This window comes from Taudactylus pleione, unplaced genomic scaffold (genome assembly GCF_031769625.1).
Source record: "Taudactylus pleione unplaced genomic scaffold, aTauple2 ptg000387l, whole genome shotgun sequence".
NCBI classification, from domain to species: domain Eukaryota; kingdom Metazoa; phylum Chordata; class Amphibia; order Anura; family Myobatrachidae; genus Taudactylus; species Taudactylus pleione.
This window is the reverse complement of record NW_028284788.1, coordinates 1122499-1194587: the sequence shown is the minus strand read 5'-3', so window position 1 is coordinate 1194587 and position 72089 is coordinate 1122499. Positions and strand designations below refer to the sequence as shown.

General features: G+C 43.9%; 1 long non-coding RNA gene across 1 annotated transcript; it reads left to right on the top strand.

The window, feature by feature from the left end:
- The first annotated feature begins 39599 nt into the window (after window positions 1-39599).
- On the top strand, window positions 39600-59291 carry LOC148507674 (uncharacterized). Its single transcript, XR_015869676.1, has 4 exons — window positions 39600-39633; window positions 45895-46009; window positions 57786-57858; window positions 59161-59291. It is a non-coding gene; the product is annotated as an uncharacterized LOC148507674 (long non-coding RNA).
- The last annotated feature ends 12798 nt before the right edge of the window (window positions 59292-72089 follow it).

Sequence of the window (72089 nt, the reverse complement as noted above, 5' to 3'; positions counted from 1 at the left end):
GTCGCACAATTGCATAAGCGTGTTTCCTGTACTGCTGCCACGTGTTTAAACAATAGTTTTTATAGACAGTCTTGTTATATGCATAGCGTGATTACTTGGTAAAAACCTCTAAATTGCACAGCTAGAGTTGGGTAAAAGTTTTTCTGCACAGAAAATGAAAGGTGGATATGAAAGTGAACATATGTTTGTGATGTGAAAAGGTTACTGTTGAAAAGAGACAGGGGAAACTCTGTAGGTGTCTGACTAGGCAAACTGCTATCGGGCCAGTATACAAAGCAGGTATATTGTGGTATGAAAAACCAGCGCTAGTTTTTCGGTCCAACACCCAAAAGTAATCGCAAAGCCCATTTATCAGTTAGGTTCTCTGGGGTAATGCGATCGGACCGCATAGTTGCGTAAACTGTGATTGTGACTTGGGTAGTTGTGGGGAGGAAATCACTGGCAAGGGTAAGTGTTATTGGAACACTTAAATTCTACCAGGTGAAAGTAATTCAAAGTAGGAAGCGAGCGGACGAAGCTTGGGTTAAATTCACCGCAAGCAGGATCGATCGCAATAGGCAGGTATTCTGCTCCTCTTTGTGTAAGCTGACTGAGATGCTTAGCAGGCCGGCTGTGCACAACGGGAAGGAGTGTGTGAACATAGCTAGTGAAAGTTCACCAGTTGAAATTCTCTAGTGATAAGCATTTTCCAGAATGGGGGCTAAGCAAACACTAGAAATGGTCAATGATGTGCTACTCATGGAAGGGCCAACAGGTTCAGCAAGATATATAATGTATGCAAAGTATGGTGCGTATGCTACTGTGTACTGTGACATATGGGTCAAGATGACCAAAGGATATGTAAAAACCATTCCCTAAAATTGGCAGTTTTGATTTGGAGGTACTAAATAATGTAAGAAATAGCATATGTTTAGTCAAAGAAATGAGTAGAATACAATGACTGTTTTAAGTTGTGGCAGCACGATGGGAACACGTGGCTGAGTGGCATGCACGCAATGCAAAATAGCGTCGCACATGCGACGCAAGGGACCATGCATGCGACGCAAAACAGCGTTGTGTACACACCGCATGGGTGCATGCATGCACCGCAAGCTAGCACTACCAAAGGTACAGGGGATAGTGCATGCGCACCACCACCGCCCTATGCGGTTGAAGGTGAAAGTATAGCCGATACCAAAAATTATAAAATTGTAACAAGTAATTTATACCCTGTACTAAGTAACTATAAAGAAAATGTGTATGTAGAACATGATGAACCCACAGTAATATCAGCCATTACACATGTTGTTAATCTGTTAGAGGCACCACAGAAACAAGTATAGGAAGTGACCCCCCAGTTGAAGCAGAAGTGGAAATTGGCTAGGGTAGTGGAGTGCATAGCAGTAAGAGACTGAACCTCCAGAGTACCGAGACCATAATCCCCGTAGTTAACCCTGAACTTAGCAATGTGGCAGGTATACATCCGGTCCGTACAATAACTATTCCCCATGGGAAACCAGATAGAGAGGGTTTAGTTCCCATGAGGGATGTAGCAATGCATTGTCCATGGATGAGAGCAGAGTTACATTCCATAATGTCAGACTTTCCCGATCCTAGGAAAGAGTAAGCCAAGTGCCAGAAATTTGTTAGGGATTTAGGTAATGCTCATGAGCCAACTAATAAAAATTGGCAAGTGGTGTTAAGGGCATGTCTCCCTCCCAATACCGACCTGAAAAAGTTTATCACGGCTTGTGTATTGGATGAAGATGTATCCTTAACTGACGAGGAAACCTCTCAGCCTAACTGGAGAGGAATTACTGTAGGTGCTCTTAGAGAGTCAGCAATAGATCATGATAAGAACAAACTCAGGAAGAAAGAGACACTAAGTGAAAGGTTAATGGCTGTGAGCATTCAGGCTTTAGAGGGTTCATAATCACAGCCGCAAAACACATATTTACCTGCACAATTACAAGATCTCAACACATATCAACCTGCACAGCCACAAAACACATACCAACTTCAAAGGTGATATAATTGCGATAAAATAGGACACATAAGTAGGTACTGTAAAGTGAAAAAGTGGGGGCCACCGAGGAAAGGAACACCAAATTACACACAGAGAGGACACCCACATAATTCAGAAAATATCCAACAGTCACCTGCTCACATAGTGGCAGTGAATGCTCTGCTAGAGAGTGATAGTCAACACTAGGGGTCAGGTCATACCTGTAGTCTACAGCCAGTCAGGTTAACTGAGAATACTAGGGAAGAACTTACAATGACAGTTGAGATATCTGGTACTAAACATACTTTTCTTGTAGACACAGGGGCGACTAGATCTGTGTTAAATTCTCCATCTAATTTACAAGTTGCTAACAAGACAGTACCAGCAATGGGAGTAACAGGAGAGTGCAGCATTATCCTCTAACCAAATTGGCATAGATTACTATCGGGCCGCTGCAAACCAAGCATTCCTTTCTCCTGGCAGCGGTGGCTCCTAATAACCTGCTGGGAAGGGATTTATGGTATAAAATGGGATGTGTCATTTACTGTACCCCTGATGGTATATTCATAGATATCCCAGAGAAGGTTGCACATGAGGTAAGGGATATATTGGACACTCCAAAAAGGTTAATGCTTCACTCTACCGTTTTAGAACAAAACTAATCCCAAGTAAAAGAGATGTTATCTCAAAGACCTGGTTCACTATGGACCAAGGATGGACAGGACCCTGGCTTGATGGCAAATGTATCTCCTGTAATGGTAAATATAAAAAGTGGTAGGCAAGCTCCAAAAATCCCTTAGTACCCGTTAAAACCAGAGGTAGAGTTAGGGGTTTATCCCATAATTGAGAGGTTGTTACAACAGGGGATTTTAATTTGTACAGCTAGCCCAGCCAATAGTCCCATTTTTCCAGTGAAGAAGGCTGCGGGGAGGGGCTATAGATTAGTACAGGAACTTAGGGGTGTAAACAAAGTAGTTGAGAGCCAATTCCCCGTAGGGCCCAATCCTATGTTCTGCCTTCTTCTCTGTCCCTCTTCACCCTGACTGTCAATATCTCTTTGCATTCACCTACAGACGGGTACAATATACATGGACACGATTGCCCCAGGGTTTCATAGATAGCCCCAGTATTATCTCTCAGGCCTTACATGACTGTTTGCAATCTTTTCAACCAGGCAATGGATCTGTTCTAATTCAATTTGTAGATAATTTGTTGTTGTGCTCTGAGTCATTTATGTCATGTTTAAATGATACTAAACTCTTGTTACTGCATCTCACAAACAGAGCACAAGGTTGCAAAGGACAAATTATAGCCATGCCAGACTAAGGTTAAATACTTGGGACACTATCTAATCCAGGGGCTACGACATTTGACGAATGACAGAATACAGGCCATACAGACCGTGACACTGCCACAAAACCAGCAGCAAATCCATACCTTCTTGGTCATATATGGATACTGCAGAATGTGGTTTTTCTATTTTGGCATTTACCATTGCAGGACTTAGGGCCTAATTCAGACCCGCTCGCGAGCACAGAGCGCTCGCAAGCGGGTCAATGATGCCCTAGTGCGCATGCGCACGATGGAGGAAGCTCCGTCGTGCGCATGCGCGAGACTCGCATAGCGATGGCCAAGCTGTCGCTATGGGTCTCTCACCAAAGGGGGCGTGCTGTCGATGGTGAGTGACAGCACGACCCCTTTGGTGGGCGTGCTGGGGGCGTTGCTGCCCAGATGGAGGTGTTCCCATGGGAACGCCTACCGTCTTGGGCCGGCCCCACTGACATCACTAGTGATGTCAGTGGGAGTGCTTTTGGCTCTGATAGAGCCAAAAGCAATCCTGGGCTTGCGGCAGCGAGACCCTACCGCAGGGTCTCGTCGCAAGACCAATGGTCGCGATGGTCTTGACCATCGCGACCATCTTTTTGGCCGCTCACATAAGCTGTGGGTGGTCACCCACAGCTATGCAAGCGGCCAGGAGGCCGCTCTAATTTTAGGTAGGAGGGCCCTGATCAGAGCAAGCGCTTCAGGCCCTTAGTCTCATACTCAAAACTCGACCATGTCACACACACTGAGGAAACAGAACAGGCTTTCCTTAACCTTAAGGACAGTCTGACGAAAGCACCTGCATTGGGAATACCAGATTATGAAAAACCTTTTGAGTTATATTGTATGGAGGCTGATGGCTGCAGCCTCCATACAGCAGCAGGTGTCCTCACACAAAAACATGGTGATGCTAGCAGACCTGTAGCATACTACAGTGCACAATTGGACACTGTGGCAAGATCACTCCCAACGTGTTTAAGAAGTGTAGCAGCATCCGCTCTTCTGTTCAATAAGAGGGAGGATGTAATATTAGGTCATGATATGATTGTTTATACACCACATGCTGTATCTGCTTTGCTGAATTCTGCCCAAACATGATATGTTTCTTCAGCTAGGTTTGCGAAATGGGAACTAGCTCTAATGGCACCTGCAAATATCACCATTAAACAGTGCAATACGTTAAATCCAGCAACATACTTAACCATATGTGCCTCAAGATGCACAAAGGGTGGAGAGAGGTGATTCACTGGTTGAAGGTGAGTTTTGCAGGTATACTGATACACATGATTGTATGAAGTATTTTAATCAGACCTTACTGCAGGACCTGACATACGTGATGCACCATTAGAAAATGTAGATTTGATGTTTTACATGGATGGGAGTTGTCATAGACAAACTGACACAGGAGAATTATGAACAGGTTATGCTGTTGTACATGAAGAGGATTTTGTAGAAGCCGAACCACTTGGTCCACCTCACTCAGCACAGGTGGCTGAATTAGTGGCATTAAGGAGAGCAAGTGAGCTGGCAGAAGGTAAGTTAGCTAATATCTACACTGACTCCAAGTACACCTTTGGTGTAGTACATGATTTTGGGGCTCTTTGGCATCTGAGAAATTTTATGACAGCAGCAGGCACACCAGTCACACACTCACACCACATAAAAGGACTCTTGACAACGATCCAGTTACCAAAGGCAGTAGCTATCATCAAATGCAAAGCCCACACATGTAGAGAAGACCTGGTGTCATTGGGAAATAACAGAGCAGATGAAGCTGCCAAGTAGGTAGCAGGGTGCACATAAATTTAACAACTGATAAAATGATGGTCTTCCAGACAATAGACATGCAGAAATCAATTGAGATGCAAAATTTGTGTCCCCTACAGGGAAAGGTGGAGGTCGAAGGGATGTGGTCAGGAGTCCTCTGGACTCTGGAGAGATGAACAAGGTAAGCCTGTTGCTTCCAGGGCATATTACCCAAGCCTGGCTGAGGAAGCACATGGTCTGACTCATCTGGGAAAACAAGGTAAGTGCAAGTTGGTCAGAGCATATTGGTGTGCACCAGGCTTTTCTTCTCAAGCTGAAAAAAGGGCAATGTTCTGCCTAACCTGCTTGAGGAAGAAATCCAACAGATGGTCCTTTTCAGGTAATACAAATTGATTTAATCCAATTACCACCCTGCAGGAATCTCAAGTATGTATTAGTTTGTACCGATGTGTTTTCTAATTGGGGAGAGGCATATCCAGCTGCCACTAATACTGCTGTTTTTACTGCTAAAAAGATTGTTCAGGAATTTGTATGCAGATACGGTATCCCTAGAATCATAGAAAGTGATAGGGGTACTCATTGCACTGGAGATGTTTTCCAGAACATGTGTAAGTTAATGGGTATCAATAGTAGACTTCACACCCCCTACCGACCACAAGCCAGTGCCAAGGTGGAGAGAGTGAACGGTACTATTAAGAACAAACTGAGTAATATCATGGCTGAAACTGTATTAGGATGGCCAGAAGCCTTACCGCTAGTCCTCCATAGCATCAGTACCACTCCTAGACCTCCTCTTAATCTGTCCACCTTTGAGATACTGTTTGGGAGACAACCTCATTTGATATAAGTCCACAGGATGATTTGAAGAGCAATAATGAGGTTACTGTGAAATATCATATAAAAATGAGTAAACAGCTGAAACAGCAGCAACAGAAATTGAAAATGTTATCACCTGATATGCCAGAAACAAACTGTCATGATGTTGAACCTGGAGAATTTGTTATGATCCAAAATTTCTTACACTCAGGTTGTTTGACAGACCGGTGGGAAGGTCCGTATCAGGTGTTGATGACAAGTACCACATCGTTGAAGGTAGCGGAAAGAGATACCTGGGTCCATTACACTCACTGCAGAAAGGTCAACCACCCTAACTAGATACAAGGCGGAGTTGAGACAGATAACATGGACCTGTCGATTGCGAGCCTGTTCCGGGAGAGCTAGAGACTGCAGTAGAACACCCGAGCTAGAGAAATTTGCAGACAGTTATTCCAGCAATGGAGTGGTGGGCTGGGTCTGTGTTTGTGCTTCCTTCCAGGGTTCTCCTCATCCTTATTTGTTTCGGGATTTCCTGTTTCTGTGACTGAGGACAGATGACGGATAGGGAGGCTGATAGTGATGTCGATGGAGTGGGTTCGGGAGAGAGCGCGATAAAACAATCAGGGCAGTATATGGTCAAACTCCGTGCAGGAATGGTTAAGAGATCTGGTAATCATGAAACTCGGAGACAGTGTGAGGGGTTATTATCTGATGAATATTGTATTTGTGAGTACTGTGAGTCCCTAGTTGATGATAAATGCATCCAACGATGCCAGTTCAAGAGTAATCTATATTTGGGTGAGCATCCTGTAGAGGATTACCATTCCTTAGTGGGTAAGGTCTTAAACCAGACTGAATGTTCAGTACCTCAAGGACAGAGTAAATCGGGATTAGTGCCATACCCATTGAATTTAGCAGAGGTACTTGAATTACCTGGGGGAAGAACAGTGGACAAGAAATTTATCCAAAACTCCCTAGTCTTAGGCTCCACCAGTACCAGGTAGATAAATCCCTGGTATGCTTTAATATCACAAATTTCAACAAACCAGGAAATTGGGAGGTGACCAGGAACAATCAGACAATGACCTTTTCACAGAGAGCTGATAATGAGCCTATCGATTCTGAACTTGTATGCAGTATTTTAAGTGGGAGATATTTCTGGTATAGGTACACACGTAGATATGAGACAACACTGGTTGGCACAGTATCACTAGGGTACTGTGTAAATGTTATACAAACATAAACGTGTACCAGTCAAATGGCAGAACTGGGAGCAGGATCCTTTGTAAGAATAATGTGTTCGATGATAATGATGCATTCTATTCCTTACATTCTCCCAGATGATGTGTATTTTATATGTGGAAGGAAAGCGTACAAGTGGCTCTCTCCAAGTTCTGCAGTTTTATGTTATCTTGGAAGGGTATTACCAGAAATCATGACTCTTACACATGATGAAATAATTGGTGTCCATAAAACTGCACCACCTCCACACATACACACACAGTATGAACATCGTGACAAAAGAAATATGTTCCCTGGTGAAGAACATATAGCCGCACAGATGATTAGTGAAACAAATGGCTTCCAAATTTTGGTAGCATTAGACCCCACCAGGATCGCTCTGGGAACTTTAAATTATAGGTACATCCAAGACCTGGCTAAATTAATGGACATCACCGAAATGTATGATGACACTTTCAAATATGCGGGTAAGGAGCTACAGGCTTATAAAAAGGAATTAGTACAACATAGGTTATTGCTGAATTACCTGACAGCTGTTACTGGTGGATATTGTGTGACTTTGGCCACCCAATGTGGTGTCAAGTGTTGCACGTACATCACCAATAATACTGATGACCCCAAAGAGGTGATAGACCGAAAAATGGATGAAATCCTACAACTGAAGTGGGAGTTTTGGAAGAACCATAATGCTTCACTGTATGAGGCAGAGGTAAAGGTAGAGAAATGGTTTTCATAGTTAAACCCTGTAAAATGGTTCGCTGGTCTGGGAGAATGGGTACAGCAGATGGTTACTAGTGTAGGTAAGCTTCTTATTCTCATACTTGTTGTCATCTTAGTAATTGGTTTATGTGTCAGATGTGTTCTTACTGTGGAAAATGTAACACCAGGGTTAATCGTGAAAATGAGATCAAGATGGTGGTGAGTGGTGGTGGTATGGGTACTAAGGTTAATGAAGAACTGCATTACAATCCTGAAATTGAATGTGCCATCAGATAAATAACATGTGAATAGGCTTGGTCATGTGTGATAAAATATTGTAAAATGTTCTGTTAAACATCCTAGATAATGTAGTCTCAGTTCCCCCAAACTTCCTTTATAGGTCCGATGAGATCCCACATCTTACCAATGGTCCCATATAGATCCACTGAGTGCTCGCAGACGGGTCGATGGTGCCCTAGTGTGCATGCGCACGACAGAGGGAGCTCCATCGTGCGCATGTGCGAGACCCGCATAGCAATGGCCAAGTCGTCGCTATGGGTCTCGCACCAAAGGGGGCGTGCTGTCGATGGTGATTCCCATTGGAACGCCTACCGTCTGGGGCCGGCCCCACTGACATCACTAGTGATGTCAGTGGGAGTGCTTTTGGCTCTAATAGAGCCAAAAGCACTCCTGGGCTTGTGCAGGGTCTCGTCACAAGCCCGATGATTGCGATGGTCTTGACCATTGCGACCATCATTTTGGCCGCTCGCATAAGCTGTGGGTGGTCACCCACAGCTATGCAAGCGGCCAGGAGGCCGCTCCAATTTTAGGTAGGAGGGCCCTGATTCAGAGCGAGCGCTCTTGTCAGAGTCTGAATCAGGCCCTTAGTCTCTTAGAGATTTGTCAGCTGAATCAAATTTATGCACTCACGACTACTGGTTCTACCTACAGATCCACCACTTTGCTTCTTCTCTGGGAGGTCTTGCTAAATTCAATAGTGACATGACTCCTTTTGAGACTATGGGCCTGATTCAGACCCACTCGCGAGCGGCTGTCCGCTCGCAAGTGGGTCGATGTTCTGGACTGAGCATGCGCTCGACGGAGGGAGCTCCGTCGTGCGCATGCGCCAGACGCGACGAGCGAAGGAAAGTCCTTCGCTCGTTGTGTCGGATCAAAGGGGGCGTGCTGTCAATGTTGATTGACAGCACGCCCCCTTTGGTAGGCGTGCCGGGGGCGTGCCTCCCTGACGGGGGCGTTCCCACGGGAACGCCTCCCGTCAGAAGCCGGCCCACTGACATCACTAGTGATGTCAGTGGGAGTGATTTTGGCTCTGATAGAGCCAAAATCACTCCGGAGCTTGCGGTTGAAAACCGCAGGCTCCGGCACGCAAATTCGATGGTCGCGATGGTCTCGACCATCGCGGCCATCAAACTGCATGCTCGTATAGCCTGTGGGTGGTGACCCACAGCTATACGAGCGTCCAGAAGGACGCTCCATTTTCATGGAGGCCGGCCCTCATTCAGAGCGTGCGCTCTGCTCATAGCGTACGGCTCTGAATGAGGGCCTATGTACTCTCATCCTAATGCTCCTGTTCATGTAATTTCCGGAATATTCAACCCCTGAAAAGCATTCTGATTATGTGACACTGTGGTTTGGTTGGATGGACTTCAAATCTTCTTCCTATAAGGATTTGATACACTGAGATCAAGTATAAGTAACTGTTTTCCTGGGCTATAATATGTAGCTTTGGTTATATATTTGCCAACTAGGGCCCTCATTCAGAGCCGTACGCTCTGAGCAGAGCGCACGCTCTGAATGAGGGCCGGCCTCCATGAAAATGGAGCGTCCTTCTGGACGCTCGTATAGCTGTGGGTCACCACCCACAGGCTATACGAGCGTGCATTTTGATGGCCGCGATGGTCGAGACCATCGCGACCATCGAAATTGCGAGCCGGAGCCTGCGGTTGAGGTTTTCAACCGCAAGCTCCGGAGTGATTTTGGCTCTATCAGAGCCAAAATCACTCCCACTGACATCACTAGTGATGTCAGTGGGCCGGCTTTTGACGGGAGGCGTTCCCGTGGGAACGCCCCCGTCAGGGAGGCACGCCTACCAAAGGGGGCGTGCTGTCAATCAACATTGACAGCACGCCCCCTTTGATCGGACACAACGAGCGAAGGACTTTCCTTCGCTCATCGCGTCTGGCGCATGCGCACGACGGAGCTCCCTCCGTCGTGCGCATGCTCAGTCCAGAACATCGACCCACTTGCGAGCGGACAGCCGCTCGCGAGTGGGTCTGAATCAGGCCCTAGATCTTGAATGGCCACATACTTTTACTTTTATTATATATTAGATATCTGTGTCCTGCTCTGGATCATTCCTTATGCCCCCCCCCCCTCCTTTTTTTCCCTTGTGTATCCCTGTTGTTTGTCTTGTATTATGTTTAAATGTTTTTGATTGTATTACAGTTTTATCGATATATACAAATTGGATGTCGCACTGGTGTCTTTTTGTGTATCTTGTGTATTATATTGAATTACATTGTTTGTTCAGTATTTCTTTTTCTCTGCTCTGCTATCGTATATGTATATTGAAAAACATACAAAAATAACTTTGAAAATAAAGAATTTATTAAACAAAATACCCCTGCTACTAAAGTATATAGTAGTGTATTAATTACAGTACAGTACATTGAGTACAGGGACAAAGAGCCCAAGGAGGATGTGTGGCCGGTGTGCAAGAGAAGTACTGTAGGTGATGAGAACCATTCAGATTCTACGTCTGACTTATCTAGCACATTCTAGAAGATAATACCTGGAATCTGATTGGTTGTTATGGGCAACATCACTTTTTAAAAGAACTCCCATCTTAGTAAATTTACTGCAAGGAGTGAGTCGGTGTAAGGGGAGCTAATTTGAGAGAGCAAAGGGGTGAGGTAGACTACATGGTGACATGGTTAAGTGGTGGACTGATATGCTTTTTCATTTAATGAAAATTATTGTTAATTGTTCATTTTATTAAAATACATATAAAGATTTGTACAATTTGCCTTTACTGCCTTTACAATGATACAGTATGTATCAGCACACTCAACTACTAGTGCAAGGTAAAGTGCAGGGCACAATGGGCCTGATTCAGATATGTACATTAGTGCAATCGCATCTGTGATTTTGCACAAAATGTAGCTGTGAAAATATGCTAATGTTTCCAAAGCTTATCTGAGCATAGGGACACCTACTGCTACCCTCTCATATATAGAAATGGCAGCATTTGCCTAACCACCCCTGTTACCTCCCCCAAATGCTGACTACCTGGCACTCACTTTGTGAATGAAATTATGGCAAAACAATTGCTGCATGTGCACAGTGCGGCTTACACACATGCACAATTGCAACAATTGCAAACAATCACTCAATCTGCATAAATGTCGGCATTGCGTATATCTCTGAATCTGGCCCACTGTGTAAGGTAAAGTGTTGGACGCACTGGTATAGAGCATTTCTGCAAAGTGCATTTAATCAAGTTCACCTGAGCTGTCTAAATCATCTAAAGAAGCTTCCATGTTATACATTTCTTAGAGGTCCCTACACACTAGACCAGTGGTTCTCAAACTCAGTTCTCAAGACCCCACACAGTTTGTGTTTTGCAGGTCACCCAGAAGGTGCACAGGTATACTTATTACTCATTGACGCATTTTAAAAGATTCACAGGTGAAGCTCATTATTTCAATTGTGATTCTATCAGTAGACCTGGAAAATATGCACTGTTTGAGGTCCTGAGGACCGAGTTTGAGAATCTGTGCACTAGACAATATGTTGCACGATTTGTCTGATTCCAATGCATTGGAATGGCAGATCATTCAAAAATTCAAGTGTGTATGCACTATGGACTTGATTCATTACGTATTGCAGCTGCGATTACGCACACAGACAGCCGATTGTTGCGTTCTGCGCATGCGTTTGCATCACAGTGTGCATGTGTGAAGGTCTCAGTGCGCTCACTCTGCGATTGCAGACACTACATTGACCCATCACAGAGTGGTTGACAGGAAGAGGGCGTTTGGGAGTGTTGAAGGGGGGTGTTCAGCAAAACGCAAGCATGTCAGTGTGTTTGAACATGTTACAGAGGCGTGCATAAATTAGTCACTGCGATGCCATACGCAGCTTGACATCTCACTGTGTGCAATGATGTTAGTAATTCCTGAGTAAGGTCTGACTAATTGTGCATGAGGTTCCGATGGTACTCGATGATACCGATGGTTTCACAGAATTGCAATGTATTACGGATGTGAGTAAGGGGAAGTGGGCGTCCTTATGTTGTGCTGTGATGGCATAGTGATTGCAAACATCAGCAGTTGCGATCCGTAATGAATTAGTCCCTATGTGCACTCCCACGATTGTCGTTCAATGCATCTTCTGATCTTTTGTACATGCAGGAAGATCTGTCAATCTCGTTAATGATTAGTCGCAGATCATGCAGTGTGTACACACTACTGAATGGTGTGTCGTTCCAACCTGACCGATGCGGGCGGTACCTGGACACTCCCCTCCTCTATTTTGTTCCAGCATTGTGACTGAGATCTGTAGCAGCACCCAAGATCGATCACAGCATCTAATATATAGCGATAACTTTACTACTGGTGACCAGGGGTGGATTGGCCATTATCTTCAGCGGGATAAATCCCATTGGGCCGATTGGTCTGTGGGGTTCGCTTGTGATCTGTGGCCCCACCCCCCAAATCACGTCACAGGCTGTCCCTGTGTTTGCATGACAGGCAGCCCATCGGCTGCCTGTCACAGCTAGTAAAGGAGCCAGCCTCTCTCATGTGAAGAGAGGCTTTCCTTTTAAGTCCCCACCCACCCAGAGAAGGTTGCTGCTTCATTATATGGCAGACAGGCACCACAGAGGAGGAGCAGATCCGTGGCCGGTGGTGACAAGTAAGTCACGGAGGAGCAGGAGGGGAGGGCCACCCTGCCTGCCATCCCCGATTGTATCCTCTTCACTATGGGCGTGATTCAGAGCTGAACGCTCTGACCAGAGCGCTCGCTCTGAATCAGGGCCCTCCTCCATGAAAATGGAGCATCCTCCTGGATGCTCGCATAGCTGTGGGTGACCACCCACAGCATATGTGAGCGTCCATGATGATGGTCGCGATGGTCTTGACCATCGCGACCATCGTGCATGCGACGGAGACCCTGCAGTAGGGTCTTGCTGCCGCAAGCCCTGGAGTGATTTTGGCTCTATCAGAGCCAAAATCACTCCCACTGACATCACTAGTGATGTCAGTGGGGCCGGCTTCAGACGGTAGGCGTTCCCATGGGAATGCCTCTGGCGGGCAGCCACGCCCCCGGCACGCCCACCAAAGGGGGCGTGCTGTTAATCAACATCGACAGCACGCCCCCTTTGGTGCGAGACCCGGAGCGATGGAGAGCCCGTCGCTCACCGGGTCTCACACATGCACACGACGGAGCTCCCTCCGTCGTGCGCATGCGCAGTGGAGGAACATCAACCCACTTTCGAGCATCCTGACACTCACGAGTGGGTCTGAATGACCCCCTATGTCCCCTCCTCAGGCTATAAAGTTAAACTGTAACTTCAAAGCCTGGGGAGGGGACAGAGTGAAGAGGAAATATTTGAGGTTGAATGCCTGGGAGACTCAAGGACCTGGTTAGTGCAACTATCCCTTAGAGGGGAAGCCAGGAGAGGAGACAATCGGGGCTGGGGGGGAAGGGGAGGTCTTTTACATAGTTCCAGCCTCGGCAGACTGTCAGCACCTTGGTTGGACAGCTGCCAGGTGCCGCTCTGTCTCACAGCCCTCCTCTCCACTGCTCTGTGCTGTGTGTGACCAGAGAGAGGAGCCCTCAATGCCGGCTGAAAGGTGAGTGCCATTGGTAAGGAAGGAGTGTTGGGTTCGGGGGGGGAGGGTGTATATCATGAAGGCTGTGTGCTTTGTGAACGCATAATAAATAAGTCTGTGTCAATCTGTGTCTCAGTAGGTGGTGTCTGTGTCAGTAATTTGTGTGTGTGTGTGTGTGTCAGTAAGTTGTATCTATGTCAGTAAGGGGTGGCTGTCAGTAAGTGTATATCTGTGTCAAAAGGTGGTATCTGTCAGTAAGGGCAGTGTGTGTGCATGTGTGAGTGTGTATGTGTGTGTGCGGCTATGGGGGAAGTGTGTGTATCTGTGGTTATGGGGGCCTGTGTATGCGGCTATGGGAGCCATGTGATTGTGTGTATGTGCAGGTATGAGGGCCCTGTGTGTGTGTGTGGCTATTGGGCCCCTGTGCAGGCTTACCTACCCTCCCGATTTGGCCAGGAACCTCACGATTTTCAGGTGCCACTCCCGGCCCCCCGGAAAAGGCAGGCAAGCCTCCCGGCAGCCTGCTACCCTCCCGACCTCCCCCCAGAATAAACTAAAAAAAAACACAGCGGGGGGGGCGGTGACGCGAATAGCGCTGAATCGGATCATCGTGGCCCCGCCCCCTGCTGTCAAAAATAACAGCATAGTGAATAGGGAGCAGGGCCACGATGATGCAATCTCGTGGCCCAGACCCCGGCTCTGCCCCCAAATGTGACGTCATGGCCGGGCACACCCCCCGCTGTTAGCCGACAATCAGCTCACTCCCAGAATGAGGGAACTGATTGTCAGCAAGTATGCCCTTGAGTGTGGCTATGGGGACCCTGTGTGTGTATAGTTATAGGGACCCTGTGTGTATAGCTATGGGGACCCTGTGTGTGTATAGCTATGAGGGCCCTGTGTGTGTGTGTCTATGAGGACACTGTGTGTGTGTGGCTATGGGGTCTCTGTGTGTGTGGCTGTGGGGGCAGTGTGTCTGTGTGCAACCAAGGGGGCCCTGTGTGTGTGTGGCTATGGGGGCCTTGGTTGTGTATGGCTATGAGGGCCCTGTGTGTGTGCAGCTATGGAGGTCATGTGTGTGTGTGTATATGCGGCTATGGGGGCCCTGTGTGTGTATGGCTATGAGTGTCCTGTGTGTGTATAGCTATGTTGGCCCTGTGTGTGTGCAGCTATGGAGGCCGTGTGTGTGTGTGTGTATATGCGGCTATGGGGGCCCTGTGTGTCTATGGCTATGAGGGCCCTGTGTGTGTGCGGCTATCATGGTAGTGTGTGTGTGCTGCTATGAGGGCCCTGTGTGTGTGTGGCTATGGGGCCCTGTGTGTGTGGCTATGAGGGCAGTGTGTATGTGCGGCTATGAGGGCCCTGTGTGTGTGTGTGGCTATGTGGGCCTTGTGTGTGTGGCTATGAAGGCAGTGTGTTTGCGGCTATGAGGGCCCTGTGTGTGTATGGCTATGTGGGCCCTGTGTGTGCGGCTATGGGGGTCCTGTGTGTGTGCATCTATAATGGCAGTGTGTGTGGAGGCTATAATGACAGTGTCTGTGTTTAAAATTGCATGCAGTTGAGGGAGTGAGGCCCCACAGTGATATCTTGCTTAGGGCCTGATGAGGTCTAAACCAGCCTCTGGATGGGAGGCAGGGGCTATTCTGTACTAGTCTGGGGGGGAGAATGATGATCTGTCTGTCTAAGAGGGGGGGTTATTCTGTACTAAGGGGACATGTTCTATCTGAGGGGGCAATTTTGGGGATGTAGTTAATGTCCCAAAGATCAGGATGCTGGCTGACAAAATTCTGGCACCAGATTCCCAATCATCAACAGAAGACAGGCGCCGGAATCCCGGCAGCTGACATCCCAATCGTAAGGACACAGAGACAAAGTAAGTATCATCCAAGGGGGTGGTGGGTTAGGTTAAGGTGCCACGGGGGGAGGTTAGGATTAGGCACTAAGGGGTGAGGGTTAGGCACTAAGGGAGAGGGTTAGGCACTAATTGGGAGGGTTAGGTTTAGGCACTTACCAGGAGGGTTAGGGTGCAGGGTAGGGACAGTTTGTATTAGGGTACAAAAGCGACGGTTAGGGTTAGGGGCTAAATAGGACAGGGGAACATTACTTACCATTCCCCTGTCAGGATTTGAACCATTGGGATGCCGCTGTCAGTGTACTGACAGCCGGCACCCCATCCATCAATATTTCATACTGATTCCCTATTTTGTGCTAAGGGAAGATGATGATCTGGGGGAGGGGGATCTGCTGTAATAAGGGGAGATAACCTGTCTGTGGGGGGATCATCTGATGTCCCTGGGGGAGATGATCTGTCTGTGGGGGGGAATCTGCTGCACTAGGGGGAGATGATCTGTCTGTGGGGAAGGGTGATATTGTTTGCTAAAGGATTATCTGTCTATGAGGTGTGGGGATATTCTGTGCTAAGGGAACAGGACGTGAGAGACAAGGGGCGCTATTCTGCACTAGGGCAGGAGGACACCACTGGGGAGATAATGGTGCTGGGTAGGCGCAGGATAATGGCTCTGGGGAGGCGCAGAATGAAGGTGCTGGGAAGACGCAGATTGTACCAATTTAACAAATATATTTTATTAAGATAAAATAGTTTGATATGGGAAACTCCCGTTTTGCCCTGCCCCAAAACTTCTGTTACTAGGTATTCTGGTTGAACCTCTGTTGCATGTTGATGACATTGGCTTTATTCCTACACAAACAGGCGGCTTCCAGACCATGTGATCTCCTGCATGAATAGTGAATACCGACTCAAGACACTGACTGTCCATGAAGGATCAATTTCTCCAGAGGTTCCCCCACTGCAGAGAAATCATATAGGTAAGAAAATGCTCATTCACATTCATGGTGGGCATACCCCCAGCATGAAAAAATGGAGGGAGCGGCTTGTGGGCATGTCATTTTACATTAAGGCACACCCCTTGCAACTAGGCCTCACCCACTTTTTTGGGCCCGCCTACGGCATCTGCACATAGGGCCTCTTCCACAGCTTTTTCCAGGACCACTTTAATTTCCCAATCTGCCCCCTGCTGGTGACACCCTGCTGACTACCAATGTGTGTTATATGCCACTGATCACCAATGTGTTTTATGTGCAACTGACCACTAATGTATATTATTTGCCGCAGAACCCATGTGTATTATATTTCGCTGAACCCCAATGTGTTTTACATGCCACTGACCACCAATGTGTTTTATATTCCACTAAAAACCAATGTGTGTTATATGTCGCAGACCCCATGTATATTATATGCCGCTGACCCCCAATATATTTTATATGCCAAAGACCACTAATGTGTATTATTTGCCGTAGACCCCATGTGTATTATATTCCGCCGACTCCTAATGTGTTTTACATGCCATTGACCATCAATGTGTTTATATGCCACTAAAAACCAATGTGTATTATATGTCGCAGACCCCATGTATATTATATGCCGCTGACCCCCATATGTTTTATATGCCACTGACCACCAATGTGTATTATATGCCATAGACCTCATGTATACTATATGCAACTGTCCCCGAATGTATTTTATATGTCACTGACCACCAATGTGTATTATATGCCACAGACCACTAATGTTTTATATGCCACTAACCACCAATGTGTTTTATGTGCAACTGACCACTAATGCCTATTATTTGCAGCAGACCCCATGTGTATTACATGATGCAGACCCCTAAAGTGTTTTATATGCCACTGACCACAAATTAAAATTCGAATTAACTTCAGACTGCGCTAATATAACTCTTATTGTGAGAAAGCAGAATCCACATACATTCTATGAATGTCGTATAGTCGCTAATGAAAAATGATTGCTTTCCAATCTAGTCGTGTGGTTCCAAAGCACAAAAAGTTATTATATGTTAAAAGTGTAACACGGTAGAAGTTTAACAATTAGAGTAAAAAGCAATAATTATACAATAAGTACATCTGAAACATACGCATGCGCACTGGTCCCAGTATACAGTCATTCAGTCCTGAAGTCTGCGGTCACAAAGAAGATGTCTATATACTGCAGCCAGTGCACAAGCCTATATATGGTACAGGTTACAGAGATAACAAAGGAGACAAGTTGGCAGGTTTTCATTGGTTCTTGCTTCTGGTTAATCTGGTCTTCGGTCAGTTCACACGGTGTCATCAGGGGTATGGATCAGTCTTGCAATGGTCACATTGTGTATCTTCCTGCCGAAGAACTGGTTAATACTGGATACAACACTGCATACAAGAAATAGCATTCTACTCAATAACTCCCTATCATCCATAACTAGCGGACGCATGATGCAACTTCTTTGCCGATAGAAACGGATGTCTGCAAATAAAGAGCGATTAAGTATGATTCCAAACATGACATGTCTATTGTATTCTGAACCTTAGATCTCTTTTACATACATCTTACATCATATTTATTAACACATAATACCTTTAATAACTCTAGTTATTATCTAGATTGTGTGGGAACCATTTCATATGTATGCGTTCACATTTGTACGTCTGTGTGTTGAATTCGCATAGGTGCGCCTGTGTATGTGTGTGTGTGTAATTCGCCCTGGCACACAGTAGCATACCAATCACATTGCTATCAGACAAAGGACGATAGCATCGATAGATTTTAATTGTCATACTGATCTCATCCAATCATCTGACTTCGACAGTCCACTCTTTGATAGCAAACATAACACTATCATATTCTATTCTTAACCTATTTAGTCAGGCATAATAGATTATTATCTAATGTTCTATACGGAATGACACAATTCGGTCATTGAACCGTCAATAGTGCACCTCAGAAAAGGGTAAAACAACCCTTATATGCACTCAGCGGATCTATAGGCGACCAGTGGTAGGATGTGGGACCTCATCTAACCTATAAAGGAAGTTTGAGGGAATTGAGACTACATTTACATTATCTATGATGTTTAATGTAACATTTATGATACATTTTATTATACATGACTAAGCCTCTTCACATTTTATTATCTGATGGTACATTCAATTTCAGGATCATAATGCAGTTCTTTATCGACCTTAGTACCTATACTACCACTACTCACCACCATCATGATTTAATTTTCACTGTTTACCTTGGTGGTACGTTTTCCACACTTCAACACAGTAGGAAAACATCTGACACATAAACCAATTACTAAAATGACAATAAGTATAAGAATAAGGAGCTTACCTACACTAGTAATCATTTCCTGGGCTCACTGTCCTAGACCAGAGAACCATTTTATAGGGTTCAACCATGAGAACCATTTCTCTACCTCTTCCTTCATCTCATACAGTGAAGAATTAAAATTATGATTCTTCCGAAATTCCCATTTCAGTTGTAGGATTTTATCCATTCTCTGGTCAATCACTTCTTTGGGGTCATTAGTATTATTGGTGATGTATGTGCAACATTTGACACCAAATTGGGTGGCCAAAGTCACACAATATCCACCAGTAATAGATGTCAGGTAGTTTAACACTAGCCTATGTTGTACCAACTCCTTTTTATAAGCCTGCAGCTCCTTACCCATATACCTGAAAGTGTCATCGTACATCTCGGTGATATTGTCTATTAATTTAGCCAGGTCTTGAATATATCTAAAATGTAAAGTTCCCCGAGTGATCCTGGTGGGATCTAATGCTACCAAAATTTGGAAGCCAGTCGTTTCACTAATCAACTGTGTGGCTACATGTTCTTCACCATGGATCATATTTCTTTTATCACAATGTTCATACTGCTTGTGTATGTATGGAGGTGGTGTGGTTTTATAGATACCAATCATTTCATCATGTGTAAGGGTCATTACCTCTGGGACCAATTTGGCTATAAAATATAAACCCTTGGAACTCGGAGATAACCAAGAATAAGCCCTTCTTCCACAAACATAGTATACATTATCTGGGAGGACATAAGGTATATTACGATCCTGCACAATATCACATAAAGTTTTAACAAAACTACCTATGCCTATTGTCCCCATCTGCTCCAGACACATTTCAGCCTGAATAACATTTTGACAATAACCCATAGGAACTTTTCCAATAGATACCACATTAGGTCTGTTCCTATATCCTTGTCTCTGGGGTTCATCCATACTGGTGTGGTGAGCCATTGTCTGATCCAATAAGTCTGCTACCCAATTCTCCAGTCTTTCTATGTATGATATGTTTAAACACAGCAAGACCGATCTATGGAGTATTGGCGGAGCTATATGCTAGGGGACCTGGTGATGTTATATTTCCCATCTATGGACCTTCCTCCCCGTAATTCAAGGACCTCAGAGAAATTTAATGGGAATGGTACTAATCCTACATTATGTTGTCCCTGAGGTACGTGAGTGAACACCCAACATTCAGTCTGGTTTAAGACCTTACCCACTAAGGAATGGAAATACTCTAAAGGATGCCCGCCCAAATACAGATTACTCTTGGACTGGCATTGTTGGATGCATTTCTCATCAACTAGGGATCCACAGTACTCACAGATATAATATTCCTCAGACAATAGCCCCTCACACTGTCTCCGAGTTCCATGGCTAACAGATCTCTTAATAATCCCTGAACTGAGTTTGACCATGTGTTGCCCTGATCGTTCTATCACCCTCTCCTTCGACTTCACTCTATTGACATCACTATCGGTCTCCCTCTCCATCATCTGTCCTCCGTCACAGAAATAGGAAATCCTGAAACAAATAAAAATGAGAAGAACCCTGGAACAAGAAAAAGAAACAAATCGCCACTCCATTGCTGGGATAGTAGTTTGTCCATGTCTCTCGCTCAGGTGTTTTCACTGCAGTCCCTAGTTCTCCCGGAACAGATTCGCAATTGACAGGTTAATGTTATCTATCTCGACTTCACCTTGTACCTCCTTCTGGTGGTTGACTTTTCGGCAGTGAGTGGAATGGACCCAGGTATCTCTTTCTGCTACTTTCAAAGATGTGGTACTTGTCATCAACACCTGGTAAGGACCTTCCCACCGGTCTGTTAAACAACCTGAGCATAAGAAATTTCAGATCATAACAAAGTCTCCAGGTTCAACATCATGACAATTTGTTTCTGGCATACCAGGTAACAACATTTTGAGTTTCTGTTGCTGTTGTTTCAGTTGTTTGCTCATTTGTATAAGATATTGCACAGTAACCTCATTATTACACTTCAAATCATCCTATGGACCTATGATCAAATGATGTTGCCTTCCAAACAGTTTCTTAAATGGGGACAGATTAAGAGGAGGTCTGGGAGTGGTTCTGATGCTATGGAGGACTAGCGGTAAGGCTTCTGGCCATCCTTATCCAGTTTCAGCCATGATCTTACTCAGTTTATTGTTAATGGTACCGTTCACTCTCTCCACCTTCACACTGGCTTGTGGTCAGTAGGGGGTGTGAAGTCTACTATTGATTCCCATAAGTTTACACATGTTCTGGAAAACATCACCAGTGAAATGAGTACCCCTATCACTTTCTATGATTTTAGGGATACCGTATCTGCATATAAACTCCTGAACAATCTTCTTAGCAGTAAAAACAGCAGTATTAGTGGCAGCTGGATATGCTTTTACCCAATTAGAAAATACATCAGTATAAACTAATACATACTTGAGATTCCTTCAAGGTGGAAATTGCATGAAATCAATTTGTATTACCTGAAAAGGTCCATCTGTCGGAGGGATATGGGATATGGGATGTCTCTCCGACATTTTTCCTCAGACTAATCAAACAGGACAAGCTTTTTCAGCTTGAGAGGAAAAGACTGATGCTTACCAATATGCTGGGACCAACATGCACATACCTTCTTTTCCCAGATGAGTCAGACCATGTGCTGCCTCAGCCAGGCTTGGGTAGTATGCCCTGGGAGCTACAGGCCTACCTTTTCCATCTCTCCAGAGTCCAGAGGACTCTTGACCACATCCCTTCGATCTCCAGACTGCCTTTTCCTGTAGGGAACACAAATCTTGCATTTCAATTAATTTCTGTGTGTCTATTGTCTGGAAGACTATCACTTTGTTAGTTGGTATATTTACACATAACCCTGCTGCCCATTTGGCAGCTTCATCTGCTCTGTTATTGCCCATCAACACCGGGTCTTCTTCGCATGTGTGGACTCTGCATTTGATGATGGCCACTGCCTTTGGTAACTGAGTAGCTGTCAGAAGTCCTTTTATGTGTTGTGAATGTGCTACTGGTGTGCCTGCTGCTTTCATAAAGCTCCTAAGATGCCAAAGAGCCCCAAAATCATGTATTACCCCAAAGGCATACCTAGAGTCAGTGTATATATTAGCTGATTTACCTTCTGCCAACTCACATGCTCTCCTTAATGCCACTAGTTCAGCCACCTGGGCTGAGTGAGGTGGACCAATAGGTTCAGCTTCTATAACATCCTCGTCATCTACAACAGCATAACTGGTGCATAGTTCTCCTGTGTCTGCCTGTCTATGACAACTCCAATTCGTGTAAAACGTCAAATCTACATCTTCTAATGGTGTGTCACATATGTCTGGTCTTGCAGTAAAGGTCTGGTTCAAATATTCAAAACAATCATGTGTATCAGCATACCTGCAAAACTCACCTCCAACCAGAAACTCACCTCCTTCCACCCTTTGTGCATCTCAAGGCACATATGGTAAGTATGTTGCTGGATTTAATTTATGTCACCTTTTAATGGTGATGTATGCAGGTGCCATCAGAGCTAGTTCCCATTTTGTGAACCTTGCTGAAGAGACATGTCTGGTTTGGGCTGAATTTAACAAAGCAGATATTGCATGTGGTGTATAGACAGTTGTATCATGCTCTAATACTACGTCCTCGCTCTTATTTACCAGAAAGGCAGTTGCAGCTACACTTCTTAAACACGTCAGGAGTGATCTTGCCACAGTGTCCAATTGTACACTGTAGTATGCTACCGGTCTGCTAGCATCACCATGTTTCTGTGTAAGGACACCTGCTGCACAGCCATCAGCTTCTGTATAATATAATTCAAAGGGCTTTTCATAATCTGGAATTCCCAATGCAGGTGCTCTTGTCAGACTATTCTTAAGGTTAAGGAAAGCCTGCTCTGTCTCCTCAGTGTGTGTGACACGATTGGGTTTTGAGGATGAGACTAAGGACCTCATTCAGAGCCGGTTGCACAGAGCGTGCGTTCGGTCTGAATGAGGGGAGGACCTCTTGAATTTTCAAGACGTCCTCCTTTGCGGTGGTAAGGCTGTGGGTTAACACCCACAGCCTTACGACCACCTAAGGTGATGGTCGCGATGGTCAAGACCATCGCGACCATCGGGGCTTACGACGAGACCCTAGGGTAGGGTCTCCCTTGTCATAAGCCCCGGAGAGTTCTGGCTCTGTCTGAGCCGGAAGCTCTCCACTGACATCACTAGCTGCCACCCCCCCGGCCCGCCTTCCAAATGGGGCGAGCTGTCAATCAACATCGACAGCTCGCCCCCTTTGGATCGAGACCCACTATGACCGGCGCAGTCGGTCATAGCAGGTCTCACGCATGCACACGACGGCGACGGCGCCATCGTGCGCATGCTCTGTGGGGGGCCATCGACCCGGTCCGAGCACATCGGCGCTAATGACCGGGTCTGAATGACCCCCTAAGTCCTGCAATAGTAATGCCAAAATAGAAAAACCTCAGATCCACATCCTGCAATATCCACACATCCCCAAGAAGGTACGAATCTGCTGCTGGTTTTGCGGCAGTGTCATGGTTTGTATGGCCTGAATTCTGTCCGTTGTCAAGTGTCTTAGGCCCTGATTCAGACCCACTCGCAAGCGGATGTCCACTCGCAAGTGGGTCGATGGTCTGCACTGAGCATGCGCACGATGGAGAGAGCTCCGTCGTGCGCATGCGCCAGACGCGATGAGCGAAGGAAAGTCCTTCGCTCGTTGTGTCTGATCAAAGGGGGCGTGCTGTCGATGTTGATTGACAGCACGCCCCCTTTGGTGGGCATGCCTCCCTGACGGGGGCGTTCCCACGGGAACGCCTCCCGTCAGAAGCCGGCCCACTGACATCACTAGTGATGTCAGTGGGAGTGATTTTGGCTCTGATAGAGCCAAAATCACTCCGGGGCTTGTGGTTGAAAACCTCAACCGCAGGCTCCGGCTCGCAGTTTCGATGGTCGCGATGGTCACGACCATCGCGGCCATCAAACTGCACGCTCGTATAGGCTGTGGGTGGTGACCCACAGCTATACGAGCGTCCAGGAAGACGCTCCATTTTTATGGAGGGCGGCCCTCATTCAGAGCGTGCGCTCTGCTCAGAGCGTACGGCTCTGAATGAGGGCCTTAGTCCCTGGGTTAGACAGTGTCCCAAGTATGTGACCTTAGTCTGGCATGGCTGTAATTTGTCCTTGCAACCTTGTGGCCTGTTTCTGAAATATGAAGCAACAACAATTTAGTATCATTCAAACATGACATAAAAGAATCAGAGCACAACAACAAATTGTCTACATATTGATTTAGGACAGACCCATTGCTTGGTTGAAAAGATTGCAAACAGTCATGTAAGGCCTGGGAGAAAATACTGGGGCTATCTATGAATCCATGGGGCAATTGTGTCCATGTATATTGTACCCCTCTGTAGGAGAATGCAAATAGATATTGACAGTTAGGGTGAAGAGGGACACAGAAAAAAGCATAACATAAATCATTGACAGTGAAATGAGTAGCAGACAGTGGAATCTGCATAATGATGACAGCTGGATTGGGCACTACGGGGAATTGGCTTTCAACAACTTTGTTAATTCCTCTAAGGTCCTGTTCTAATTTATAGCCCCTCCCCCCACTCTTCTTCACTGGAAAAATTGGACTATTGGCTGAACTTCCTGTATGAATTAAAATCCCTTGTTGCAATAACCTCTCAATTATGGGATACACCCCTAACTCCACCTCCGGCTTGGATACTGAGGGGTTTTTGGAGCCTGTCTAACACTCTTCAAGTTAACCATCACGGGAGCTACATTTGCCATCAATCCAGTGTCTTGTCTGTCTTTGGTCCAGAGGGAACATGGTATTTGCAATAACATCTCTTTTACCTGAGATGGACTTTGTTCTAGAACAGCAGAGTGCAGCATTAACCTTTGTGGTTTGTCCAATATATCCTGTACCTCATGCACAACCTTCTCTGGTATATCTAGGAATATACCATCAGGGGTACAGTATATGACACATCCCATTTTACACAGCAAATCCCTTCCCAGCAGGTTAGTAGGAGCCGCCACTGCCAGGAGAATGGAATGCCTGGTATGCAGCGGCCCGATAGTAACCTCTGCAGATTTGGTTAAAGGGTAATGCTGCATTCTCCTTGTTACTCCTATTGCTTATACAGTCTTGTTGGTAATCTGTAAATTAAATGGATAATTTATTACGGATCTGGTTGCCCCTGTATCTACAAGATAAGTATGTTTAGTACCAGATATATCAACTGTCATTGTAGGTTCTTCCCTAGTATTCTCAGTTAACCTGACTGGTTGTAGACTACAGGTATGACCTGACCCCTAGCACTGATTATCACTCTCCAGAAGAGCATTTGCTGTCACTATGTGAGCAGGTAACTGTTGGAACTTTCCTGTATCTTGTGTATCTATGTGTTCCCTTCTTAGGTGGCCCCCAGTTTCCCACTTTACAGTGCTTTCTTATGTGTATTTCTTTGTTACAATTAAAACACCTTACTGTATACCTTCTTTGTTGATATGTGTTGTAAGTTTGTGACTGTGTAGGTAATCCCTCTAGAGCTTGAATGCTCACTTTCATTAAACTCTCACTCTGTGCCTCTTTCTTCCTGGATATATTCTTATCATGTACTATAGCAGATTCCCTAAGTGCATCTACAGTGATTCCTCTCCAATTAGGTAGAGAGGTTTGTACCCTGGTCTTTAGGTTATCTTTAAGACCATCCATTAGTACCAAAACAGCTACTTCCCTGTGGAGGACATCATCCTTTATCTCTGGTATCCCTGTGTACTGAGTTATTGTTAGCAGTGCTAAGGCAAAATTCTCTGCTGCAGGTTCACTATCTTTTTGTTTGATGGTAAAGATTTTACTCCAGTTCACTACCACTGGAAAGTATATGGCAAGCTGTGTGATTATTCGCTTGATATTTTCCTGATTAAGCTCATCCGTTAAGGATCCATCCTCTTCCAATATACAATCCGCAATAAACACTTGTACATCAGTATTGGAAGGAAGCAAGGCCCTTAACACCACTCGCCAATCTTTGTTAGTTGGCTCATGAGCATTACCTAAATCTTCAATGAATTTCTGACATTTGGCCAAATCTTTCTTAGGATCTGGGAAATCTGACATAATTGAATGCAATTTTGCTCTTGTCCATGGACAATGCATTGCTACATTCCTTATAGGAACTATACCATGTTTGTCCGGTTTCCCATTGGGAACTGCTATTGTACGGACAGGATGTATACCTACCACATCACTAAGTTCAGGACTTATTGTTTCAGTACCAGGGATGTTCCCTTTTCTACTACGTTCTCCACTACTCTCACCAATTTCAGCCACTGCCCATGCTGGTTGTCTCTGTGGAACATCTAGCATGTGAACAGCTTGGGCAATGGCTGAAATAACAATGGGTTCATCATCTTCTACAACAACATTTTCCTCAACCACTTAACTGACGATTTTTTTTCCAAAAACCGCTCCAAAATTGTCGGATTTTTTTATGATTGAATTAGGTCAACAACAACTTTTTAAAACTATTCCAATGCAATTTTTTTATTTTAAACACCATATACCATAAAAATAGCAATTTTTATGGTATACTGTAATGATGGCCATTGACAGCTGTTGACGCCACTGGACCTTCCCCCCTCCCACACCCCTGCCGAACCCCCTTGTACTCCATCGCAAACACCGCTGGACCCCCGCACCCTTCCATGGACGCCGCTGAACCCCCACAACACAAGCTGGACACCTGACACCCACCTACGCCGCCGTACTCCGAGGTATTCTAAATGCTGAAAACATTCCATATCCGACATGCTACTGGTTCTGAGCATTTAGGATATGGGAAATTCTCTACTTGTATGTGTAATATATATATATATATATATATATATACACACACATATATACATACATATATATATATATACACACACATACATATATACATATATATACATATATACTGTATATATATACACACACATATATACATATAAATACTGTGTATATATATATATATATATATATATATATATATATATATATATTAGGGGTGTGCACCGGCCACTTTTCGTGTTTTGTGTTTTGGTTTTGGATCTGGATCTTTCTTCGTGTTTTGGATCTGGATTGGTTTTGCCAAAACCACCCTTCCGTGTTTTGGGTTCTGGGTTTTGTGTTTTGGATCTGTATTTTTTTGAAAAAAAGCATAAAAACAGCTAAAATCACAGAATTTGTAGGTTTTTCTGCTCCTATGCTATTATTAACCTCAATAACCTTAATTTCCACTCATTTCCAGTCTATTCTGAACACCTCACACCTCACAATAGTGTTTTTATGTCCAAAAGGTTGCACCGAGGTAGCTGGATGACTATGCTAAGCGACACGAGTGGGCGGCACAAACACGTGACCCATCTAGGAGTGACACTGCAGTGGCAGACAGGATGGCAGTTAGAAAAACTAGGCCCCAAACTGTACATAATGCAAAGAAAAAAAGAGGTGCAAGATGGAATTGTCCTTGGGCCCTCCCACCCACCCTTATGTTGTATAAACAGGACATGCACACTTTAACAAATCAATCATTTCAGCGCCAGGGTCTGCCACACAACTGTGGCTGAAATGATTGGTTCGTTTGGGCCCCCACAAAACAAGCTGGCAATTAATGTGTCCCTGCACAAACTGGCTCTACGGAGGCAAGATGTCATCCTCATCCTCCTCATCCACCGATTCCTCACCCTCTTCAGTGTGTACATCCTCATCCTCACAAAGTATTAACTCGTCCCCACTTGAATCCACCACCACAGGTCCCTCTGTACGTTCTGGAGGCTGGTCTCCCTGGAAGAGCTGATAATTCATTTTGATGAACATCATCTTCTCCACATTCTGTGGAAGCAACCTCCTACGCCTTTCGCTGACAAGGTTCCCGGCTGCACTAAACACTCTTTCGGAGTACACACTGGAGGGGGGGCAACTCAGGTAAAATAGAGCCAGTTTGTACAGGGGCCTCCAAATTGCCTCTTTTTCCTGCCAGTACAGGTATGGACTGTCTGACATGCCTACTTGGATGCTGTCACCGATGTAATCCTCCACCATTCTGTCAATGGTGACAGTATCATATGCAGTGACAGTAGACATGTCAGAAATTGTTGCCAGGTCCTTCAGTCCGGACCAGATGTCCAAACTTGGTCCTGCCTGCCCTGCATCACCGCCAGCGGGTTGCTTAGGATACCTAAGTTTTTTCCTGGCAGCCCCAGTTGCGGGAGAAAATGAAGAAGGAGCCGTTGACGTGTCACGTTCCGCTTCAGCTGACAGTGTGTTCACCAGCAGGTCTTTGCACCTCTGCAGGCTTGTGTCGGCCGGAAAGAGACACCACATAGGCTTTAAACCTAGGATCGAGCACGGTGGCCAAAATGTAGTGGTCTGATTTCAACAGATTGACCACCCTGGAATCCTGGCAAAGCGAATGAAGGGCTTCATCCACAAGTCCCACATGCCGAGCGGAATCGCTCCGTCTTAGCTCCTCCTTCACTTTCTCCAGCTGCTTCTGCAAAAGCCTGATGAGGGGAATGACCTGACTCAAGCTGGCAGTGTCTGAACTGACTTCACGTGTGGCAAGTTCGAAGGGCTGAAGAACCTTGCACAACACGGAAATCATTCTCCACTGCGCTTGAGTCAGGTGCATACCCCCTCCTTTGCCTATGTCATAGGTGGATGTATAGGCTTGTATGGCCTTTTGCTGCTCCTCCATCCTCTGAAGCATATAGAGGGTTGAGTTCCACCGCGTCACAACCTCTTGCTTCAGGTGATGGCGGGGCAGGTTCAAGAGTGTTTGCTGGCGCTCCAGTCTTCGGCACGCAGTCGCTGAATGGCGAAAGTGGCCAGAAATTTTTCGGGCCACCCAAAGCGTCTCCTGCACGCCCCTGTCGCTTTTCAGAAAATTCTGCACCACCAAGTTTATTGTGTGAGCAAAACATGGGACGTGCTGGAATTTGCCCAGATGTAATGCCCGCACAATATTGGTGGCGTTGTCAGATATCACAAATCCCCAGGAGAGTCTAAGTGGGGTAAGCCACTGGGCGATGATTTCCCTCAGTTTCTCTAAGAGGTTGTCGGCGGTGTGCCTCTTACTGAAACCGGTGATACACAGCGTAGCCTGCCTTGTAACGAGCTGGCGTTTCTGAGATGCTGCTACTGGTGACGCTGCTGCTGTTGCTGCGTAAGGTGATACATCTACCCAGTGGGCTGTCACAGTCATATAGTCCTTAGTCTGCCCTGTTCCACTTGTCCACATGTCCGTGGTTAAGTGGACATTGTGTACAACGGCATTTTTCAGGACACTGAGGACACTTTTTCTGACATTTCTGTACAGTCTCGGTATCGCCTGCCTAGTGAAGTGGAATCTAGACGGGATTTGGAACCGGGGACACACTACCTCCATCAATTGTCTAAATCCCACTGCACTAATGGCGGATACCGGACGCACGTCTAACACCAACATAGCAGTCAAGGCCTCAGTTATACGTTTTGCTTCAGGATGACTGCTGTCGTACTTCATCCTCCTCGCTAAGGACTGTTGGAGGGTCAATTGTTTAGTAAAAGTAGTGGTGTTCCTACTTCCTCTCTGGGATGATGAACGACTCCCAGCAGCAGCAGCAACAGCAGCAGCGGCAGCAGTAGGCGTAGCAATGCAGGATCCTCCGGAGGAATCCCGGATAGGAGAGTCAGTCATGCCAGTGATATGGCCTGCAGGACTACTTCCGATCCTGACTAAGGAGGAAATTGACGAGGAGGGAGTTGACGGTGTGGTTTGCAGGCGCTTGGATACAACAGGACAACGGGATTTAGGTGTCCCTGGACTGCTTACGGTCTGAGCCAAAGTTTCTGAACTTGACAGTAACTTTTTATGAACGCGCTGCAGGTGCCGTATAAGGGAGGATGTTCCTAGGTGGTTGACGTCCCTACCCCTACTTATTTCACCTTTACATATGGTACATATGGCAAGACAGTTGTTGTCCGGATTTGGATAGAAATATTGCCAGACCAAAGAGGTGGAATGTTTGGTCTTCTGCCCAGGCATGACCGTGATGGGCTTTTTCATCCCACGGACAACAACTGTCTCCCCCGGAGCCTGATTTAAACAAACCACATCACCATCAGAATCCTCCTCGCCAACTTCCTCCTCAGCGCCAGCTACACCAGTATCCTCATCCTGTTGTACTTCAACAGTGACATCTTCAATTTGCATATCAGCAAGTGGACTGTGGGTGCTCCTTTCAGCACTTGCAGGGGGCGTGCAAATGGTGGAAAGAGCCACCTCTTCCCGTCCAGTGCTGGGAAGGTCAGGCATCGCAACCACCACCACACTTGGACTCTCCTTGGGGATTTGTGATATCTTCTTAGAAAGCACAGTTCTTCGCTGTGCTTTTGCCAGCTTAACTCTTTTGATTTTTTTAGTGGGAGGAGTGCTTCCATCGTCATGTGAAGCTGAACCACTAGTCATGAACATACTAGGGATCGACCTTAGCCGTTCCTTGCCACTCCGTGTCGTAAATGGCATATTGGCAAGTTTACGTTTCTCTTCAGCTGATTTAAATGTCTTTTTCAAGGTCATTTTCCTGAACTTTGCCATTTGGGATTGTATGTGCCCTCTACTATGACATTGGGCATCGGCCTTGGCAGACGACGTTGATGGCATGTTATCGTCTATGTCATGACTAGTGGCAGCAGCTTCAGCACTAGGAGGAAGTGGTTCTTGATCTTTCTCTATTTTATTTTTATCGGAGAAAGTTTGGTCCTCCATTTATGTTATATCGATTTGATATATACGTGCGGCTAAACACAGAAAATAATTTTTTTTTTGGTTTGGACTGGAGTGTACTTTGTGGGTTACAGCACCCTTTAACGGTCAAGCCAGCCGGCCCTTTACTTATGACACAGGCGCACTCTTGGCACTACTTTGTTGATGCACGTGCGGCTACTGCGCACACAATTCACAAACACAGAAAATAATTTTTTTTTGGTTTGGACTGGAGTGTACTTTGGGGGTTACAGCACCCTTTAACGGTCAAGCCAGCCGGCCCTTTACTTATGACACAGGCGCACGCTTGGCACTACTTTGTTGATGCACGTGCGGCTACTGCGCACACAATTCACAAACACAGAAAATAATTTTTTTTTGGTTTGGACTGGAGTGTACTTTCGGGGGTTACAGCACCCTTTAACGGTCAAGCCAGCCGGCCCTTTACTTATGACACAGGCGCACGCTTGGCACTACTTTGTTGATGCACGTGCGGCTACTGCGCACACAATTCACAAACACAGAAAATAATTTTTTTTTGGTTTGGACTGGAGTGTACTTTCGGGGGTTACAGCACCCTTTAACGGTCAAGCCAGCCGGCCCTTTACTTATGACACAGGCGCACGCTTGGCACTACTTTGTTGATGCACGTGCGGCTACTGCGCACACAATTCACAAACACAGAAAATAATTTTTTTTTAGGTTTGGACTGGAGTGTACTTTCGGGGGTTACAGCACCCTTAACGGTCAAGCCAGCCGGCCCTTTACTTATGACACAGGCGCACGCTTGGCACTACTTTGTTGATGCACGTGCGGCTACTGCGCACACAATTCACAAACACAGAAAATAAATTTTTTTTTGGTTTGGACTGGAGTGTACTTTCGGGGGTTACAGCACCCTTAACGGTCAAGCCAGCCGGCCCTTTACTTATGACACAGGCGCACGCTTGGCACTACTTTGTTGATGCACGTGCGGCTACTGCGCACACAATTCACAAACACAGAAAATAATTTTTTTTTGGTTTGGACTGGAGTGTACTTTCGGGGGTTACAGCACCCTTAACGGTCAAGCCAGCCGGCCCTTTACTTATGACACAGGCGCACGCTTGGCACTACTTTGTTGATGCACGTGCGGCTACTGCGCACACAATTCACAAACACAGAAAATAATTTTTTTTTGGTTTGGACTGGAGTGTACTTTCGGAGGTTACAGCACCCTTTAACGGTCAAGCCAGCCGGCCCTTTACTTATGACACAGGCGCACGCTTGGCACTACTTTGTTGATGCACGTGCGGCTACTGCGCACACAATTCACAAACACAGAAAATAATTTTTTTTTAGGTTTGGACTGGAGTGTACTTTCGGGGGTTACAGCACCCTTAACGGTCAAGCCAGCCGGCCCTTTACTTATGACACAGGCGCACGCTTGGCACTACTTTGTTGATGCACGTGCGGCTACTGCGCACACAATTCACAAACACAGAAAATAATTTTTTTTTTGGTTTGGACTGGAGTGTACTTTCGGGGGTTACAGCACCCTTAACGGTCAAGCCAGCCGGCCCTTTACTTATGACACAGGCGCACGCTTGGCACTACTTTGTTGATGCACGTGCGGCTACTGCGCACACAATTCACAAACACAGAAAATAATTTTTTTTTTGGTTTGGACTGGAGTGTACTTTCGGGGGTTACAGCACCCTTAACGGTCAAGCCAGCTGGCCCTTTACTTATGACACAGGCGCACGCTTGGCACTACTTTGTTGATGCACGTGTGGCTACTGCGCACACAATTCACAAACACAGAAAATAATTTTTTTTTAGGTTTGGACTGGAGTGTACTTTCGGGGGTTACAGCACCCTTAACGGTCAAGCCAGCCGGCCCTTTACTTATGACACAGGCGCACGCTTGGCACTACTTTGTTGATGCACGTGCGGCTACTGCGCACACAATTCACAAACACAGAAAATAATTTTTTTTTTGGTTTGGACTGGAGTGTACTTTCGGGGGTTACAGCACCCTTAACGGTCAAGCCAGCCGGCCCTTTACTTATGACACAGGCGCACGCTTGGCACTACTTTGTTGATGCACGTGCGGCTACTGCGCACACAATTCACAAACACAGAAAATAATTTTTTTTTGGGTTTGGACTGGAGTGTACTTTCGGGGGTTACAGCACCCTTAACGGTCAAGCCAGCCGGCCCTTTACTTATGACACAGGCGCACGTTTGGCACTACTTTGTTGATGCACGTGCGGCTACTGCGCACACAATTCACAAACACAGAAAATAATTTTTTTTTTGGTTTGGACTGGAGTGTACTTTCGGGGGTTACAGCACCCTTAACGGTCAAGCCAGCCGGCCCTTTACTTATGACACAGGCGCACGTTTGGCACTACTTTGTTGATGCACGTGCGGCTACTGCGCACACAATTCACAAACACAGAAAATAATTTTTTTTTTGGTTTGGACTGGAGTGTACTTTCGGGGGTTACAGCACCCTTAACGATCAAGCCAGCTGGCCCTTTACTTATGACACAGGCGCACGCTTGGCACTACTTTGTTGATGCACGTGCGGCTACTGCGCACACAATTCACAAACACAGAAAATAATTTTTTTTTTGGTTTGGACTGGAGTGTACTTTCGGGGGTTACAGCACCCTTAACGGTCAAGCCAGCCGGCCCTTTACTTATGACACAGGCGCACGCTTGGCACTACTTTGTTGATGCACGTGCGGCTACTGCGCACACAATTCACAAACACAGAAAATAATTTTTTTTTTGTTTGGACTGGAGTGTACTTTCGGGGGTTACAGCACCCTTTAACGGTCAAGCCAGCCGGCCCTTTACTTATGACACAGGCGCACGCTTGGCACTACTTTGTTGATGCACGTGCGGCTACTGCGCACACAATTCACAAACACAGAAAATATATTATTTTTTTAGCACTTGGGGGGAGCACCCCTGATGGACAGAGCACCCCCTGGACAACACTACAGCACCCCTTTAGGACTGGGACACTGCACAGGACTTTGGAGTGGACACAGCCCCTATGGAGAACTGACTGCACAACACAGTCCAGCCAGCCCCTATGGACTTTGAAGTAGTGGACACAGCCCCTATTAACAACAGCAGCACAGCACAACACAGCCAGCCCCTATGGACTTTGAAGTAGTGGACAACAGCAGCACTACACTACACTACACTACACAGCACTAACTCCCACCCTCCCTCTTCACTGTCCACAGCCGAGTGAGAAAATGGCGCCGACGCGGGTACCTTATATAGGATCCAAAACCCGTGAGACTCGGAAGGCGGGATGATGACGTTTTGCCTCGATGTCAGATCCGAGTCAGGCGGGAAAAGTCGAGCCTGACTCGGATCGGACTCGGATCGGGGGGGCTCGGGGGGGTTCGGATTTCAGAAATCCGAACCCGCTCACCCCTAATATATATATATATATACACACACACATATATGTGTGTGTGTGTATATAAATATATATATTTATATACACACATATACATATATATTTATATATGTATATATATATATATATGTGTGTGTATATATATATATATATATATATATAGAAGCATGAAGGTGCAGCACTCCCCTCTCAATAAATCAAGCAGAGACCAAAGGATCAATAGAAAGTTTCAGTACTTTTAGTACTATCTTCAACCATATACAGATACAAACAAATGGCTCACCTTAAATACACCCCTCTGCCCAATGTGCTAAACACAAGCCAGTCAGATCACATGACAAGACTGACAGCGCCTCCTGATGACATCAGCAACTAAGCTGTCATCACTACAGGACCACATCACCATAGAAACACATAAACACAAACAGAGCCAGGACATATAATGCAATAGCACTGTGCCTGGTTGCCTAGCAACCACAATTACCTCAATAATGTACATGAAATGATTGTCAAACGAGCGGAATGGATATACAGCATTACAGATACCAACAATGTTACATGTGTGGATATCAAAACACATTCACAATGATCACAATAATAGTCATTATATATAAAAAGTCATTATATATAAAAATGTCTATCACATGCCCATACTATACCCAGGTTACATAGTAGCCTCAATAATACACGGATATAATAAGGGAATATTACAGGCATGCAATGCTATACAAAAAGACCTATGCATGTCAACACACATTGCAGCAATGACTAACATTCACATACATAGAGATAGTTATGTTATTGAATTCCAGTAATTAGTTATTAGAAACATGATAATGTGAGAGCCTCATTTAAACCACGTGGTGCAACTACATCCAATCGATGAATCCATCTCGCCTCACACTGTAATAGCAAACGGTTTCTATCACCCCCTCTTTTTGGCTGTGGGACATGATCTATCATCCTGTAGCGGAGGCATGCCAAATTATGATTGAATGCCAGAAAATGCCGGGCCACCGGCTGATCACTAGAGCCACATGACAATGCTGTCCGAATACTTGAACGATACATTGCCATGCGTTCTTTAAATTTACGCTGGGTTTTACCCACGTACGAAAGTCCGCATGGACAGATAATCTGGTACATGACAAATGTGCTATTGCATGTTAAATGGTGAAGAATGGAAAACTGTTTACCCGAATGCGGATGAGCAAAGCTATCCCCAGGGATTAAGTATCTACATGTCACACATGAACATCTGTGACATCCGTTCTTTCTTACTGCCAAAAAATGTTTTTTAAGAGGAGTATTCATGCGATTAGAAATATCGGCCTTCATCAATATATCCCATAAATTTCTCCCTCTGGAATAACAAGACATAATGTCAGTATTGGCCAAACCCAAGGACTTATCATATTTTACAATGGGCCAATGCTTTTTAGATGCCTGATTAATATTAGGGGATAAGACATTAAATTTATTAACCCACGGGAGTATTTCTCTTCTGTCACTAGATTCAGATTTAGTTAGTAAAGTTTTTCTTTCAACCTGCATAATCCTATTCTTAGTATCAAGTAAGCATTTGATGTTATAGCCACGTGCAATGAATTTCTGTATAAGTACATCGATCTGCCGGACAGCAGTATCAGTGTCATCATTAATACGCCATACCCTTAACATCTGGGAGTACGGAAGTCCCAATTTAAGACTTCTAGGATGACAACTATTCCTATGTAACAGAGTGTTTCGATCAGTCTTTTTAATAAAGACCGAGGTGGTCAATGCTGAACCTTTTTTGGTGATAAGAACATCCAGGAAATCAATGGAGTGTTGATCCATTCTAACGGTAAATTTCACAGGGCTTGGCGAGCTATTATGAGCATCAAATAATTCTCTTAATGCTTTATCACTGCCCTGCCAGATCATAAACACATCGTCTATGAACCTAGTATAGAACAGGATTTTACCAGCCACGATATCGTCTGAAAAAAATATCTCCTGCTCGACACCAAACATATAATTATTTGCATACGCGGGTGCCACCGCTGAGCCCATGAGCTGCAGGTAATACCCGCCATCAAACAAAAAATTGTTTTTCGTCAGAACAAATTTCAACATGTCAACACACAAGTTGATGTAATCATGATCATACAGAGAATTATGAGACAAAGTATCCCTGAACGCCCTTAAACCATCCCCATGTGGGATAATTGTATATAAACTCGTTACATCTGCACATACTAGCCACGTATCTCGTGGAATGTCTCCTAATTCAAGTAATTTATTCAATAACAATGTTGTGTCCAACAGAAAATTTCTATGCGATTGAATTAAAGGCTGCAGGATAGAATCTAAAAAACTGCACATGGTTGTGCTAGAGAACCCCTAGCACTGATGATGGGTCGTCCTGGAGGTGGAATAATCCCCTTATGAACCTTAGGGAGTGTATATAGTAAAGGGGTGATGGGAAACTCCGGCAACAATGCTTCAGATAATGCCTCTTCAATGATTCCTTCTTCCAAAGCATGTTTCAGAATAGTAGATAATTCTGATTTGAAAGCCACTGTAGGGTCACCATTCAATTTACAATAAGTGGCACTGTCACTCAACTGGCGATAAATCTCAGATCTATAGTCACAAATGTCCTGGAGCACCACTGCCCCTCCCTTGTCCGCGGGACGGATTATTAAATTAGGATTTTCTGAGAGTGACTTAATGACCGCCCTCTCTGGGTGCGTAAGATTAGGGTGCACCACACAAGGCTGCTTAGATAACATGGACACTTCATCCTCAAGCATTCTAATATATGTTTTTATACTAGCATTAGAAGAACCCGGTTCAAAGTTAGAGCGTGGTTGTAATTTGCGCAAAGCAGGTGGTAAGGTATCTTTAGTCATTTTTGTAGATTCAGGTTTATTAAAGAATTCCTTCAATTTCAGCTGGCGATTTAAATGTTGTTTTTCTATCTGCCAGGAAAAGTCATCAAAAGGTGTATTAAGGGGGGTATCCACTAGACGATAAAGTTGGACGATTGAACGATAATGATAAAATCGTTCGATAATCGTTCTAACATCGTTTGAACATCGTTTGCAAATCGTGCAGTAATTGTTTCTAACGATGTACGATGCGTGCTCCCGCTGGTCGTTTGATCGTCTCCTCTATCGACTGAACATGCAGGTCAATTTCACTTGATTGCTTACAAATCGTTTACACATCGTTTACACATCGTTTACACATCGTTCACGCTGAACGATCAAACGATGAACCACTATCTGCCCACTATAGCTGAAAACTCTCAATCACAGATTAGTTTATTGTTATATCTTTTGCAAATCGTTTGCATATCTTTTGCAAATCTTTTGCAAATTGTTCAGAGTGGAAGATCATATTTCAAGGGAAAATCGTTAAGAGGTTGGACAGGAATAAAATCGTCTAGTGGATGCCCCCCATTAGGCACAAATGATAGTCCTTTGGTCAAAAGTAACCGCTCTGCCTTAGTTAATTCAAATGAGGAGAAGTTTAATACTACTTCTTCTTCTGAATTCGTGGTCTGCCACGACGTCTGCCTTTTATTTTGTCTCCCTCTACGGGTATATCTTCTCCTTGGTCTAGGGTCTTTGAGCGTGTGATTTTCCCTAAAGGGACACCCCTGCTGCTAGTCGGCTCAGAGTCACTTGCATTACTTGTGACCTCCTGTGATGATTCCGTATCAACCTTGGTTTTTGGATACCGCCGGCGGAAAAACGGACGCCTTGGCATGTTTTGTCTGCCACCACTAAGCCACTGGTAAACATTGTGTTGTTCATAATCGGTCTCAACTTTATTTAATTTTTCTTTTTTAAATTTTAACAAATTTCGTTTGTATAAAGAGATTTGATTATCAAGTTTTCCCATCCAATCAGTGCCACTTTCAGATAACAAGATAGGTAATTGAACCTTTTCAAATACTGCAATCTTTTCTTTAATAATGATCAATTCTTTCTTGCTCTGTTCAATCACAAGCAAAATTAAATCAAATGAACATTTATTAAGTATTGAAACCCATTTCTTGCAGAACTGTGGATCATAACGTCCTATAGTGGGACAATTCTTCATTCTAAAGCCGCGGGGGATCATTTTTGCTCTGTAATAATCACTTAATGAGATACTGTGCAGCTGGAAATCAACTTCCTTCTTTTTTAATTTCACAAGATCTCTAAATAGTGTATCAGCAGGCAAAGCTTCAATCTGTTCAGAAATGCACTCTTTTTCCAAGATAGTGTCAGCATCTGATTCAGAGTAACTGAAAATGTCCCCAACAGCAAACAATAATGGGTTAAATGGCAATCCAGATTCATGCTTTTCAGCCATGATATTATATAATCAGGATATCCCACACACAAGCTGACAAAAACTCAAATGAGAGCACTATAATTAGTAGCTGAGAATCCTTCACCTGCCACAAAATCTAGAGGTATCTCATATATTCAATTCAGCACAGTCCAGGCTCAATAAAAAATGTGCACAAATAATCACCGTGTCACACCAACTTGTTAAAAACAAATAAGGTACAATCCTGAGAGACCTTAAGAGGCAGAAGATATATATAGATACAAATACTTGCGGGCGCCTTGACAGAAGGGCAAAAAGTCCTCCATATACAAAGTCTCCAGGTCCGGCACTCCAGCTAATAAATCAAATCCTGCAGGGGTGCCCTCACATAGGGATAAATAGAAGCATGAAGGTGCAGCACTCCCCTCTCAATAAATCAAGCAGAGACCAAAGGATCAATAGAACGTTTCAGTTTCAGTTTCATGTGGCTCTAGTGATCAGCCGGTGGCCCGGCATTTTCTGGCATTCAATCATAATTTGGCATACCTCCGCTACAGGATGATAGATCATGTCCCACAGCCAAAAAGAGGGGGTGATAGAAACCGTTTGCTATTACAGTGTGAGGCGAGATGGATTCATCGATTGGATGTAGTTGCACCGCGTGGTTTAAATGAGGCTCTCACATTATCATGTTTCTAATAACTAATTACTGGAATTCAATAACATAACTATCTCTATGTATGTGAATGTTAGTCATTGCTGCAATGTGTGTTGACATGCATAGGTCTTTTTGTATAGCATTGCATGCCTGTAATATTCCCTTATTATATCCGTGTATTATTGAGGCTACTATGTAACCTGGGTATAGTATGGGCATGTGATAGACATTTTTATATATAATGACTTTTTATATATAATGACTATTATTGTGATCATTGTGAATGTGTTTTGATATCCACACATGTAACATTATTGGTATCTGTAATGCTGTATATCCATTCCGCTCGTTTGACAATCATTTCATGTACATTATTGAGGTAATTGTGGTTGCTAGGCAACCAGGCACAGTGCTATTGCATTATATGTCCTGGCTCTGTTTGTGTTTATGTGTTTCTATGGTGATGTGGTCCTGTAGTGATGACAACTTAGTTGCTGATGTCATCAGGAGGCGCTGTCAGTCTTGTCATGTGATCTGACTGGCTTGTGTTTAGCACATTGGGCAGAGGGGTGTATTTAAGGTGAGCCATTTGTTTGTATCTGTATATGGTTGAAGATAGTACCAAAAGTACTGAAACGTTCTATTGATCCTTTGGTCTCTGCTTGATTTATTGAGAGGGGAGTGCTGCACCTTCATGCTTCTATTTATCCCTATGTGAGGGCACCCCTGCAGGATTTGATTTATTAGCTGGAGTGCCGGACTTGGAGACTTTATATATATATATATATATATATAGTGTGTGATTCTCTTTATTTTATACAAAACACAATGTCCGATCACTGTGATCAGGACATGGGGGACGGGCAGGGGTGGAGTTGTAGCCGGAAGGAGGGGCCGGGGACAGAACACTGGCAGCCGCGCAGGGGAACAAGTGTCCATGGCCGCTCTCTCACCGCTTCAAACCCGGAGCGGCTGTTGCTCTAAGTCCCCGGCCGGTCCCACCCCTTACATGCCGGAGTGGCTGCTGTGCTGTGTTCCTGGCGCTCCCACCCCTTACATGCCAGAGTGGCTGCTGCGCTGTGTTCCCGGCGCTCCCACCCATTACATGCCGGAGCGGCTGCTGCACTGTGTTCCCGGCACTCCCACCCCTTACATGCCGGAGCGGCTGCTGCGCTGTGTTCCCGGCGCTCCCACCCCTTACATCCCAGCATGGCATATAAGTACTATAGAGAAGCAGCAGCCACGCTCTGTCCCTGGCCGCTCCCATCCCGGCATAGCTGCTGTTTCTCTACAGTACTTGTATGCCGCGCCAGGAAGAAAAGGGTCAGAGTGGCCGGGGACGTAGCGCAGCAGCCGCACCGTGATGTAAGGGGTGGGAGCGGCTGTCAGGTAGGGAAGCTTCGCCTTGAGGGAGTTCACGCCGGCAGCAGCTGTGGCTATCGGGAGCCGCAGCTGCTGTTTTCTTCTATTCAAGACAGGCTGCCTGGCGGGGGTCCCGCTGGGTGCCCGATCACTATGGCCGGCAGTGATCGGGATACACTGGCGGGGAATCTGAGGGAGCAGAGGGACCAGCAGGTCCCTCTGACATAGGCAGCTGTGGGAAGATTAGCTTCCCGCAGCCGCCTAGTGGGCACTTATGACTGGTTGTATCAGATACTACAATGTCAGGGAAAGCCGAGCCTGGTGTGGTCGTATCTTATACGACCATGCCAGGCAAGTGGTTAAGGTGACTTAATACAGGATAGAAGTTACTTGTTACAATTTTTTGTTTTTGGTATCAGCTGTACTTCACCTTCAGTGGCATAGGGTGGCAGACATGTGAATGCGCTCTCTTCTTTATGCGTGGTAATGCTACTTTGCAGCATGGGTACGCTACCTTGCGGTGCGCTACCTTGCGGCGTGAGTACACTACTTTGCAGTGTGCTACTTTGCCATGTGTTCCCCTCGTGCTGCCACAGCTTTAAACAGTCATTGTATTTTACCCTTTTCTTCAATTATTTGACTAAACATATGTTATCTCTAACATTACTTAATACCTCCAAATCGAAACTGCCAACCTTGGGAAATGGTCTCATACATCCTGTGGTCATCTTGACCCATATGTCGCAGTACGCCCTAACGTACGCACCATACTTTGCATACATTATATATCTTGCCGAACCAGTCGGCCCTTCCTTAAGCAGCGCATTATCGACCATCTCTAGCATTTGTTTAGCACCCATCTGGGCCAAAGCTTAACTTTTCACTAGAGATTTCGACTGTGGACGAATTCACAAGCTGCGTCCACTCATTTCCTCCTGCTGTGCACAACTGACCGCTAAGCTTGATTGTCAGCGTACACAACAAGGAGCAGAATAGCGCCTATACAATTATTCTGCTTTCTGGACAAATTCACAAGCTTCATTCGCTAGCTTCCTACTTTGGTATATTCTAACTGGTAGCATTTAAGTATTCCATTAACACTTAACCTTGCCAGCGATTTCCTCCCTCACAACCCCAAGTTACAATCACAGTTTTATACACAACCATGCGGTGTGTACGCAACCGTGCAGTCCAATCGCCTTGCCTATAGATACGAACTACGAATAAGCTTTGCGATTACTGTTGGGTGTGTCTGCTGAAAACCCCTTGTTTTTGCTGAAAACAAAGGCCCTCATTCAGAGCCGTTCGCTATTTGCGGTCGTTCGTTCAAAAACAAGGGGTGGCTATTCAAATGATCCGTTCGCAAATTGCAGTCTGTTCACACCTCTAAGTCTGAACGAGCGAGCAAAACATACGCTCGTTTATTTGATAAAAACACCCCCTGGCCGCTCGCACCATACGTCATGTCCGCTATTTATTAGATTAATCGAGTACATCGTACAGCGTATGAACTGCTCGCTATGCTTGTGGTTGGTTTTTTCAACCGCTATTTTGCGAGCAGTTCTGAGTTAAAAAAAACCAAGTGACGTGGTCAATGACGCTGCTGTATTAATTATGCACTCCCTTAAAACGCCCGTTTTAACCTTTAAGCACGCCTGCGTTCGAATTCCACTCCCCCGTTTTCAAACACCTTCCCCTGTTACCACCCACATACGCCTCATTCTGTCACTCAAAATAGCAGGCACTCGCTGTATAGCGTACAAACGATTTTCGGTCGCACTGACTGGCTCGCGCATGCGTACTAAAAACCGTACGCATGCGCAGATGTGCGAACATCGCTCGGAACGAGCGTACGGCCGCTAGCGAGCGGCTCTGAATAAGGCCCAAAAATCCTTATTTTTGCTGCCAGTATACCTGCTGTGTATACCTGCTCAGTAGCAGTTTGCCTTGTCCGACACCTACCGAGTTTCCCTGTATCATTTCAACAGGAAAAAATGTTCAAATCACAAGCACTCATTCACTTTCATATACACCTTTGTTCTCTGCGCAGAAAAATTGCTTTCCCAAGTGACAATAACTATTCAGAGGTTTTAACAAGTGATCAAGACTATCTATCAAAACGATTGTTTAAACATGTGGCAGCAATACAGGGAAGACGCATACACAATATGCGAATCGCACATTAAAGTGCAAAATGACAATAAAAGAAACTGACTCTCTCATGTCCCTAGGTCCTAATCAGCGCTCCTTAAATCACACAAAAACAGATATTCAGTTTCACAACACAGAATGATTAAACAGGTTTTAAACACAGTGTGTTCTTTCCCGTATAATGACGCATCCACCCTTTGTTGAGGAACCGAAATCCATACGCTTTGCGTAATCTCCGGTAGCGTGATATCAGTCGCGAGCCTCCATCTATGAATGCCATATAGTCGCTAATGAAAATTTATTGCTTTCCAATATAGTCGTGTGGTTCCAAAGCACAAAAAGTTATTTTATGTAAAAAGTGTAACATGGTAGAAGTTTAATAATTAGAGTAAAAAGCCATAATTATACAATAAGTACAGCCAATACATACGCACGCGCACTGGTCCCAGTATACAGTCGTTCAGTCCTGAAGTCTGCGGTCGCAAAGAAGATGTCTATATACTGCAGCCAGTGCACAAGCCTATGGGCCTGATTCAGACCCGCTCACGATCGCTGAGCGCTCGCAAGTGGGTCAATGTTGCCCAAGTGCGCATGCGCACGACGTAGGCGGCTCCGTCGTGCGCTTGCGTGAGACCCGAATAACGATAGCCAAGCCATCGTTATGGGTCTTGCACCAAAAGGGGCGTGCTGTCGACGGTGATTGACAGCACGCCCCCTTTGGTGGGCATGCCGGGGGCATGGCTGCCCAGACGGAGGTGTTCCCATGGGAATGCCTACCATCTGGGGAGGCCCCACTGACATCACTAGTGATGTCAGTGGGAGTGCTTTTGGCTCTGATAGAGCCAAAAACACTCCAGGGCTTGCGGCAGCAAGGGTCTCGTCGCAAGCCCGATGGTCGCGATGGTCTTGACCATCGCGACCATCATTTTGGCTGCTCGCTATAGCTGTGGGTGGTCACCCACAGCTATGCGAGCGGCCAGGAGGCCACTCAAAAAATTGGAACAGGGCCAGCCCTGATTCAGAGCGAGCGCTCTGTCAGAGCATCCGGCTCTGAATCAGGGCCTATATACGGTTCAGGTTACAGAGATAACAAAGGAGACAAGTTGGCAGGTTTTCATTGGTTCTTGCTTCTGGTTAATCTGGTCATTGGTCAGTTCATACGGTGTCATCAGGGGTATGGATCAGTCTTCCAACAGTCACATTGTGTATCTTCCCACCGAAGAACTGTTTAATACTGCATACAAGAAAATACTGCATACAAGAAATAGCATTCTACTCAATAACTCCCTATCATCCATAACTAGCAGACACATGATGCGACTTCTTTGCCGATAGAAACAGATATCTGCAAATAAAGAACGATTAAGTATGATACAAACATGACATGTCTATTGTATTCTGAACCTTAGATCTCTTTTACATACATCTTACATCATATTTATTAACACATAATACCTTTAATAACTCTAGTTATTATCTAGATTGTGTGAGAACCATTTTATATGTATGCATTCGCATTTGTGCATCTGTGTGTTGAATTCACATAGGTGCATCAGTGTATGTGTGTGTGTGTGTATAATTCTCCCCAGCATGCAGCAGCATGGCAGTCACATTGCTATCAGACAAAGGACGATACCATTGATAGATTTTAATTGTCATACTGATCTCATCCAATCATCTGACTTCGAAAGTACAAACAACAGTTATGGCTACGTTAAATAAAAATATATATAGAATTTTTTATTAAATAATTATAAATCAAGTTAATAGAGACAATTGTCTCACATATTACAATGAAATGCTGTTTGCATTAACTAAACAGTGTAACACTATTGTATGCTAAAACCACTTCTTAAGAGATCTCCTGTGTATTTAAAATGTCGCGAAATTATGGACAGTTAGATCAGGTAAGTCATTAACACCAGATACTGAATAACTGGTCCAGTTGGAATTCCAAACTAGTATCCAAAGGTGTCAAGTGCAAATAATCTGGCCAGATGAGTATGATGCAGTGGCTAGAATGTACCTGTCAATAGCCGTTTGTAGCTGTACTGAGTACAGTGCTGAGGGGCAGGGCTGACATTGCATCAGTAAACGCTTTGTCTTCCTTGATCGTCCACTGGACATGCTGTGAACGCTCGGCTGGAGCCTATGTAGAGTCACCTCCGTATAATGCTGCTATGCAGGACAGTATCGGCTTGATGTTGTAAAGATAGTCATCCAAAATGAACTGGCCACAAACAATAGGTGCTTGCAAATTGCGGGGGTCAACTGATGCATTTCACCCCTTTAAATGGGGGCTTTTTCAAAGAGTAACTATCACATATTTTAATTAGACTTATATAGCACCACATGATATTCATTGGATCATTCGCTCAGGTTCATCAGTATTCCCAGGTGTAGTGCACCTGAGACCATGTGGAATAATTATAATGTTCTCCAATGGAAAGCAATGTCCATGTTCAAATGGAAATATCAGCAAAAAAATAAATAAAAGATTCAATTGATATATGTAATTAAGTATAAATATATAAGAAATTATTTCAATATATATATATATATATATATATATATATATATATATTAAAAAAATAAGCATTTACTTTATATATATGGAGCTCATGACTGTACCATCTTAATAAAAAACAAACAATTAAACAAATTAGAATATATATATATATATATATATATATATATATATAACTGGTGACCCTTCTAACATTGGCCCTGATTCAGACCCACTCGCAAGCGGCTGTCCGCTCGCAAGTGGGTCGATGGTGTGCACTGCGCATGCGCACGATGGAGGGAGCTCCGTCGTGCGCATGCGCCAGACGCGACGAGCGAAGGACTTTCCTTCGCTCGTTGTGGCTGATCAAAGGGGGCGTGCTGTCGATGTTGATTGACAGCACGCCCCCTTTGGTGGGCGTGCCGGGGGCGTGCCTCTCAGACGGGGGCGTTCCCAAGGGAACGCCTACCGTCAGAAGCCGGCCCACTGACATCACTAGTGATGTCAGTGGGAGTGATTTTGGCTCTGATAGAGCCAAAATCACTCAGGGCCTTGCGGTTGAGAAACTCAACTGCAGGCTCCGGCTCGCAGTGGCGATGGTCGCGATGGTCAAGACCATCGCGGCCATCAACCTGCATGCTCGTATAGGCTGTGGGTGGTGACCTACGCCTACCTATTGTGCAAATGATTCAAAATCAATGGTTTTGTTGAGGCCTTCAGGATATAGGGTATGCAACCTAAATATCCAGTAGGCCTCTTGAGAGCATAACTGTCTGTATCTATTACCTCCTCTATTGCTCTTCCTAATTGTTCTAACTCCAGTGATAGAGAGACCCAATGGATTCCCATTGCGAACATCGATGAAATGATGAGAAACGCTGTGAAGCTGGAACCTTTTAAGAATGTTCAGCCCATTCGATTGGATATAAAGTCAGAGGTAAGGCACCTATTTTTTCCACACTTAAAGCACCCCTTCAAGTTTGACAACCAGGAAATCCCTTTTTCTAAACCGACTTTAGTGTCCTTCCTAAGACCACTTGGGGCCAAGTGTGTTCTTAGGTTGTTGTTCTTCCTGAACACTATTTTGGGTTTCATTTTTAGAGTGTTATTTAGTATATTATCTTGTTTCAAGATGTTAAAATTTGAATTCAAGATATTCCTGATCTGTGAAGATTTATTATTATATTTAGATACAAAACAAATATTGGACTCTCCAATTTGTGCATTTAATTCTTTATTTCGGGATACCAATAGCTCCAATCTATTTTGGTTTAAGCTATTATTATATGCTGTGTCTAAAATATCGAGAGGCTAACCTCTAATAGCGAAATCATTATACTTTATATAGCTTGGTCCTCAAAATTGTTAATGAAAGAACAATTTCATATAATTTGATTAAATTGGCTTTGAGGAATACTTTTTAACCATGACTTATGATGTACACTAGAATAATGTAAGAAATTATTAGTATCTACTGTTTTTTCATAATTTTTTGTTGATATTGTGGAGCCCTCCGAGAAGATAGTGAGATCCAAAAAATCCACTGAACTGTGATTTAAATTATGTGAAAACTTAAGATTCCAATCATTCAAATTAAGAAAAGAAACAAATTCAAGTGCTGAGTGCTCATCGCCATTCCAAATAATAAATAGATCATATATATAACGGCCATAGAACACTAAGTTTGCTCCAAATGGTCCATTCCAAGTATATTGGTCCTCAAATCTGCCCAAGTAGAGGTTGGCAGAGCTTCGAGAAAACCTAGCGCCCATGGCCATACCCACCACCTGTAGATAAAATATATTATCGAATGTGAAATAATTATGTGTCAAAATAAAAGTGATAGAATCAAGAATAAAATTGCTTTAAACGTGGTGACATTTTTTCATCTTTCTCCAGAAAATAAGCTACCACTTGTACACCTTGATCATGGGGAATATGTGTGTACAAGGCCTGAACGTCAAGTGAGGGACCCTATGCCAGAAATAATAGGTCTCCCAGGAGGTGCAGTGAGTGATATGTGTATTTTAGGGATGTGATAAATAGTAGGTATAATAGGAAAATCTAAAAATAAAAAAGATTATTCATCTTTGGAAATAATATCCTCTCAGAGGGCTTCACCAAGCAACAATTTAAGTTGAGTTTGAAAAGTTTGTGTAGGATCATTCGGCAGTTTCTGATAAAAGGAGGTATCACTTAGTTGGTTTGATGTTTCCTGCAGGTAGTATTCTCTTGTCATCAAAACCACTCCCCCTCCCATATCTTAACTCCATATTACTATGGCTAGATCCTTCTCCAAAGTTTTCAATGCAATTCTTTCCACTTTAGTTAAATTTGACCAGTGTCATTTCTTGGAGCAAATTCTCTCAAAGTCATTTAGGGTCTTTTTGTAGAAAAAAAGTATAGTACTGGATTTATGATTAAGTGGCAGCCTTTTCTCTTAAATTTCCTTTTTCTAATTTCATCAAAGCCAGGTCTATTTGTATCAAAAATGGGTTCACTGGGCAATGAAACTTCATCTAATGGATAATTCTCCTCTCTAAGTTCTTCCAAGATAGAAATATTTTTTTCATCAGATTTGTCTAATATAATGGGGATACCGTCTATATCTTTGTAATGGTTTTAGAGGCAAAATATCTTTTTGCGGCAAAGGGACCTAACAAATTGGTTTAAATCAACAAATAATTCAAATAAATTAGGATCTTTACTCGGGGCATAATTAAGACCCTTGTTTAATAATTTAATTTGGGCTTCGCTCAATACTTTTCCTGTGAGATTGAAAATACCCTTCTGTTCTACCTGAGACGTGGTCTTCTTATGAAGTTTTTCTACCCCCTCTGGTTCCTCTTGTTCTCTGAAGCATTTGGGAGTGTTTTGCATAAGAGGAGCGTATGGTTTTGGCTTGGTAAATCTCCTTGTTAATGGGCTCTCCTCTAAAAAATCATTACCTGAAGTGTGTTAAGTTGTATTTGGGGTCTTTTTACACTATTTCGTGACTGATAAAAATAATTTGTATTAAACTGACTATTGTCATTAAGTCTCGGGGATCTGTTCCTGTTGAGATTAAATCCATAATTGTCTGAATTGACTAGTCTCCTTTTGTTGTTATATTTATTAGTTACAGTCAAATACCTTTCATTAGTGGGATCTGAATGCGTGCCTCCATTGGGTACTTCTGACTGACCTGGGTTCTTTTTCTTATAGTTTCTAACTACAGTCCCTCTTTGTAATCATGGTTATATCTGATAGATTTTCTATTTTTAGTTGATATCAATTCTTTCTCAAAATTCTCAACCCTTTTGTTGGTTATTCTGTCTCTTTCCTCAAACCGGGGTGTATCTTTAAATTTTAGTAATGCATTTTTAGTCTCTTCAATCCTACTTACAGTTTCTTTAACTTTTTTGTCTCTATAGGTAATCAATAATTCCATTAGTTTAAAAGAACATTTGTCTAGTGTATTGTGCCATTTTTCAGTCAGAGTAGGGTCATCCTGTATGGACATTGATTTAAAGATCCTTAGACCTTTAGGGATTTGCTTCTTAGAAATATATTTGCTTAGGGAAATGCTGTCCCACCAATGGTGCATTTCATCCTTTAAATGTTACAGTGTGTATATTAAAATCAACATATAGTATAATAATCACAAAATATATAAAAATAATCAGTCATCTCTTATCCCAGAGTCAGGTCCCAAAACAAGTTTATCAGGGTCCACATTAGCATATGAACAGACTTGGCTAGAGCCTTAGTTCACACATATAGATCACTTCCTGCCTAAGACCACACTAAGGTTTGGGATGCCATTGGATAGACACAACTTCACAGGTAAGGGGGAGGAGGATGGCATTCACACAAACACTCTACAGAGACACAGGATGGGTCTCTCACAGATGCAGGCACACACACTTGGAGGAAGATACAAAAAGATATGCTCCCTCTGACTGATAACCAACATCTAAGAATGCAGCTTCAGTCCCCAGGAGGCCTGGAGATATCTTCTCAAACTACGATAAGTATTTGACTAGACAGAAATAAATTAATGGATTAATGATATAATGATATTGGGTAATAATCTCTACTGCAGTTAGTAACATGGTGATGGTTTGATTAACATTGTGAATGCCTTGGATAGTTAGTGTATTTGTAGCAAGTTATGTAGTGATATAGAATATTGTGGTTCATAGTGGAATCTTTGTTAACGGCCAGGTTATCAAGCTGTAATGCTTTGGTTGTGCTTTAGATAGTTTGTGTTAATCAGTAGTAGACAATATGTAAAAGTTTGCAGTGATTATATGGCTGGCTATAATATATATATTGTTTTATATTGGTATACTCTTTCCCCCCTCCTTCCCATGTGCTTGAACAATAGCACTGTCTGAGAAAGATAGGTTTAGTGTGTGTTGTATTGTTGTGGTCTGACTGTAACATTGTGTAGTTAAGATAAAGATGGAAATTGGGTGAAATATTGCAATCCGTAGATATATAATTGTTTGATATCAGCTGGTGATGAAGGAACCCGTAATTCGGTAGTGGCCAATTACATTGTAATAAGTTTATAAGTAATGTACACTGTTTAGTAGTTTATACTTCCTGAAATATTATATAATGGAATCTGGTTGAAATATTGTAGTATGGAATGTGAATATTTCAGGTTGAATTCGGCTAGTGGTTGTGGTTCCATGGGAGTTGTGGATTGCTAGCCATATTGTGATAGTATTGTGAAGTTATGTACTATCATAGTTTTGGGATTTTTGGTATAAGTAATAATAACCGTGTGGAAAGTAGTCTGCGGTTATGTTAAAGATGGCTGCCAGCAAGTGGGTTAAACAATAGCATTACATGTGACACTCCCCTCCCCCATTAAATCATGTGCTTGATTCAATGGAAGTTGTGAATTACTAATCTTGTGATCATAGTTATAATTCTATCCAGTTTTGGTGTTGTATAGTACAAATAGGTTGTTATAGGTATTATAATTATGATCATTAATGGATATATGATTTACAGAGTTACAACATTATGTGAGTTTTCTCTTACATTCAAAATGGAGTTTGTCTAGGCACCATGCGGTTTGGACAATAGGACATGGGCCCTACCAATCCCCACACACACTCTCATCATGCTTTCTCAGTAGCCACTTTGAATATGTGGCCTCAACATCCCCTTTCATAGCTCTCTCTCTCTCTCTCTCTCTCTCTCTCTCTATCTCTCTCTCTCTCATTCTCTCTCTCTCTCATTGTATTTTGTCTAGTATTGTTAAGTTTAAACACTGTTTTATGAGGATTGATTTGATGAATATAAAAACATTTTACTTCAACACATTTTGTGTGCATCGTTATCCTTATGAAAAGAAATTATCCAAATGATTTAAAGGGTATATAATTCTGGTTAAACACGTTGTGAGTTTATATATTTATGTTACGTATAACCTGATGTTAGTTATATGAAAAATAGAATATTTGCTTCAGATATATTGGGATTAAACAAGCTGGCAATGGCCTGTGTGTACAAAAAGAAAAACACCCCTCATCAGGAACTGTTCTAATTTAAAGAACCCTTAGTCATTTCTGTATCTGGTTCAATTAAGACTTCATTGGTTTCAATCAATTCGATACCATTGATATATTGTTCCCTTCTGGTTAAGCAATCACTATAACATGTGAATTTTGCCATATCACAAATATGAATTTAAGGACTATTAATAACCACTTGATTATTCTCAAAACAAACTAGTTCTATGGAGAATATACTTTTGAAAATTATATAAAGCTATAGCCACCTAGGATTTACACAATTAAGATATAGACCAAACAACAAACCAATGATCCTGGCGCTTATCAAGAAACAATGAAAATTCTATAAATGCAGAGATATTTTTCTAGTGAATTTGATAACTTAATAGTTATCAGGTCAGCAGGTCTTAAAAAATGCTCCATAAGTGTCAGTTATCTGTCTATGTGAAATGACCAATGCATACCAATTGATAATCCATAGGGATTACCTATAGTTATCAATGGGAAATCAAATACATAGGTGTGAAGTCTACTGATGGATAAGTACAATATGGGATGTATGCCCAATTTGCTAGATTTGCCTTTAATAGTCAATGTCATCAAGGTTATAGTATCATTAGCCATCCATTTAGAATGAACATATGTTCAAATTTAGAGTCCACATAATAGAATGTTATTAAAATCTTGTGGCATATAGCTTTAGGTAGTTATGTAACTAGCAATTATTCCATAAGCATCTTGTCTACAGAATTTGTGATTAATGATGGTCTCCTTAGGATGACAATTTACTATGGAGTTTTTTTTTTTTATCACTTTAGTTATCAATTTATGTTTAAGTAATTAGGGTGTGTTTTAAGTAGTAAGACTTCAATATAATGTCATAATATAATTTAGAGGTAAATTATTGGATTTTTTTTATCCATAAATAACAGAGTTAATACTTTTGTATTAGTAACAATCTTGGTAAGTTATTTGATAAATAATTTAGTAAAACAAATTTAGAAATTTATACGGTTATATTCACCAAATTAATTTATAAGGGGTATAATAATAAATGAGATAAAGCTCAATACAATTGCTTAGGCAAGTGAATCACCTCTGTAGTGTAGAGGTAACATCCAGTGAACAATGTTAGAAGGGTCACCAGTTCAAATCCTAGACTGGGTCAAAAATAAAGTTACATGTGTATGTATATATATATATATATATATATATATATATATATATATTTCTAATTTGCTTGTTTTTATTAAGATGAGCTCCGTATTTAAAGTAAATGCTTATTTTTATATATATATTGAAATAATTTCTTATATATTTATACTTAATTACATATATCAATTGAATATTTTATTTATTTTTTTGCTGAGATTTCCATTTGAACATGGACCTTGCTTTCCATTGGAGAACATTACAACTATTCCACAGGTGCACTACAACTGGGAATACTGATGAACCTGAGCAAATGATCCAATGAAATATCATGTGGGGCTATATAAGTCTAACTGAAGTATTTGATAGTTACTCTTTGAAAAAGTCCCCATTTAAAGTGGCGAAATACATCAGTGGACCCCCGCAATTTGCAAGCATCTATTGTTTGTGGCCAGTTCATTTTGGATGCACTATCTTTACAACATCAAGCCGATACTGTTCTGCATAGCAGCATTATACAGAGGTGACTCTACATAATTTCCAGCCCAGTGTTCACAGCGTGCCCAGTGGACGATCAAGGAAGACAAAGCGTTTACTGATGCAATGTCAGCCCTGCCCCTCAGCACTGTACTCAGTACAGCTACAAACGGCTATTGACAGGTACATTCTAGCCACTGCATCATACTCATCTGGCCAGATTATTTGCACTTGACACCTTTGGATACTAGTTTGGAATTCCAACTGGACCAGTTATTCAGTATCTGGTGTTAATGACTTACCTGATCTAACTGTCCATAATTTCGCGACATGTTAAATACACAGGAGATCTCTTAAGAAGTGGTTTTAGCATACAATAGTGTCACACTGTTTAGTTAATGCAAACAGCATTTCATTGTAATATCAAGGGAGACAAAGCATTTGCTGATGCAACATCAGCCCAGCCCCGGTGGCCGCTTGCACAACATGGGAAGCCATATCTACTAAACACCTCAGCACTGTACTCAGTACAGCTACAAATGGCTATTGACAGGTACAATTTATCTACAGTATCACGCTCATGTGGACAGATTATTTGCACTTGACACCTCTGGATACTAATTTGGAAGTCCAACTGGACCACTTATTCAGTATCTGATGTTAATGACTTACCTGTTCTAACTGTCCATAATTTCACAGGAGATCTCTTAAGCAGTGGTTTTAGCATACAATAGTGTTTAGTTAATGCAAACAGCATTTTATTGTAATATATGAGACAATTGTCTCTATTGACTTGATTTATAATTATTTAATAAAAATGTCTATATATATTTTTTTATTTAATGGAGCCATGACTGTTGTTTGTATGTATGTGGATTCTGCTTTCTCACAATAAGAGCTATATTAGCGCAGTCTGAAGTTAATTCGAATTTTATGTTTTTATGGGTATTCACAAATCCCAGTTTTTAAGACCTGCTGCTATTAAGTTATCAAATTCACTACAAAAATATTTCTGCACTTATAGAATTTTAATTGTTTCTTGATAAGCACCAGGATCATTGGTTTGTTGACTGACCACAAATTAGTTTTATATGCCACTGACCACCAATGTGTATTATATGCAGCAGACACCCATGTGTATAATATGCTGCAGACCTCCAATGTATTTTATATGCCACTGACCACCAATAAGTTTTATATGCCACTGACCACCAATGTGTATTATATGCACAGACCACCACTGTGTTTTATATACCACTTACTACTAGAGATGAGTATGTTCAGATCTCAGAGATCAAAACCCCCCCGAATTTCGGGGATCCGGGGCAATACGAGCAAAGCTCGAATCGCCCTGCCTGCCCCGGATCCCTCACCTGAGGCAAAGCCTTGCGACCCCGCTGTCAGGTCATGAGGTTTTTTATTAAGCGGTCTTAACACTGATTGGCTGAGAGAGCTGTCTGTCACGGCTCTCAGCCAATCAGCATTAAGCCCATTGAAAATGCACACAAGAAAAAGAAGATGGCACTCACCATCCCTCGCCACCTGACACCACCGGCAGCCTCCGCCGGCACCCCCACTAGCAGAATCCCCCATTGCCGGCACCACCACTGCCAACACTGCTGGCACCCCTGCACTGCTGCCCCGTGTACTGAGGACACCGTCAGCGACCCCCACACTGCCGACACTCCCAACTGAGGACACTACCAGTACTCCTGCACTGCCGACACTGTCAGCATACATGCACTGAGGACACATCTGGCACCCCTGCTCTGTGGGCACCCTGCATTGAGAACACCCCTGCACTGCCGACACAGTCAGCAAACCTGCGCTGAGGACACCGCTGGCACTCCCATTCTGCTGACACCGCCGGCACCCTGCATTGAGAACACCGCCGCATTGCAGACACAGTCAGTAAACCTGCACCGCTGGCACCACTGCTCTGGTGACACTGCCAGTACCCTTCACTGAGAACACTGCCAGCACCGCAGCATTGCCATTCCAATTACTGAGGATACCACCAGCAACCTCCACACTGCCGACACAGAGAGCAAACCTGCACTAAAGACACCACTGGCAACCCTGCACTGCCGTCATCACCGGTACCCTTCACTTTGGACACTGCCAGAACCACAGCACTGCCATTCCATGTACTGAGGACACCGTCAGCAACCCTGTTCTGCCGACACTGCTGTCACAGTAAGTGCACTATTGGTGTATCAAACCCACACTGTATAACACACTGTATCCATGTTGGAAATTAGAAGCTGAACTGCCACATGTTAGTGCCGCCCACTGTGTCACTTAGCTTAGTCAGCCAGCTAGCTGGATGCAACCTTTTGGCCTTAACTAGATGAAGCAAATAATATTGTGAGGTGGTCAAAATTGATTGGAAAATTACTGGAAACAAATGGTATTGGGGTTAATTATACTGTAGGAACAAAAACAGGCCCATTTATGTGATTTTAGCTGTTTTTATTATTTTTTAAGAAAAAATCCAGATCCAAAACCAAAACACGAAAACAAAACACGGAGGTGAGGTTTTGGCAAAACCAATCCAGATCCAAAACCAGGGGGGATCCAGATCCAAAACCAAAACACAAGGGTCGGCGCACATCTCTACTTCCCACCAATGTGTTTTATGTGCCACTGACCACCAATGTGTATTATATGCCACTGACCACTAATATATGTATTATATGCCACAGACCCATGTGTAATATATGCTGCTGACCCCAAATGTGTTTTATATGTCACTGACCACCAATGTGTTTTATATGCCACAGACTACCAATGTGTTTTATATGCCACTGACCCAGGGCCAGCCCTAGCCCACATTTTTTGGTAAATGAGTATATTTGTTGGCACCCCCCTATGCAGTGCCCCTTTTACAGTGCCCCCAGTAGTGGTCCCCCCTGTGCAGTGCCCCTTGTGGCCCCAGTAGTAACCCCCTTATATAGTGCCCCCAGTAGTAGTCCTCCTATGCAGTGCCCCCAGCAGTGGTACCCCCTATGCAGTGCCCCTTATATATGCCCCTAGTGGTCCCCCCTGTGCAGTGCCCCTTGTGGCCCCAGTAGTAAGCCCCCTATATAGTGCCCCCATTAGTAGTCCCCCTATGCAGTGCACCCAGTAGTGGTACCCCCTATGCAGTGCCCCTTATAAAGTGCCCCTGGTAGTGGTCCCCCCTGTGCAGTGCCTCTTGTGCCCCCAGTAGTAAGCCCCTTATATAGTGCCCCAAGTAGTACTCCCCCCATTATATAGTGCTGTCAGTAGTAGTCCCCTCCATGCAGTGCCCCAAATAGTGGTACCCCTTATGCAGTGCCCTTTAAACAGTGGCCCCAGTTGTAGTTCCCCCCCAGTATTGCCCTTTATATAGTTCCCCCAGTAGTGGTCCCTCAATGCAGTGCCCCCAGTGGTACTTCCCCCTTGTAGTGCCCCCAGTAGTAGTCCCCCCCTTTTTGTGCTCCCCCCCTTGTGCCCCTAGTAGTAGTCCCCCCTTGTTGTGCCAAAAGTGGAGGCTCCCCTACTATGCAGTGCCCCGGTAGTAGCCACCCCCTTGTAGTAGCCCCCCCCTTGTTGTGCCCCCAGTGGAGGTTCGCCCCTATGCAGAGCCCAAGTATTTCCATTTATATAGTGCCCCCAGTAGTCATCCCTAGATGCAGTGCCCCCAGTGGTAGTCCCCACCCTTGTAGTGGTCCCCCTTTGTAGTGCCCCTACTAGTAGTCCCCCCTTGTAGTAGTCCCCCCTTGTTGTGCCCCCAGTGGATGTTTCCCCCCTATGCAGTGCCCCAGTAGTAGCCACCCCCTTGTAGTAGTCCCCCCTTGTTGTGCCCCCAGTGGAGGTTCCCCTTCCTATTCAGTGCCCCAGTAGTAACCCCCCAGTATTGCCCTTTATATAGTGCCCCAGTAGTGGTCCCTTGATGCAGTGCCCCCAGTGGTAATCCCCACCTTTGCAGTGGTCCCCTCTTGTAGTGCCCCTTGTAGTAGTCCCCTCTTGTAGTAGTCCCCCCCTTGTTGTGCCCCCAGTGGAGGTTCCCCCCTATGCAGTGCCCAAGTAGTATTCACCCCCTTGTCATAGTCCCCCCTTTTTAGTAGTCCCCCCTTTGTTGTGCCCCTAGTGGAGGTTCCCCCCCATGCAGTGCCCCAGTAGTAGCCACCCCCTAATAGTAGTCCCCCCTTGTTGTGCCCCCAGTGGAGGTTCCCCCCCTATGCAGTGTCCCAGCAGTAGCCACCCCTTGTAGTAGTCCCCCCTTTGTAGTAGACCCCCCAGGGGAGGTTCCCCTCCCTATGCAGTGCCCCAGTAGTAACCCCCCCTGAGTAGACACACATGTAATAAAAATAAAACCACTTACCTGAATCCCCGCTCCCACTCCGGCTGCCACCATCAGCTCCTCAGTCCGTCCTCCCAGGCCACTCTGCGTTATGGGAGAGACATCATGACATCTCTCCCATTACCCACTGCGGGAGCCGGAAAGCTCCAGCCCGGCTCTGGCAGTGGGCGCAGTAGCCAATGAGAGTCTGACTGACTCTCATTGGCTGCTAAGCAAAACAAACACACAGCTGCCGGCGCTGGCGGCTGTGTGTTTGTCACTATATAGTGCTGACCGAACTCCATTCAGTCAGCGCTACACACGCAGTGCAGCTGTGTCACTGAGACACAGACTGCCAATGGCCTGCATGGTCGCAGCTGAGGCGCTCTCCGCTATGTGGCACCCTACTCAGCTGCGTACCATGCGTAATAGTAGAACCGGCCCTGCACTGACCACTAGTGTGTTTTATATGCCACTGACCACCAATGTGTATTATAAGCCACAGACCCCATGTGTATTATATGCCGCAGGCCCCAAAATGTTTTATATGCCACTGACCACAAATGAGTTTTATATACCACTGTCCACCAAAGTTTATTATATGCTGCAGGCCACCAATATGTTTTATATGCCACTGACCATCAATGTGTATGTATGCAGCAGACCTCCAATGTGTTTTATATGCCACTGACCACCAATGTGTTTTATATGCCACTGACCACCAATGTGTATTATATGCACAGACCACCACTGTGTTTTATATACCACTTACCACTAGAGATGAGCATGTTCAGATCTGAGAGATCAAAACCCACCTGAATTTCGGGGATCCGGGGCGATCCGAGCAAAGCTTGGATCGCCCTGCCTGTCCCGGATCCCTCACCCAAGGCAAAACCTCGCTACCCCACTGTCGGGTCACGATGTTTTTTATTAAGTGGTCTTAATGCTGATTGGCTGAGAGAGCCATCTGTCATGGCTCTCAGTCAATCAGCATTAAGCCCATTGGTTTGTTGACTGACCACAAATTAGTTTTTATGCCACTGACCACCAATGTGTATTATATGCAGCAGACACTCATGTATTTAATATGCTGCAGACCTCCAATGTATTTTATATGCCACTGACCACCAATGTGTATTATATGCCACAGACCCCCAATGTGTATTATATGCCACAGACCACCAATGTTTCCACCAATGACCCTGCTCAATACCTAGGTTACCCCATGATGTCCTTTTGTGTAATACACCCATTCTTCTTTTCAGTTCTGCAGTTTGTTTGTGGCTTTGCGGCCTTATCCTTTGTATGACATTCACAATCAAAGAGAACTTGTCTCAGGTATATTATGTCCACGCATGCACCCCTAATATACTTTAGGTAAAACACTGCAGACCAACATTGTTTCTTATTTGCCACCTACCACCAATGTGTATTATATGTCACTGACTACCCATGTGTATTATATGCCGCAGACCACCGATGTTATCAACAATGAACCCGCTGAATACCTAGTTTACCCCGTGATGTCCATTTTTGTAATACACCTGTTCTTCTTTTGAATTTTGCAGTATGTTTGTGGCTTTCCAGCCTTTTAGTTTGTGTGACATTCTCAATCAGAGAGAAGTCGTCTCAGGTGTATTACGTCCACGCATGCACCCCTAATCTACTTTGGGTAAATCACTGTAGACTTACAATGTTACCTAGACATGTGCATACTGTACTGATTCAGCAAGGAATGCAACTGCTAATACGCACGCAATTGGCCGATTGTTGTGTACTCCAGATGCGTATGCAACGCAGTGCATGAACCAGCCACTGCAGTTGGGGTTGCGTTTGCAGTGGCTACACAGACCCATCGCAGAATGATTGACAGGAAGTACTGTTTGGGGGTGGTTACAAGGGGATGGTCGGGGAAACCTAGGTGTGCCAGTGCATTTTAATGCTGTTACAGGGGTGTGCATAAATTATCCACTGCGATGCCCTACACAGCTTGTGTACTCTCCTACGTGTGACGGGGTTAGCAACTTCTGAGTAAGGTTAGACCTTGTGCAAGTGTGCATGAGGCTGTGATGATATTCGATGTTCCCGATGGTTTTTCAGTCTTCCTAAGTATTACGGATGTCTGGCCTTAAATTATGCTGCAATGGAGCGATCGCAGTGGATTAGCATATGATCGCAGTGCGTAAATACTATTGCAATCTCAGTTGCGATCTGTAATGAATCAGGCCCAATGACCTTTGTGTGGAACAATCTTGTTTTCTTTTTAGTCACTTTAAACATTAAAAAGCACTTTAAATTATATGCATATTAAAACTTTATAAAAAAAATTAACTTATAAAAAACCATTAAACAAATTAAACAACTCCAACAACATTAAAAACAAGCAAAACATATACAAACATCATTAATACCAAGTAAAAATACAGTATATGCAAGTTATTGCACATAGTTACATTTATTTTAAAAAAACATGATGGTTAAAGGCCCCATTGATTGGGGGCCATGTCAAGTTTCCAAAAATCTCGCCACCATCTTAATGAGGGTAGCCAGACATCGAATTTGTAGTCTGTGTTTAATTGATTTCAAATGTTTTTTTGCAATGAGTTCCTGTATACACTAATATTTTTTTTCTTCTGGTAGATATGGCTATGGATAAAGCGCTTGATTCAGTATGGATCGCAACTTCGAATGAAATAGCGATTACTCATGCAGTCTCACTGCGAGGATATGCTAATCATCTGCAATCGCTATGCCATCGCAGAACAACATAAGGATGCCCTCCTTACCTTTTCTAATGAAAAAAAATGATTGCACAAGAAATAAAAGTGTGTTGTCTTTTCTTACCTTAAAGTACTGCTGCTTCAGGACAGTAATGCTAGCTTTGCAGGTCTCTGGGATGATGAGGTCCAAAGCTTGAGGGGAGATGAGGGAGCCAAACTTCAGGTCAGCCAGGGATCTTCCTGTAGCCAGGTACCTCAGGGTAGCAAAGAGCCTCTCCTCAGCAGAAATGGCCCTCCGTAACTTGGTATTATGCCTCCAGATGTAGGGAGTCACCAGATGCAGCAACTCCTGGAAGGTGGCATCATCCATGCGCAGGAACAATCAGTCATCGTGATTGTTCTCCCAAAGCTCCATAAGCAGTGGCAAGTGAGAGAGAGACTTTCTCTGCAGCAGCCATTCCATAGTCCAGCATAATCCCAGGCTTCTCCTGTTCTGGGCCCTCTCCTTATGAACTAACACCACAGCCACAGCATATGATACCATGACTCTGTTAAGCCATACAAAACAAAGCATAGCAGTATAGCAATGTACAGCATTCAGCAGGTATACACCAAGCCTCACTAGTCACACAGCAGAGCTGCACAGAGCTAAAATGGAGCCTGCTTTATATACCGTGTAGATAGTACTGTACATTATTATTTACATTTAGCAGAAATCTTTTAGATGGTTGTCAGGTGTTTTGATAAGCATACGATATATCGCTAATGTTCTAACGATTTGGAAGTAATTAACAATGCATGATATATCGTTTGGTCATTTGTTAGTTTGTAAAGTGCACTAGATCATTTGCCCGGGAGTTCAGGGGAATCATTGACGACATTGCATCATTTGCAAGTCATCTAGAGTGTACCTAGTTTAAAGCTCTGAAGCATATTGGAACTTGGTTTTAAATCCTTGCAAGACAGCCTTCCCCCAACTGTACTCCCTTGGGAGACTTGTACACTGCATATAAATGAAGGCTTGAGTATGGTGTCCTACCAATGGTCACCATCCCTCTTCGTTTCATGGCATAAGTACTGTAATTGCAGGGGCAAACCTTGAGCTGACTGCTTAAATGGCTAACAAAACATGTTCTTTATTATGTTAATGAAAGGCTTATGCTTGCTTTGGGGGAAGGGACCCAGAGGGCACAATAAGTTTGTAATTTGACCACACCGCCGCTCCAAAGATTTCATACAGTACAGCTTGTTTGCCCCTCAACATCCACCACCATTCATCTTTAAAGAATACTATTAAATAATATAATGTCCCCGTACAATCAAATTCACCATATAAAGCACTATAGAGCAAGCGGCGCCCACACTGATCATTGATGCATAATGTAGTCTCACCGGCAGCAACACAGGCATTGGCCGCAAGTGTGATTCAGAAAATCCACAAGCAGTTTGTAATCCAAAGACACCTCTTTCTAGGCTGAGACTTGAAGTTCAGTGAAGATGTCATTAAGTGCCCTTCAAAGCCCCCTGATCATTTCTCAGGCATGCCATCACTGTGTGAGCCCTGCACACTGCAGTTACTGGCACTAATACTGGTCATATCTGTCTGACGAACGATGAACAATGAAATACGAACGATAAATGATGAACGATCTTACCAACGATTTCATGAACTATGAACTATGAACTACGAACTACAAATGATTTTTGACAGTATTAAAATGAAGGCTGCTACTGGCCCAGGGGCTGCATCACATCTTACTGGCCCACAATCCACAGCCAGCCAAGTCACTTCCAGCCCTCAAAGCTGCTGCATGGCCCAAAGGCCACAGCACATCCTAAAAGCTCACAAGCTTCAGCCACAATAATCTTATCAGCTGTTCAAGCTGCTACATGGCCGCATCTAGCCAAGGTAGTACCAGCCCTCAAGGCGGTTGTGGGACAATACCCTACAAAGTTATTCCAAAACCATAACAGTGTGTATCTGTGTCAGTGTGTGTATGTGACAGTGTGTGTGTGTATCTGTGTTAGTGTGTGTTTGTATGTGTCAGTGTGTGTGTCTGTGTATATCTGTGTCAGTGTGTGATGTTGTGGCTGAGAGATGAAGCAGGAGGGGAGGTGATGGAGTGGCTTAGAGACGATGCGGTGGGGAGGTGATGGTATACTGAGGGGCGATGCGGTGGGGAGGTGATGGTATGCTGAGGGGCGATGTGGTGGGGAGGAGATAGTGTGCTGAGAGATGATGCAGGAGGGGAGGTAATGGTGTACTGAGAGATGATGTGGTGGGGAGGTGATGTTGTGGCTGAGAGACAATACAATGGGGGGGTGATCATGTTGCTGAGAGATGATTCGGGGGGGGCAATTGTGTGCCGAGAGATGATGTGGTAATGAGGTGATAGTGTTCTGAGAAGATGCAGGGGGGAGGTGATGGTGTGGCTGAGATGATGCAGGGGGGGTGATGATGTGCTTAGAGACAATGCGGTGGGGAGGTGATGGTGTGCTGAGAGACCTCGCAGGGGGCAATTGTGTGGCTAAGAGATGTAGGGGGAGGGAAAGTTACACAGGGTGAACGAGTCTGGTTTTAACTGCTGTTGTATGATGATGACCTTGTTAATATTCCTGATCAAACAGGCATCTATCGGACAATGTGACCAACTTGAATAGTAAATACTGACTGAAGACACCGTCTTCCCAGGGAGGAAACATCTCTTCAGACTTTCCACAGTGTGATAAACACCATATAGGTAAGGTACATGTGGAATGTAAAGTAATGCTCCCAGATTGACGAGAAGTGGTTAATGTGTCATGTTGGCACACCACATTTTCAGTGGCCATGCCCCTTTGGTATGTGACCACGCCTGTTTTTTTGGTGCTCGCCTTAGGCGCACATATATAATATGCATTGTTATTTTAGGGGGGCGCCGTTCTTCAACTTGCCCTGGCCTCCAAAGACTCTGGTTATGCCTCTGACGATCAGACAGTGATATTGTTATCGCTGGCTGATCGCTCTGTGTGTATGCACATTAAGGGCACCAACGGTTCTTTCAATTATCCCCTTGATACTATGTATGCTATCTGATAACTTTTTTCAGCCACACTTTCAAGATTGGGTAATGGGGTTAATAGGCTAACCTGCATCACCTGTAAAGAAAAAAATAAATAAAACAATACAATAATTTAAATACATATGAGTAAATATATTACATTTTAGGACATATTAAAAAACATTTACCAATACCTCTCACTCAATAGCCAATCACCGTTTGGTATCTTGCCGCACTCAAAGTCCCATGCTAATGACAACTGGCTGAGGATGAAGGAGTCGTGGGCTGACCCATGGAAACTGACTAGGAGATCCATTATATTTTGCGTGACATCACACACCATTTTCACATTCAAGGAATTAAAGTATTTTCGATTACGAAAACATTCTTTCGAATCCCTTCATGGTTGGACTGCCACATGCGTACCTCTATCACACCCAGAATGTTGCGAAACCATGAATTCTTAAAAAAACCATACTTGGTCTCCCTTCATTTGCTGTCATTGTTTGGGAATTTTGTGAACTGGGTCATCAATTACAAAAACTAAACAAAAAAGTAGATTGTGAAAAATGTTGACTAGGGACATAGGCCCTCATTCAGAGCCGTACGCTCTGAGCAGAGCGCACGCTCTGAATGAGGGCCGGCCTCCATAATTATGGAGCGTCCTCCTGGACGCTCGTATAGCTGTGGGTCACCACCCACAGCCTATACGAGCGTGCAGTTTGATGGCCGCGATGGTCTTGACCATCGCGACCATCGCCACTGTGAGCCGGAGCCTGCGGTTGAGGTTTTCAACCGCAAGGCCCGGAGTGATTTTGGCTCTATCAGAGCCAAAATCACTCCCACTGACATCACTAGTGATGTCAGTGGGCTGGCTTCTGATGGTAGGCGTTCCCTTGGGAACGCCCCCGTCAGGGAGGCACGCCCACCAAAGGGGGCGTGCTGTCAATCAACATCGACAGCATGCCCCCTTTGATCAGACACAACGAGCGAAGGAAAGTCCTTCGCTCGTCGCGTCTGGCGCATGCGCATGACGGAGCTCCCGCCGTTGTGCGCATGCGCAGTGCACAACATCGACCCACTTGCGAGCGGACAGCCACTCGCGAGTGGGTCTGAATCAGGCCCATAGTTTGCTGATATGTGCCAGATGCAAAAAACTGCAATGCAGCCAGATGTTCCAGGTCTGGCTCCAACAGATCATACAGTGAATAGATTGCTCCAGTAGATAAGTGATAATATTTAATCACCTTCACTTTGGGGAGACCATCCAGGACATGTCTAGTACACTACTGACATTGTTGTGGAATGGACAATCGCACTAACTCACCAAATGGAACATTTTCCTGAGCACCATTCTCTTCCAAGATCACCGGACCCACCACAGTTGTTTGGATCATGAACATCCAAATGGTGTCAGTATAGCACTCTATTTTTGCAGTCAGTGTTTTATAAAAAAAATACACAAAAATACACAAATATAACCAAGAAAATCATACTTTAGTTACAGATGACTGTATAATAGCTGTTCTCCCTGAATGTCCCTGTTCAGGAGTGACAAACTTCCTTTCAGGAACAGGATATGGTTCTGATGTAAAAGCAGGATGTGGCTCTGAGTTAGAAATAATAGCTTTTTAAAACAGTATAAATTTGTTGAAAAATAGAGAAAAAACAAGCAATAAAATAGGACCAACAAAAACACATAAATTATTGATTAATTAATTAAAAATTTTAAGATATAAAAATGTTTATTTTTTAGTTTTTACCACCCTCGCGGAACTGAAAAAAAACCTGTCAAAAACACTTTTAAAACTGGAGTGAAGTTAATGCCGGTTTCTGATTAAATAGCAAAGATGCAGAAAGACATCTACTTCCTATTGCGAATACAAAACCCCCGAACACCAAGAAACATGCAAAGTTTACGCAGGTTTTCTAGCGAATACCTTGCAATTGGATTAGGTGAAAAATTACCAGGTGTTTTATTAGTGAAATTAACGGCAAAAAAATACCCACAAGTGGCCTTTTGCAGCTAATTGAATTTGCAGTGCAACTTATTTTATTGAATTACTTTTAATTGTCATGTCATTTGTTTTTATTTTCTGTTATGCTTTAAATCATGTAGATTTTTATTAGAAAATTTTCAACATATAATAAACAAAACAAAAAACAGATAAACAAAAATATAAGTGTTGCCAATAAAAAAGGAAAGTACAGTGGTACAATTAAATACCAAAACATACAATCAAAGAAGTATCAGCAGTAAACCAAACCTGAGATCACAAATATGACATATAAACAGCTCGTGCATGGAAGTATAATAAAATAATTGAACAATAAGGAAGCAAATAAAACAAAGAATGGGGCAAAAACAAAAAAGGGAAAGAAAAGGGAGAATAGAAGAGGATAGATTACGTGGAAGGATCCCCAATTGGTCTACGAAGGCCCAAGAAAGAAAGAGCCCATCTATCCCATAATTTATGAAATTTAGAAAGGGCTTTACTACTAGTTTAAACATACAGTTCATGATCAATGGTATTATTAACAAGTGCCATCAATTTGTGTATATCAGGATAATCTGGAGCACACCAAGAACAGGCAATAATTACTTTTGCTAAAGTGGATAAGCCTAAAACATAGCGATAAATATTTGCATTAAACAATTCCTCAATATCCAATGTGAATAAACAAAGTTTTGCCTCTAAGGGAGGTAATGAGGGGAAAGTAACCTGCATATCAGACCATACCAAGGTCCAAAAATCGTTAACCCTAGGGCAATCCCATAACAAATGCCAAAAATCACAACCAAGAGCATGACATTTGGGGCAATTAGTTGGAACATTAATATCAATATGTGCAATAGAAACAGGGAATCTATAAGACCTGTTCAAAATAAAATAATGGATTTATTGGAAACGAACACAAGGGAAAATATATCTTATAGAGCCCAACAACTGAGACCATTGTTCATCCTGAAGAGAACACAAATGTAATTCCCATTTATTCCTAAGGGGGAGAAGGGCATCTGGCAAATTACGAGAGGTAAGATCACTATAAAGACAGGAGACTGTCTTACGAACAGGTAATTTGATAAGTGCAAGTTTAAGAAGAGAAGGTGATAATAAAACAGGTTCAGATCCAAACTGGGAGTGCAGGGCATGACGAAGTTGAAGGTATCTATAAAATGCCGTACGAGGAAGGCCAAACTCCATGCACAAATGATCAAAGGAGTGAAGCACCCCATTATGAAACAAATGGCCAAGGGTTTTAATACCATATGAAATCCAGAAAGACTCCAATCCCAGCACTCCCAGCTCAGAGAAATCACCATTATACCACAGGGGGACCTCTGGATCCACACCCTCATCCCCAAATAATCCTTGAGCAAAATGCCAAACCAGTCGAGCCTGTCAAAGTAAGGGGGAGATCTACCTGGCAATTTTACAGAGAACAAAATTTGTAATGGAGTTAAAGGGGAGCCTCTTTGCCCACTAAGAAATCCAGCCAAAGCAGTATCAGTACCAGCAGATAACCAGGGCACCAATTGTGACAACTGTGAAGCCACATAAAAAATACGTAAATTAGAAAGGGCCAGCCCACCTGAAGATTTAGATCTACAAAGCATACGGAGAGCAATCTGTGGTCTCTTATCCCCCCACACAAAAGAAGATAAAATAGAATCGATATGAGAAAAAACTTTTTTGGGAATACATACAGGGGAATGCTGTAAAACATACAAGTATTTAGGTTGAATGGACATTTTAAATAAATTAATACGACCTGTCACTGTAAGCGGAAATTTCTTCCACACATGAATCTTTTGTTTAAAAGCTGAGGTAATGGGCATCACATTTAATTCTACAAAGTCAGCAGGGTTAGGTGAAATGGAGACACCCAAATACCAAAAGGAGAGAGTCCATTGTAAAGGGCAAGAGAGAGAGGGGGATAGAGGCAGGGAGCCATTCAAAGGAAAAATATTCGATTTGGACCAATTAATCAGCAACCTCGAAAAAAAGCCCAAATCCTTAATAACGTCCATCAAACGATCCAAAGCTGGGCCCGCATCTGCCAGAAACAGGAGCATATTGTCCACATAAAGAGCTAATTTGTCAATTACATGGCCCACTTGCATGCCCGGAATAGCGGAATCTGAGCGAATGAGACAGGGGCTTGATAGCCAGTGCAAACAATGCAGGGGATAAAGGGCACCCCTGGCAAGTGCCATGCCCAAGTTGGAAAGAATAGGAGACACAACTATTCACCGCCACTCTGGCTGCCGGGGAAGAGTACAAAAGACAGACCCAGCCAATATAACGTGGACCAAAACCAAACTTAGACCTCCCATGAATACTTCCATTCCACAAAATGATAGGCCTTTGCTGCATCTAAGGAGACCACCACTGCTTCAGAGGTATACCCATGGGACATTTGCACATGGTAAAATAATCACCTAATATTTTGAGTAGTAGATTTACCAGGCATGAAGCCGGTATGGTCAGGGTGTATAATAGAAGTAATAACAGAATTAAGACGAATAGCCAGCAGTGTAGCCAATATTTTAATGTCAGTGGTAAGAAGGGAAATAGGTCTATAAGAGTCTGGATAGAGGGGGTCCTTCCCAGGTTTTGGGAGCACTACAACCAAGGCCTCCATCATGAATGGTGGGAGACAACCAGCATTCAAAAAAAGCATCAAAAGTCTCAATGAGACACGGAATAAAAAAGTTTTTAAATTGATGATATACCACTATCGGGACACCATCAACTCCTGGAGCTTTACCGTGTGGAAAGGAGGAGATAGCAACCTCCAATTCCTCCTCTGTAAAAGGAGCATCTAATAAATTCACTACCTCAATTTCAAGACGGGGCAGACGGACTGCCTCTAAATAGGCACAAAGATGGGAGGGAGAATATGATACCTTAGTAGCATAAAGAGAGGAGTAATATTGCAAAAATACATCTGTTATAGAAGGAGCAGAGGTATGCAACGTTCCTGAAGAATCAAGGATACCAGAGACCGTTCTGGAAGCACCATCCTCTTTTGCCAAAAAGGATAAATAACATCCCCCAACATCCACTTGTGAATATTGCCTATGACGCGAAAACAACAGTTTGCGCTTGGATTTATCAAACAGGTGATCCGACCACTCCTGCTGGGCACGAAGCATATTCTCCCTGTCTGAGATCACTCTGGACAAGAGGTACAGGCCTCAGCATCCCTATAAGCAGTTTCCAGAATAGTTTCCTGCTGCCTATGATATAATTTAATGTTAGCAATATGCTTAATAAAGGTACCCTTAAAAAAGCCTTAAAGGAATCCCAAAGGAGAGAAACCTCAGTACCTGCATTATCTTCAAAATAAGACACCCAAGCAGCCTCCAACTCAGAGCCAGCACCCATCAGGTCCAGGCAGAATGGGTTAAGCATCCAAAAATGGACACCCTCCGAAAGGGAGGAACCAATAGAATACACAACGGATTGTGGTCGGAGACACCCCTCGACAAATAATCAACTGTAGAAACTCTGGGAACCAAAATAGGTGAAAGAAAAACCATATCAATACGGGAAAAAGTATAATAAGTAGAGGACTGACAAGAGAAAGCAGAGACAGCAGGATAACGGACACGCCAGACATCTAACCAGCCCAATTCAGCAATCAATTTAGAAAAGGGAGACGGGGAAGGAGGTATGGAGAAATGGACTCTCGCCAACGGTCCAAGGATGGATCCATTATGTTGTTAAAATCACCCAAGCAAATAACAGGGGTAGAGGGAGAAAGTGCAATAAAGGCAGCAGCCTTACCCAAAACATCATTAGAATATGCTGGGGGGATATAGACCACAAGTATATGCACAAACAGAGAATTAACAAATGCTCTCAGGAAAACACATCTACCCATGGGATCAATTTGGACTGTATGAAGACTAAAATGAACACGCTTGTGAATCAAAATAGAAACGCCTCTAGAATTATGAGAGAAAGTAGAATGGTACATCCATCCCACCCAGGGCTTTTCAAAGCCATTATATGGCTACCAAAGAGATGAGTCTCCTGAAGACAAACAATATCCACATTCAATCTTTTAATCTGTGACAGAACTAGGGCTCTTTTAACCTTATCACTAAGGCCCCGAACATTCCACGTGAGCAAACGAATGCCCCCAGAATAAACCCCAGCAGCCATAATAATAATAAATCACATAAGAGAGCAAAAAGGATAAAAAAAACAGACAGAAAGACAATAAAGATATCCCCATGCGCAAGCAATACACAGGTCGGCACATATACCATCATATCAGAATAGCATAAAAAACTGCAACACATGTAAAAATAATTCAAATAAAAGCAACATAAGAAAAATAACAAACTAAGCCACATCCAAAACCCTCCCTGCATACCCTACCAAACTTAAGGCATACCTAATCCCGAAAAAAGAAAAAGAGAAAAATTCCCTAAAAATTAACAAACATAGACTAAATAAGCAAACAGTAATTTACGTATCATGGGCTGGTAGACAAAGCTATTGCTAGCAAGGCCCTCCAAACAGTTATAGAGGAGCGGTTGCCCCTCAAAACAAACTACAGTCCACTAAACTGTCCCAATTTACCCCATTACCAGAGAATAAATGAAAAAATCACAACAAACAGCAGATGGATCAGAATATACAATAAAATACATTAAATGATCAAACAAAATAGGGGGAGCACTTAAAACAGGGGAAACCAGTAACAGACTCACAAAACCCCCAGATTGGCATCAGGAAACAGCAAGGAGTCCAAGGCAAAAAAGTCAACGTGGAGGCCACGGACGTCCAGCCAGCCAGGCCTCAGCATCTTCAGGTGTATTAAAAAAATGAGTAGTGCCATCAGCCACCACACGAAGATGGGATGGAAAAAGCATGGAATATTGGAGTTGGTGCTCCCGTAGCTTGCGTTTAACAGGCATAAACTGAGAACGGCTTTTTTGCACCTCAACAGCAAAATCAGGAAACACTGAAATAGAGTGATTATCCAACTTTAGAGGACCATGGAGATGGACCAGGTGCAAGACTGCGTCACGGTCTTTGTAATGAAGCATGCGGGCAATAAATGTCATCAGTGGGGCTCCCGGAGGCGGCGGCCTAGCAGGCACATGGTGGGCCCGTTCAACGGAAAGCTGCAGTGAGAAGGCATCTTTACCAAAGAGTTTCACCAACCACTCCTCCAGGAACTCCTCAGGAGCAGAACCTTCAACCCGCTTCGGCAGGCCTACAAAGTGCAGATTATTTCTTCGGAGGCGTCCCTCCAAATCTGCCCGGGTATTGGAGGTGTAAGATCCTCCACAGCAGAGATACGATGTTCTCGTATTTTATGAAGATCATGACGGATCAGGGAGATATCAATCTGTACTTCACCTATCTTGTCAGTGACCCTCTTTTCCGACTCCGCAATAGCGTGTAAGATATGTGAAAGCTGAGAGTCACTTGCAGAATCAGACATAGCAGCCAGAGGAGGAGGTGGCAGAATGTCAGGAGGAGGGTCGACCGGCGGAGAAGGAGCAGTGGTACAAGCAAAGCATTCCAGCTTAAAGGCCACCCCAGAGGAATGGCCAGTTTTCCCCATTATACCACAAAGGGATCACCAGAGGATACTGGGAAATAGAATATTAATGCAGGCAGAAAGTCCAGGAAATATAGAGATCAAATTACAGCCCAACAATAAATCAGGAAATACAGGCAGCACAGGAGGAGCCAAGACAGAGGAACTACAGGTCCCAGCCAGTCACCCGCAAATATTATTCACAGTAATCATCAGGTGAGCAATAATATGAATATAAAACAGGCGCCACTGCAGGGAGATCAGGCAGCAGGAGGGGAGGGGTGAGAAATTTAACACCACTTAGCCGTTTAGAGAATCACTGTACTTTACTTTAAACTGGCAGCAGCAGCAGGATCACTGTGTTACCAAATCCAAGATGGCCGCCATCACTGTGAAACACCCGGAGCCAGCACCACAGCCTGAGGCAGAGGGAGATCCAGCCAGCATTCCACCCAGCAGAGGAGCAGTATCTTGCCCCCAGAGGATCACCAGAGCCAGGAGGGAGAGGAGAGGAGACCCACAGTCAGCAGCCGCCGGGCAGTATCAGCGGGAGCAGGAGCCATCCACGTGACCAGCAGAGGAGAGGAGACCACATCTGAATAGCAGTGCCCGCTTCCAGCCACTCTTGAGTGCCGGAGGAAGAGGAGAGACGGCCCAACACCGACCCAGGGGCAACAGCACACACTCACCCACGATGTAAGTGAGTTTAAAGGCTGGGGCACCACTCCTGCAGGATGTAGGCGGAATATTTCAGGGAGAGCATGCAGGTTTGCTTCCCACTACATGCTGCTCCAAGCCATACCCATTTTCTGTTATGCTTTAAAAAAATCCAGGACCATTATGTATTCCAGAAAAATAAAGCTATTCATTATATAACATTGAGATATATACCTAACATACCTTATTTATCATTCTAATTGGTAAAGGCGTACTTACTATCCCCTGGGGATTTCCTCAAGCCTGTCCCTGGGGAACTGAAAGAAACTGGGCTTAGGTGGAGGCACTATAATCTAGTCTAAATAGGACAGGAAAATCCCTTTAGACTATACTATCCCAAAGGATAAATACATTCAGGCCCATACAATTTTGCATTGTTGCTTCAAAGAATTTCCTTTCATTTTATGATGGATTGGACAGAAACATCCTAAAACAAGAAAGGTTTGGTTGAGAATTTTTTTGTTACATGGTTACATTACATACGGTACATACTTTATCTGCCACAGTTAAGGATTCCTTACACAAGTATATTCAACTCACTACATGGTATAAGCTGGAGGTTCTAGAAAACTGTGTTCCCTTTTAGATTTTTTTTCTGATTTCTTGAAATGCACCTATCTCTTCAATGTTATCTATCTACTATAATGAAAAAACTCAGTATTGTTGATATGTTCTCCAACTTTTATTGTTATCTATTGTCATTGTCTCTAAACAACTTTTCTTATTGTTATTATTATCAAAGCTGTATGAACTTTTCCAAATACATCTTACCTCCGTGCGCAATTCGCATTACACGTGACATAACACGTGATGCGTATAAGATGCACAAACAGCTTCTGCTAATTAAAATTATATCAGCATGCTATATTCTGTGTGCGATTGCGGTTATATCTGCATGTAAAATTATACATTAAAGTGTCAGCAGCTGTGACACTAATGTAGCTTTTCTCATGCAGATACACCTGCAATTGTACACAGAATATAGGCATGCTGTATCAGGGGCATTTCTAGTTACAGTAGGAGGGGGCCCGTGTGCAGTTCCATCATGGGCCCCCTCCTCTCCATTCGGCAGCCGGTAGCACACTGAGCTGTGCGCGGCCAGCGCTGGAGTTATAGACTCTGGGCACTAGAGTCTGCCCAGAGTCTATAAAGCATGCGCAGGTCTCTGGGAAAATGGCCACGGTGACCATTTTCGGTGTATTGTGCAAACACAAATGATGGGAAAATGGCCGCTGTGGCCATTTTTCAGACGTTTTTACAGCGCTGGACCCCTGCGCTGACTTTGGAGAGGTAAGTGTGGGTGCAGGGTGTGCAGTGCGGGGCCCCCATGGTCTCAGAGGCCCAAGTGTCATCACACCCTGCACCCATTATAGATACGCTCCTGCGCTGCATATCATTTTATTCAGCAGAATCTGCTTGTGTCCTATTCACATCACTGAAGGTAAAAAAGTCACACAAAAAGATGCTTGGCACTACCCAGCCACGCTACGGCATGGCATGATTAGAAGTGCTGTTTAACGTG